The 70,109-nt window shown below is 38.0% G+C and overlaps 3 protein-coding genes across 6 annotated transcripts; 1 reads left to right on the top strand and 2 right to left on the bottom strand.

The window, feature by feature from the left end:
• Positions 1 to 32,524: 32,524 nt before the first annotated feature.
• LOC115973369 (pentatricopeptide repeat-containing protein At2g22410, mitochondrial-like) lies at positions 32,525 to 34,637 on the bottom strand. Its single transcript, XM_031093630.1, has one exon. The coding sequence runs from the start codon at positions 34,553 to 34,555 to the stop codon at positions 32,525 to 32,527; it is 2,031 nt and encodes a 676-aa protein (XP_030949490.1). The 5' UTR covers positions 34,556 to 34,637.
• Positions 34,638 to 51,950: 17,313 nt separating this feature from the next.
• LOC115973367 (nodulin homeobox-like) lies at positions 51,951 to 61,083 on the top strand. 4 transcript variants are annotated; one of them, XM_031093629.1, is made up of 18 exons: positions 51,951 to 53,557; positions 53,646 to 53,697; positions 53,871 to 53,999; positions 54,113 to 54,271; positions 55,656 to 55,739; positions 55,817 to 55,942; positions 56,204 to 56,422; positions 56,870 to 57,001; positions 57,144 to 57,239; positions 57,680 to 57,841; positions 58,151 to 58,442; positions 58,531 to 58,656; positions 58,742 to 58,811; positions 59,006 to 59,069; positions 59,456 to 59,770; positions 59,837 to 60,007; positions 60,095 to 60,129; positions 60,422 to 61,083. In XM_031093629.1, the coding sequence occupies exons 2-18, from the start codon at positions 53,656 to 53,658 to the stop codon at positions 60,957 to 60,959; spliced, it is 2,760 nt and encodes a 919-aa protein (XP_030949489.1). In that variant the 5' UTR covers positions 51,951 to 53,557; positions 53,646 to 53,655; the 3' UTR covers positions 60,960 to 61,083. The 4 variants fall into 4 exon arrangements, with proteins under 4 accessions (XP_030949489.1, XP_030949487.1, XP_030949488.1 ...); XM_031093627.1 differs by having other exon boundaries at positions 51,951 to 52,085; positions 59,456 to 60,007; XM_031093628.1 differs by having other exon boundaries at positions 51,951 to 52,241; positions 59,456 to 60,007.
• Positions 61,084 to 63,766: 2,683 nt separating this feature from the next.
• LOC115973366 (serine/threonine-protein phosphatase BSL1-like) lies at positions 63,767 to 69,238 on the bottom strand. Its single transcript, XM_031093625.1, has 14 exons — positions 69,117 to 69,238; positions 68,749 to 68,830; positions 68,464 to 68,637; positions 67,938 to 68,127; positions 67,642 to 67,846; positions 67,392 to 67,559; positions 67,067 to 67,305; positions 66,076 to 66,160; positions 65,880 to 65,978; positions 65,602 to 65,801; positions 65,444 to 65,519; positions 64,684 to 64,819; positions 64,464 to 64,603; positions 63,767 to 64,351 (listed from the first exon to the last, which is right to left on the bottom strand). The coding sequence occupies exons 1-14, from the start codon at positions 69,189 to 69,191 to the stop codon at positions 64,268 to 64,270; spliced, it is 1,953 nt and encodes a 650-aa protein (XP_030949485.1). The 5' UTR covers positions 69,192 to 69,238; the 3' UTR covers positions 63,767 to 64,267.
• Between the last annotated feature and the right edge of the window lie 871 nt (positions 69,239 to 70,109).

Below are 70,109 nucleotides of genomic sequence, written 5' to 3'. Positions count from 1 at the left end.
TATGCCACCTAGCTTGTGAACACGTTTTACTTACCCCTTCTATTCTCGGATTTTACAATTTTAACTTTGAAATCATTGGTTTTGCAGACAAACGCTACACGAAGCCCAATCTCAGATTAGTCAACAAAGCGAGTCTAGACAGATTATTGGGAGCCGAAATATATGTGAACGAGGCTGATGGTCAGCTACGAGCAGCACATTTAATCCTGGGCTATACCCCCCTTTCTTTTGGCTTTCAGGCGCCGAAGTGCGTGATTAGGGCACGCGATCCTCGGCTTCACCGTATCAGTGTTGCCTACGAAGGGTTCGTTGTTCCAGAGGGTATTCCGCTTCCCAAACACACACCTCTCACAAAGCCTCTTTTGGTGTCCAGCGTCTCGGCTGGGCCCTCTTTACCCTTATCTTCCCTTAAAAAGAAAGGAACCAACAGGAAAGGGAAAAAGGAAAAAAACAAGGCAACCGTTGTAACAGCGTCTGAATCCACGGACGACTTAGTGGTTCTCGATCAGCCCCCAGGTCCCGAGGAAAGTTCTGACGAGATGGGGGCACGCAGAAAACCTCAGAAAAGTTTGATGGAACTAATGGAAGGGCAACAGGGAAAGGCTGCATCTGCCCAGACAACACCATCCTTGGTTTCATCCCCTCCAACCAGGTCTCATCCCACAGGTCCTCGACACCCTCCCCAATCATCTTCGCCACCACTGCCAACCAATGCTGCCGAGCAAGAAAAGCACAAGGAACAGCAAAGTAGGGAAGTGGCAGATGCCGGCAGATCTCGCCCCTCTCAAGAGGAGGATACTCAACGAGCTGCAAAGCAGCAGAAAACTAGGCACGCCGCTACACGGGGTCAAGAGAAACCTGATTCCCCACATCCCGACTCACAGGCGTGGCTGCCAGCTCCGATGCTCGGTGGGGAGCCCCTGCGAAACGATGCCTCTATAAGGGACTTCAATGGCGGCATTGGGTGTCACGTAGCCTCGGCCATAGAGGAGGCCTTATTGCTCCCAAAGGATATGGCTGAGATAAAGAACGTGAGGAAGAACCAACTTATCCTTGACAATAAACGATACTTGGGCATGGTGAGAAACCATTTATTATTATTATTTTTTTTTACACTGTTTCATTGTGCGACTGTGTCTTACTAATGCGTGTTTCCCATTAACTAGAACGCTAATTCCCACCTCGTTTCTTGTAGATCATCCAAAATACTTTCAAGCTTGATGAGATGCTCAACGCCTGCTCCACCCAACTTGACGGTGAAAGGAAGAGAAGGGCATCGGCTGTACAAACCTTGTCCAGGTCCGAACAGGATTTAACCGTCGCAAGGAAAAAACTACAGGTCGAAGAAGAAGCTCGCAAGAGTGCTGAGCTGGCCTCAGAAGGTTATCAGAAGCAGGCCGAGGAACAAACCGAGCTTCTGCATGAAGCGAATGCCGAGCTGAAAAAGACTCAGGAGCAAGTCCTTGTTCTTAAGAAGCATCTAGAAGAGACCCAGAAACTAAGGGTGCAAGCTGAAAAACTCAAAGAGCAAGCCGAGCAGAAGGGCTACGAACTTGGAATAGCTGAAGCTGAGAAAGCCCTAAGAGCCGAAGTTCCAGAAGTGTGCCGCATCTTCTGCGCGAGAACCTGGAATGAGGCTCTTAACCGTGCTGGGGTTGAAGCCTCATCTGAACTACGTAAGCCAGAGAACGTGTATTATCCCGAAGCGATACGCTCCTCGGCTCCTCAAACATACCAGGTTGATACCCCTTTCCCAGCTATTAACCCCTCTATCGAGGAGGTTCCGCCTCGCAATTCTCCCATTACTGCTTCCAAATCAGAGACAACCTCACACGATTTTCAACAAGAATTGGACTCCACCGTCCAATCAACTGGGGGTATTACCCATTAGCAGAAAAATATAGAAATTATTTTGTAATTTGAACTAGAAATGTAATGGAGTACTTTCTTATTTAGTTCCTTTTCATTCTGATGACTCTACATTATCTTCACCCACACTTACTTTGTTGCCGTAATTTTCAAAGGGTCTACCTCAATCACCTTTTTTCACTATACGCCATCCTTACATTCGAAGCTTTCTCCTTCCGACTTCTTTATAAAGGTCCATAAGGCATTTTTTCCACCAAGCTTATGATTTAGAAAACTCATCACTACTCCGTTTACCGTTCAATACCTCGATGCACTACTTAGCGGACCAATTTTTACCGAGTTTACGGTCCAAGGACTTGGCATGACCTAATTTCTGTTTAACAATTTATCATGAATGGTAGGATGTTAATTTCCACTAAGCTTGCGATCTAAGGACCTGGCATAGCTTAGCTTCTGTTTAACAATTCAGTATGAGTGATAGGATGTTAATTTCCACTAAATTTGCGATCCGTGGACCTGGCATAACTCAGTTTCTGTTTAACAATTCAATATGATAGGATGTTAATTTCCACTAAGTTTGCGATCCGTGGACCTGGCATAACTCAGTTTCTGTTCAACAATTCAATATGATAGGATGTTAATTTCCACCAAGTTTGCGATCTAAGGACCTAGCATAACTCAGTTTCTGTTCAACAATTCAATATGATAGGATGTTAATTTCCACTAAGTTTGCGATCCGTGGACCGGGCATAACTCAGTTTCTGTTCAACAATTCAGTATGATAGGATGTTAATTTCCACTAAGTTTGCGGTCCATGGACCTGGCATAACTCAGTTTCTGTTCAACAATTCAGTATGATAGGATGTTAATTTCCACTAAGTTTGCGGTCCGTGGACCTGGCATAACTCAGTTTCTGTTCAACAATTCAGTATGATATGACAAGATGCGAAATTTATAGAATGCATATTCGACGTAAATCTAAAAAAAAAGATATCTGAATTGAGACTGCTTTATTAGTAATAATACCTTCTGAGATTATTTACATTCCAAGGATGGAGTACAGGTTTTTCATCTAGATCTTCCAGATAATAAGCCCCTATTCCTGCTACAGAAGTAATCCGGTACGGTCCCTCCCAGTTGGGTCCCAGTTTTCCCCAATTTGGATTCTTAGTGGCCCCCAGGACTTTTCTCAGCACTAGATCTCCTATGGCTAACGGCCTCATCCTTACATTGCTATCGTAGCTCCGCTTGAGCTTGTGCTGGTAGTGAGCTAGCCGAACCATTGCACTCTCCCTTCGTTCTTCAATCAGATCCAGATTGTGTCCCAACATTGTATCATTATCGCTAGAAGAAAATGCATTGGTCTTCAACGTTGGGAATCCTGTTTCTAGGGGAATAACGGCCTCGGCCCCATAGGTCATAGAGAAAGGAGTTTCTCCCGTCGAACGTCGGGGTGTTGTCCGATACGTCCAAAGCACATGCGGTAGCTCTTCCACCCACTTTCCCTTTGCGTCATCTAGTCTCTTCTTGAGCCCATGGACAATGACCTTGTTAACAGCTTCAGCCTGCCCATTGCCTTGCGGATAAGCTGGAGTGGAATACCTGTTTCTTATTCCCAGCTCTGAACAGTATTTCCTGAAGGCATTGCTATCGAACTGGAGCCCATTGTCCGAAACAAGAGCTCGTGGAATACCAAATCGCGTAACAATACTCTTCCAGACAAACTTCTTCACGTCCACGTCCCGGATGTTCGCCAAGGGTTCAGCTTCAACCCATTTAGTGAAGTAGTCTGTGCCGACGAGTAAGTACCTCTTGTTTCCTATAGCTTTTGGGAAAGGGCCGACAATGTCCAGTCCCCATTGCGCAAAAGGCCAAGGGCTAGAGAGAGGGTTAAGAACTCCTCCTGGCTGGTGAATATTCGGGGCGTATCTTTGACACTGGTCACATTTCTTAACATACTCCTGCGCTTCTCTATGCATATTTGGCCACCAGTAACCCTGCGTTAGTGCTCGGTACGATAGAGATCTCCCTCCAGTATGGCTCCCACAAATGCCCTCATGTAACTCTTCCAGGATTGATTCCGCCGTCTCAGGAGGCACACAGAGCAAATATGGTCCAGAGAAAGACCGTCTATACAGCTTCTTATCCTCGGATAACCAATACCGAGGTGCTCTTCTTCGTACTTTCTCGGCTTCCACCTTATCCTCGGGCAATGTGTCATTTTCGAGAAATTGTAATATAGGGTCCATCCAGTTTGGCGATGGACCAACTTGATAGATTTGGCGAACCTCCTTTTCTGGTGAGGTGGGAGTACACAAGTCTTCGACGACAATTACCCGAGGGAGATTTTGTACCGAAGAAGTGGCGAGGGTCGCTAAGGAGTCTGCGTGGGTATTTTCACCTCGTGGAATATGTAGTACGTCAAAAGACTCAAACTCTGTTCGCATATGCCTAACCCGGTTCAGATACCCTTGCATCCTTGGGTCTCTGGCCTCCAACTCTCCAGCCACCTGGCCGACGACCAGTTTCGAGTCCGAGAACAGTTTTACCGCCTTTCCACCCATTTTACGGACCATGCTCATCCCCATTATCAGAGCTTCGTACTCCGATTCATTGTTAGTAGCTGAGAACCCTAGTCTTAGAGACTTCTCGATGATGACCTCTTCGGGAGATATCAGTACCAATCCCAGTCCAGCTCCTCGCTGGTTCGCGGCCCCATCCACGTATACCTTCCATACCGGCCCTCCTGGTGCGGATATTACGCCAACCGATTTTTCATCCATGTGATCCTGATTTCTGCTAACTTCCTCAGGGCACTCAGCGAACTCAGCTACCAGATCCGCAAGAACTTGACCTTTCACAGAGGTGCGGGGCATATATTTGATGTCGAAAGCCCCCAGAATCGTTCCCCACTTGGCAATTCTGCCAGTATAGTCAGCACTCCTAAGTATGGATTTGAGAGGCAACTGGGTCAAGACGACCACAGTGTGAGCTTGAAAATAGTGCGGAAGCTTACGTGTTGCATGGACGACTGCCAGTATGGCCTTCTCTAACGACAGGTATCTCACCTCGGCTTCATGGAGGGATTTACTCACATAATAAACAGGCCTCTGAACGCCCCTGTCCTCTCGCATCAAGACAAAACTGACGGCGTGAGAAGCTACCGCCAGATAGGCATACAACACCTCATCCACTTCAGGGCTAGACATAATAGGTGGTTTAGATAAATAGTCCTTCAACCGCTGGAACGCCTCGGCGCACTCCTCGGTCCATTCGAATCCCTTCCATTTATGTAACAAACGGAAAAAAGGACGACACCTCTCAGCCGACCTGGAGATAAACCGGTTCAAAGCGGCGGTCATCCCCGTCAACCTCTGCACCTCCTTTGGATTTCGAGGCGCTTGCAAATCGTTAATGGCCCTAATCTGATCTTGGTTCACCTCAATTCCCCTATGGGTCACCATGTACCCCAAGAATTTCCCGGAGCCTATACCAAAGGAACACTTCGAGGCGTTTAGGCGCAACCTATGCTCTCTCAATATCCCGAAGATATTAGTGAGGTCCTTCACGTGTTCAGTCACTACCTTGCTTTTCTCCACCATGTCGTCAATGTAAACTTCAATGCTTCTGCCCAGCTGTGGGTCAAACATTTTAGTCATCATGCGTTGATAGGTTGACCCAGCATTCTTGAGACCGAAGGGCATCACCTTGTAATGGTAGTTCCCAACCGGGGTCACGAAAGCGGTCTTTTCTTGATCATCGGTGGCTAACGGAATCTGATGATACCCCTGAAAGGCATCCAAGAAACTCATCCTAGGGTGGCCCACAGTTGCATCCACTAGCTGGTCAATCTTCGGCATAGGAAACGGGTCCTTGGGGCATGCCTTATTAAGATCCGTGAAATCCACGCACACTCGCCATTTCCCCGTTTTCTTCTTCACCACCACCGTATTGGCCAACCATTGGGGATAAAAGACTTCCTTGATAGCCCCAGCCTGTTTCAGCTTAATGACTTCATTTCTGACCGCTTCGGCATGCTCCTTCGATGGTCGCCGAGGGATTTGTCTCCTAGGGGGAACGGCAGGGTTCACATTGAGCCGGTGACAAATGAAACTTGGGTCTACTCCTGGGGCTTCATACGGGTCCCATGCAAAAACGTCCACATTGGTTCGGAGGAAGTCCAGCAAACTCGCTTTCTCTTGCAGGGGCAGCTTAGCCCCTACCCGGAAAAATTTTTCTGGATCATCAGTGACAATCACTTTTTCCAGATCTTCACACTCTACCCCATTGGTTAGTACGTCTATACCTGACGCTGGGGGTTTTAATTGCTATGAATCATTATCAGCTGTAGCCGAGGTTTCTGCCTCTGGCCGATGCTGAATGGCCGCTACTTGGCATCGCCGAGCGACCGTTTGGTCCCCCACTATCTCCAGTACTTGGTCTTCGGATGGGTACTTCACCTTCTGATGTAGGGTAGATGAAACCGCTTTAAGTGTATGAAGCCACGGTCTCCCCAGGATGGCCGTATACGGAGAATAAACATCCACAACAATAAAATCCACCTCCACCACCTCCGTGCCTGACTGCACGGGCAACCTGATTAGTCCCATAGGAGTGACCAATCTTCCCTCAAAACTGACTAGAGGGGAAGTATAGGTTGTCAAATCCTCCTGTGTCAAACCTAGCCCCTTGTACAGATCCGGATACATTACATCCGCTGCGCTCCCCTGATCAACCATCACTCTTCGGACATCGTAACCACTAATCCTCAGCGTGACCACCAAGGCATCCTCATGGGGCTGTATAGTTCCAATCAGATCCTCGTCTGAAAAACCCAAAATCAAAGGGACACGCCTCTTGGCCCTCTTCGATGCTTGAGAGCGATCCTCGGCGGGAAATCGGGACACCGACAACACCCTTGTGGGGCAGGAACCCGTCCTTCCCGGGGCCGCAAAGATGACATTGATCGTTCCCCGGGGGAGCCTTGATGAAGCATCCCCCCGCACCTCAGAACCTGCCTGGCTTCCCCTTCCGCTGGAATGGTGTAAGAGTTGCTTCAATTTCCCTTCTCGGACCAATTGCTCCAAATGGTCCCATAAATTCCTACAGTTATCTGTCGTGTGTCCATGGTCTTGATGGTAATGGCAATACAAACTCGGGTTGCATTTCGTAGGCTCTCCCGCCATCCTGTTTGGCCATTTGAAGAATGGCTCATCCTTTATCTTTTCCAACACCTGCTGGACAGGCTCCCGAAACACCGCATTAACAACCTGGGCGTCCGCCGAGGTCGGCTGCACAGCGAAATCCCTCCTTGGTCGGCTATTATTATAGCGATCCGACCTGAAATCCCTTCTCTCCTGAGGTACCGCCTTGGCCTTTCCCTTCCCCTGAAGTTGATCCTCCTCTATTCTTTTGTACTTCTCTATTCTGTCCATAAGCTGGCGCACACTGGTGACGGGTTTGCCCGTCAAAGATTTCCTCAAGTCGTGTTCAGCTGGGAGGCCGGCTTTGAAAGTGGTTATAGCCACAGCGTCGTTCTTCCCCCCTATCTCGTTAAACATTTCCCAGTATCTATCTGAGTAGCTCTTGAGAGTCTCACCCTCTCGCATAGACAAAGTCAACAAGGAACCCAGAGGCAAGGGAGTTCGGCTGCATGTAATAAAGCGAGCGCCAAAAGCCTGGGTCAGTGCCTTGAAGGATCCAACGGAATTGGCCCTTAAGCCATTGAACCACCTCATCGCCGTTGGGCCTAGACTCGATGGAAAAATCTTGCACATCAAAGCATCGTCCCTAGAATGAATAGCCATCTTCTGGCTGTAATAACTTACATGCTCCACCGGGTCCGAGTGGCCATCATACAGAGAGAACGTAGGCTGATTAAACCGCCGAGGATGAGTAGCTTCATCTACGCTTCTTGTGAATGGCGACTTGGAAATCTGGTTCAATGCTTTGTTCATCGCGTCATTTCCCAAGCCCCTGCTAGTGGGACTTTTACGCCTACGCCTATGATGACGCTCCTCTTCGTAGGAGAAAGTCTCGCTCCGCGGTGTCCTCGACCTCCGCCTGTAACTAGTTCCATCCGACTCCCCGGACGATGGTTCGGAGCAAGGTGGTGAACGCTCCCGCCGCACATGGCGTAATTCTCTCTTTAGGTTCGCAATCTCACGTTGCAGATCCCCCTCATGCTTCGCGTGGGAAACGTGACTCTTCCCGTGTGTGCGGGTTCTCATAGTATGAGCAGTATGTATGCTCCCCTCATGGATTTCCCTCCGATCGAGATTTCTTCGAGGATCACCGCGCTGGGAGCCTCTTGACTCCGCCTGATGCGGGCTAACATTACCCTGATGCAGCCCTGCTGCGGGGTGAGGCGGTTCCACTCCTTCCATCGAAAACGTTGTATTAGAGGTTATACAAGCTAACACAAGCTCTTCCCACAGACGGCGCCAATTGTAAGGACACGATTTCGTAACGAACCTAAACAGTATTGGGTTCACACGTAAAAGGCCCAGACAATAAAATTTTTAGAGCGTGGGTGTAAAGAACTAGGTTAACTATAGTACTTCCCTCCAAGATTTCCCTTAAACCTGTTTCAAGTACAAGGTCGGTCTCACAAATATTTTTCTTCTGTGAATACTACCACTTTCCTTTCTTACTTTCTTCTCTCTTGTTTTTCTCTGTTTCTTCGTCCTTCTCTCTTTTTCCTTCTCTTTTTTTCGATCCCCCCTTTCAGGTTCTTCTTTTAGTTTATATACTTCCCTTTGCGCTTCATCCTTGCCGCACACGTGTAAGTTGGGTTCGGAGGATTTCTTTCTGTCCCATCTGGCATCTCCTGGAACTTCCTACGGGCAGCTGTAAGGCTGCCTTCCCACTGTTCAGGTATCACCTCCACATTAATGCGGCCAGAGAGTTGGTTGAGAGGTCATTAATGCGGAGGTAGCTGTAACTTCAGATATTTGTTTGCCTTATCTCTTTCACTTTTAGTCGGCTACTCTACCCTTTGAGATGACCGAATTCGGAGCTCTGATCGCAAGGAGCCCACGTCTTGATCGTCCTCGGAAACGATCGTCCTCGGACGAGTTATGCCGAGGACCAGGGTATCCTCGGACGGATATACGGCCTTGGATGGGTCACTGGCCCAACAATTCTGAACCAGTTCTGAATCCTATGGGCCTATCAATCGATCGATCCCCACATATATATATATATATGAGTTTAAGTTACATCTAGTATAACTTCTTCATTCTCAAAAAAAAAAAAAAATAGTATAACTTCTCATACCTTTTATGGACCATTGATTTATATTTGATTTAAGGGTGAAAAAACACTCATAGTTATCTTGTTATTGTTCTCTAAAAATTTGTAATTAAGGCATTAAATCTTCTTATTAAAAAAAAAAAAAAAAAACAATGTAACTCTTTAGTCTACTCTCCGGCTCATCATCTTCATCCTCTCTCCTCTCAAAAAAAAAAAAAAAAAAAAAACTTCATCCTCTCTCGTCTCTCCTCTCTCCTCTCTCCTCTCTCACATGTTCTTCGTGTTCTATGTACTTTCAACCTCAATGATGGAGTAGGAACCACTATAGATTTAGGTATAGTTTTGACCCAATTCGTCCAACCCACTTACTTGGAAATTAGGGACCAGTTCAGGAAAAAGTATGTTTTTATTTATTTATTTTAATGTTGGGACTATTTAATTGCTTCCCTCATTTGCTACCACCTGTGAAGTTGTTCTTTCATGGGGCCATGCCTTCCATGTTGCACCACCAGTGACGGAGTGCGGCAAGAATTTCTGTTGATCTGTATCTGAAAATGTCATCCTATCCTATTTTACCATCCTAAAAAACTACTTTATCAATTATACCATACAATTTTACAATACTTTCAACATTCCAACTTTTATTTTATAATACTACACACTAAAATAATAAAAATTATACAATAAAATAATAAACAAATTATCTATCTTTCCTTTCTCTCATCTCCGTCCCTGCCTTTCTGAGTCTCTGTCCCTCTCTCAACAACCAAATAGCCCAATCATCACCACACCACCACCACCATGCCCACTACGCCACCATTGCCCACTGCCCACCAAAATCTCACTGGAACCAAAAACCCAAATTAAGAAAAAAAAAAACCACCAAATCATTGCCTCATCCAACCCATCTAAACCCAAAAGATAAAAATCAATCCATGCCTCATTGCAAAACACACACAAAACCCATCATTTGTAGGGATCTTGAGCAACCCATCACTGCAAAACACACCGCCAACATCTTTGCAAAACCCATCGCTACTAATCTGAATATACAGATCACAAATTCAAAATTTTACCCATATCGTTTTCACTCTCAGTCTCCCTCTCTCATCTCTCTTCATTTGTGGCTTGGTGCTTCTCCACCTCCCCTCCGATTCGATCTACTGTTAACGCTCACACTTACCCACAAGTTTAATCGGCTAAGGTATGCTTTTTCTCTTCACTAATCTAAGTTGATTTCACTCTTTGATGTGTTCCAAAATCCCTCTCCGCTTTTTTTTTTTTTTTTTCTTGTCTCTTCGTTTTCTGTTATGTGGCTAAACCACTAGACCCATGGTTCCACCATCATCGGTGAAACCACTAGACCCACGGTGCCACCAGATCCACGCCACCGCTAGACCCACGATGAACCCACGACCCACGCCAGAATAGCCCATCGTGAGAGAGAGATGTGATGAGAGAAAGAGAGAGAGAGAGAGAGAGAGAGAAAGGAGATAAGAAACAGAGAAGAGAAAATAAAGAGAGAGAGAGAGAGAGTCAGATATGTGAATAAAATAATATTTTTTGTTTTACAATTGAGCTACAGTGTATTGTAGCACAATTGCAATTTTTTTTTTGCAATAGTCTACATTTACAAGTCCGGATGCAGTGGGGTTTTTGGGCTTTTATGCTAAATTAAACCAACATATGGCATATACCATTCCCAATATGAATGCTCTTATAGATATAAGCCTCTCGTTCCATTTCAATTCTTATAAAATAATTATTATAACAAATATATATATATATATATATATATATATATTTTACCCTTTTTTCCTGTATATAATTGTAGCTTCTATACGAAATTTGTGAGGTCCCTTTGTGTCCTCTACTCCTCTTACCCAAACTGTTTGATGCTCTATCTTCGGTCTCCAAAAAAAAAAAAAATAAAATAAAAACATGATTTATATTTTGGGTATTTCCAGCGCATAGACAACAAATGCTATAGAGGTTAAAGGACATTTTTGTCATCTTCGTAGATGCATGCACTTGACCTTGAATCACAATTTTGAAATTTGATTTTAGAAGGCAAACTAGTGGGAAAACGAATGAGATTAGAAAGAAGTGGCAGTATCCTGGATTGTAGAAATAGCAATATAATTGGCTAGAGTACCCGATATTTCTTCAAAGATACTGATTATAATGGAAAAATAAGCCTTAAAGTAACACCAAGAAGATAACAAAGATCATCGAATCTCCAATCTAAATGCAAATTTTTTTTCTTTCTTAGATTCAGAGTAGAAGACTCAATGAGTGAAGTCAAAGAAAGGCATTCAAATGGGAAAGGAAATGGGAAATTTGCCTTTCTGATGACTGAAGAAAATAAGAAATTGGCAAGTCAAGAGAAACTTTGTAAGAACATGCCAAGAAATCACTTCCAACTTTCCACTTTGGATTTCTTTTTCTTCCTTTCACTTTAATGGCATGTTGTTGTTCGGAAGTTTGGAGAGGGAGGAGAGTAGAGGGGAAAAGAGTAGTGGGGAGTAGAGTAAAGAGTAATGGTTACCCTCCACCTTATTTGAATGTTTTTAAAATTAGTAAGGGAAAATGGAGTAATTAGTCATTTCTCTTGTTTAAATATTTTAAAAATTAGAATGGAAATGAGAGGAAATGATTTAAATAGACAAATTTACTCCTATTTGGAAATGGACTTATAACATTAGTCTATAATTAATTTGTTAGATTAAATAATTATTTAATCAACATTCTCATTTCATCAAATACCACTAATAAAAGAATAAAACCACTATTAACTATTATAAAAAAAAAATATTATTACCTTAAAAAAATTATAATAAAAATAAATTTTCTTTATTAATGGAAAATTTTCAAGAACCTTCACATAGGAAGCTCGGTGCTATCTTCAGCTCCCTCGGCTCCTCCTTCTCCGATGAGGATGAGCTCTGCCACATCATGGACGAGCTCGACTCCGACCACAACGACTTCATTTCCCTGATTGAGTTCGCCGCCTTCTGCTACTCTAGCTCTGAAGATGGCGGATCCTCCGAGCTCCGCGATGCATTCAAGCTCTACGATCCGTCGATTCTGATGGGCATTGAAGCGACGTGTGAGAACCGAGAGAGCGTGGAGAAATGGCAGAGGCAGAGGCAGAGTTTAGAGCGCCTACCTTCACACCTCGCTAATGCTCTTCTCCACCGCCTCATCCACCATCGTCTCCTCTTTCCTTCATTACTAGAGTACCTCCTCTTCTTTCAAAATTTTGAATAATTTGAGTTTTCACTGAATGAATTTGATGATGAGCTCTGAAATTTTATCTTGATGTGTGTGGTTATTTGAATCTGGACTCAGTGAGGGAAGAGATAATTGAGAATTTCACTGTATCTTTAATCATTTTCTTAGCAACCAAACAGATCATTACGTTAGTGTTTAATTTTCTCAGGAAACAAACAAAGATTATTTATATAATTGGTTTGTAATTTTGTTAATTTAGAAATGGTAAATTGGAGAATTCATTTGGTGAATAATTTATCTACTCTACTCTCTCTCTAAATCTCTCCAATTTGAGGGAATTAAAAATGAGGGGTTAGAGGTAGTTGAAACCCCTTCAAATCCCTCTCCCTCATTTCTTAAAAAACTTCCAAATAAGGTAATTGAATTACTCTCTCTCCCTTTACTTTACTACCCCTCCTTTTTTAAACTTCCAAACAGGCCATAAATTCTGTCAGTAGATCATTATTGGGGGTTAACGCTTGTGATTATTTCGGTTCTCTTCTCCCAAGTCTTGGAGTCCGTTTGGTAACAAATTTTTAATAACATTGTTTAAGTGTTATGAAAATACGTATGAGTTAAATGGTATTATGATGTTTAAATACTGAAAACTGTTATTTAAATAACATTTACAAACACCCCCTTACCTTCCTTTTAACTTTAACTTTCTCTCTTCTCAACTTTTAACTCTCTCTCTCTCTCTCTCTCTCTCATATATGGACGTTTAACTTTTTGACTTTTGTGTCCAAGTTATCCAAAGTGCTGTGGGGCAGGTTTTTGATTTTGTTTTTTTTATGTTTTCATTTTTATTTTTATAATTTTAAACATTCAGCTTATTTGAAATGGAAAGTTGCAAGCATTATTGAACTTCCGTGTACAGTGTACTCCTACGTATCACATCTCTCAAATTTCATAGTTCATGCATCTTATGCAACCCTGACCCCTCCTCCTTGGCCACCCAAAATTCCCTCCTCCCAAAGAGTCGCTCAGATTTGTTAGGAAAGCATCACAATACGCATGAAAGAAAGTTCATGAATTGAGCACTATCAGGAACAGAGTCTTACTCTTCTAGTTTGGACAACAAAAATAAATGGTTTAATACCCTATAAATCTCTTTGGATTGAGGGTGTGATCCATCAGCGACTAAAAATTCAAAAAACTCACCCTCTACCTCTATCAATCCACTACCAGGAGTTTTCTTGACACCCCTCCTCACTCATCATATTTTTAACCATCCTTACATCAACCTATCTTCCCTCATGAGCACAAATATCTGCAAGCAATGAATATATACCACTATCTTTAGGATCCAAGTCTAAAAGTTAAATGGTCCGTTTGGATTTAAGGGGAATAAAGGGAGTAGAGTAATGATATCACATGACACGATTTAATGAAATCTCTTTCTCTCGATATGTGAGACTCACATGTGTGAACTTACACATATTGTGAGAAAGATGTATTAAATCGTCTTATAAAATAATTTTACTTTAGTTAAATTACAAATTATACCCTCTAATTTTACAAAAAATTCAATTCAACCCTAGAACTTTTATTACAATCAATTCAATCTCCTAACTCTGAACTTTATTCAATTTAGTCATTCCGTTGAGATTCGTCAAAAATGAGCAATTAGTGTTCCAAAAACAACACAGTTTGGATTTTTAAAATTTTCTTTAATTAAAAAATTTCATTCAAATTAATAAAGAATATTTTAAAAATAAAATAAAAACATAAATTTAAATCTATTATCCTTCTCCTCCGTTTATCAGGGCAAGCATCCTTTCTTTCTTGATTTGATCCATTTAGAGTCAACCATAACAAAAAAACTTAGAAAACAAATCTTGGCAAAGCCAATCAATTAGCTGACCGAGTGGGCAGGGCTATAAAGCTTGCTGGGCTGAGAATTGATCAATTAGCTGATCAATTTTATTTTATTTTATTTGTTTTTAAGAAACAAACACACATTCACGTGAGAGAATGAATGAGATTTTAACATATAAACACATCATAGACTCCACTAAAAAATCATAGCAATTTTTCTAATTTTAGTTACAAAAAGACACAAAGGAGACTATCTTCATGTCATTTTTCCTGTTACCAAAATTTGTGTATTTGTTTGTGTTTTGGGTTTTATAATTTTTGTTTAAATTCTTTTTTAATCTTTAATTACAATCTCCCTTTTTTTAAGTTTTAAAAAATAAAAAAATATAAATCGAAACTACGCCATTTTTGAGATTGGGACAATAACGACCAATACAGTTCCACAAACACTAACAGGGAAACTAAATTAAATAAAGTTCATAGTTGAAGAACTAAATTGAATGAAATTGAAGTTACGAGACTGAATTGAATTTTAGACAAAATTAGAAGATATAATTTATAATTTAACCTTTAAAAAAAAACTTTGGGTTTGCTTTTTTTCCCTTCCCGTTTAACAATTTGTGTGTTGTGATTGGTTGATTTAACTTTGGATTCTCTTTTTTTCCTCAACTTCAACTTTCATTTCTCAGATCTTTTCATCAGGAACCTGGGGTTACCCCTAGATATAAAAGCTTTTGAATAAATTATAATTTATCTTAGTCTAGGTTGATCATATCATAATTTATTACATAAAATAAGGTTTCGTTAAAAATAGTAAGTACTATTTCACTCGTGAGATATATGTACAATTTTATGGGTGCAACCTGTGAAAGAAATCTTGAAGAGCACAAGAAAATAAATATACCTACAACTAATGTTGTCCAAGTAATTTGTAGAGAAAATCTCACTGCAAAATAATGTGAATTATAACAGAATTCTTGCCCACAACTTCAAAACTCTATGATGTAGAACACATGGCTTTATATGGCCGGACTATGGATCTCTTTAATTTTAACCTTTGTTCTCCTTAATACTTCTTCAATCGAGGTAGTATATGGTGTTTGCGGTGCATGCATCTTCTCTCTCACATGAAGGTGGATCCCACAAGTGTGAGGTCCACCCTCTCTTGTGGGGTCCACCCTCATGTGAGAGGGAAGATGCATGCATCGGAAACACCATGTATTTTCTTCCTTCAATCAAGGAGTGTCTATTCACCAAATAATGTATATTGATCAGATAATGTTTTTAAGTGATTATTCATAAATAAACCTCTACTAGAATGAATCCTTATGTATAAGACTATCACTCATATTATAAATATCTTGTATAGGATTGAATTTTATGGGTGCAGTGTAACATTTCAAGAATATAGCCTTTGCATTTTTGGGGGCTTTCTTTTTTTTTTTTTGGGGGGGGGGGGGGGGGGGGTAGTTTAAAAGATGATCACGTCTTTAGATTTCATTGTTGTAGGATTCTGCTACTTGCTCTCTCCCTTTCTCTCTCTCTCAAATGATATTCACTGTATGAGTAGTATGCATTTTTTATATTTTAGGCCTTTTACCATTACATTATACATCTACAAATGGAGCTGACCCCAATTTTTTTAGAATTAAGATTTAGTTTAATTGAATTGAGTTATCATGTTAGCTATATCTATGGTAGTTTGGTAGATGTAAGAGCTGTAGTGCAAATAGGTACAACTTGGTTGATCCGTCATCTCATGTGAACTTGTGCAAGGATCTGTTCATCAACTTTTGTGTAAGCAGGGATGTTGGAAGGGATGGTTTGATATTTATCAGGAAATTGTGTCCATCAGAATTTATAAGAACTGTCAGTGAAAAGAAATTCTCCATCTATTGAGGATGGAGCATAATTATTTGTTGGTGTTGAGGTCTAAAAAGGGGGGTCATAATAAAATAAGCCCAAAAGAAATGGAAGAGCAAGTCAAGCCCAAAAGAAAGAATCCAGGCTAAGCCCAAAGTAACAGGTACGGATGACCCATGGGGGATAAAAGGAAGGCCCAGAGGATCCTGAAGCCCAGAAAAGGAAGAAGCATCCCAAAAAGAGACCACGACAAAATATAAAGAAGCAAGGATCCCCAAAACCCTTCAAGCACAAATAAAAAGGAAGACTGAGACAGATCGGTAGAAAGAAGACAGGAAAAGAAGAAAAACAAGAAGCGCGAGCGACCTCTCATGGCACAGACAGCAAAAGGGCCTCAGGGAACCAGGACAGGGAAGAAAGAATAGCAACGAATGACTTTCAAAAATGGCAGAACAAGATTCCGCCCAAATAGGAAAGAAAGGGAAAAGAGGAATATGCCAGAAATGGGGATGCCGAGAAGGGCATACCTCAGCACGTCCCAAAGAGGATGGCCGACCAGAAGCTTTCGAAGGAATCAGAACTAAGAGAAGGAAAGAATGAGAGAAAACGGCAAAGGGACTTACCAAGGCAACAGAGACAGAACATGCTCTGTTTGCAAAAGAACAAAACAGAGGAACCCGGGATACCCAGAAAAACTCCATTATAAAAGGAGGGGACGGGTTGTGAAGAAGGCAGCGAGAAAAAGGAAAGAAACACAAAAAGAAGAAATTCTCTAGGAAGAACCATCAGAAAAATCCACCCAGAAAGAAAAATGTTAAGGGAAGAACAAAATACTGCTTCCCGATATCCTGTAAAGGCCACTATTGCACATACTCGGATTCAACAGGAATCAAACTTTGCAAGTTTTGAAGGCTGAAATAGCCATTCAAGACTACAATTTTTGAGCTTGATTGGACCTTGTATCACGTCCTAGTGAGCTTTCTGTAATCAAACAGATAATTTGTTAATGAAATACTGCTTCATAATTCCCAGGATCCCCACAGCACCTTTTCTTTATCGTTTTGCTAATCTTGTCTTTCTTCTGAATTTACGTTGTTAATATTTTTGGCATTCTACGATATCCTTGTTTGTCAAATTTTTTGTATGTTGTCAGGAGTATTCTCTGCACCTACTTGATTCTTAAACAGCTCGTTAGCTGCGGTGAGTCAAGGCCCGGTCCACCAAATCCCTCTTCTTTTTTTTCATTTAGGCCCGGGATCCTTGGGCCTGAGTATCCTGAAAAAAAGCACACTCTCACAGTTGGTATGTCAATTGTTGTTGTTTTTTTTTTTTTTTTTAATTTTAATTATTGGAGGCAAACTTGGAACACACTTTTAAAATATATGAGATCTTGCCAATTCCATTGTGATTTTTCATTTAGCCCTTGATCTCATGCTTGAAAAAAGAGATAACAGTTCCCAAGAGCCTTGTTGCTCAATTAACACAATCTGGCATTTCCAACAAACATTTTTTAGGGTTCAAATCTCCCCTCTACCATTATTGTAACAATTGAATTATTTAAAAAAAAATGGTAATAGTTTTTAAATGTTTCTCACGATTTTGTATATTCCATCAATTAAGAAGTTCTTAGCAATCACTAGGATGGTCATTCACGATTTTGTATATTCCATCAATTTAGAAGTTCCCAACAATCACTGGATTGGTCATTTAGATGTTATCTGATGGTTTTTATCCAACTTGGGATAAGATCCTTTCCCATTTATATCCTCTAAAGTCCTCCAATTTTTGTATTTGAGAGAAACAAATCATAAGAATATTCTAAAAAATTACTAGAGGTGGTAGCTTGTAGGTTTTCATACATTTTTCTTATTATTATTATTATTATTATAATATAACCGAAACCTCTGAAACTCTTACATTTTTTCACGTCAGTACAATATTTAATTAAAATTATCATTTTATTTAAATAGAATTATTTTTGTTTAGTCTAAATTTAACAAGGAGTGAAACTCTATCTCTCTAACAAGTCCAACTTAAACTCAAACTCATCATTATTATTATTATTTTTTTTTAAATTATTTTTGTTTAATTAAAACTTAACAGGGAGTTAAACTCTATCTCTCTAACAAGTCCAACTTAAACTAAAATTCAAACATTGATAATTTATCTCCAAATTTGTGAGGTTAATTATGAGCTGATGACACTTGATTACAGTGATAAGCTTGAAGGTATGAAGGTGGTTTAGAGGTTCTGGTGGATCTTCAAGCGAAATAAGGAACATAATTAAGAAGATATGATGCACCAGGAGAATGGCTAGGTACAACAGATGTAGTAGACTCAGTGAGTGCATCCGATGCATCAAGTGCGTCAGGAAAATCTTGAGTTTCCTTATCAGGATCATGATGAACTTGGATGATGGTGTCATCAGAAACTAATGAAGAAAGAGAAAGGCAGTGGATAAAGGAAAATAAGAGAAAGTAGGTGAAGGAATAGAGGGTATGATAGGTAAGGGAATCAAATCAACGGACTCAATAGTTGTCCCTTTTGAAAAAGGGAAGACAATCTCATGAAATACTACATCCCTAGAAATAAAAACAAAATGTGATTCAAGGTCAAAGAGTTTGTACCCTTTGACATTAAAGGGTTAGCCTAGAAGGACAAATTTCCTAGCTCTAGGAGAGAACTTATGCTCGTGAGGATTGGTATTGGTGGCATAGCAAAGACAACCAAAGGTTCTAAGGTGAGAATAGGAAGGAACTTTATTGAAAAGGAGCTCATAAGGGGTTTTGTTATTTAGAAGAGGAGAGGGAAGCCTATTTATCAAATGGACAGCAGTGAGAACACAGTCACCCTAAAAGGCTAAAGGAACATTAGATTGTATTTGTAATGCCCTAGTTGTGGCAAGTATGTGTTGATGCTTCCTTTCCACAATTGAATTTTGTTGTGGAGTATAAATACAACTTTGCTGATGAATAGTGTCATTTGAATTATAAAAATCAGGCATATTAAATTCAAGGGCATTATCAGATCTAATGGATTTGATTTTAGTTCCAAATTGAGTTAGGACTATATTGTAGAAGAAACAATTATGGCTCTAACATCAGATTTATTGCCCTTGAAGCATCATCAACCATAGTGAGAAAAAAATCTATGACCATATATTAAAACAGAAAAGGGTCCCCAAACATCCATATGCACAAGATCAAAAGAATGAGAAGATCTTTTATTATCAAAAGGGAAAGGAAGCCTCTTTTGTTTTGCCAAAGGGCAAACAGTACAAGACTTAGTACAACAATGCTGAAGAAAGGGAAAAACATGACTTAGGGAATGAACTTTTACATCAGAAGGGTGTCCTAGTCTTGAATGCCAAAGAGAAAACAAATTATTTTGAAGAGTAGAAGAACAAAAACCAGTAAAAGACTTGAAATTGTGCTTGGAGAGAAAATCAGCAAGGGAGTTAATGGCTTGAGATATGCTTGAATCTTGTAACAAGTATAAACCATCATGCATTTGGCCCATTCCAATCATTCTCCAACTGGCAAGGTCCTATATAAAGCAAAATTTGGATAGAAAAACAAGGCAAAAGGGCTGTGATTTAGTTAAAGCACTAACTGATAAAAGATTGAAAGTGAATGAGGGGACACAAAGGACATTTGTAAGAGTAATGTGAGATGAAAGTTGTATGGTTCCAATGTGAGTTACAACAGCAGCTTCCCCATTAGGCAATTCAACCATAATGTGTGAAATTTCAGTATAAGAAGTTAACAATTGTATGGAACAAATTATGTGATTACTTGCACCAATGTCAATCACTCAGGTTTTAAGTCCATAAGCTCTCCTATTGACAATTTTAGCAAAAAATACTGAATGCTTAAAATTGATAAAGGTATCTACAACTGCATTTGTTGGTAAAGCCACTACGTTAGCAACATGTGGTTCTGGACCTTGTGGAAGTTGCTGAGTAGAGCATGAACCAATCAAGGCCAAGAGTTGGTGATATTGATCATGAGTAAAAGCTGGAGCATGAGAAGCAACAACAGCTGAGGTGAAATCTACAGTGGCATGAGGAACATTGCCTTGAAGCAGCTCAAGATTTGATGAAACCTGATGAGCTGAGGCATTCTTGTTGTTCTTGAACTTAAAACCTAGAGGAAAAGCATGCAATTTGTAACATTTATCCACTGTATGACCCAATTTTCCACAATGAGTGCACAAAGGTCTCTCCTTTCCTTTGGCATTGTGACCAGAAGTAGCAAAATTCTGTGATTTGGTGGCTAAGGTAGTTGATTCAACCCTGATTGAATTTCTCACAGACCTTTGCATCTCTTCTTGAATGAACAAGGAGTATGCTTTTTTGATTGAAGGGAGTGGATCCATTAGAAGTATTTGAGTCTTCACTTGAGAGAAAGATTCACCGAGTCCCATAAGGAACTTCATCACTGACTCCTTTGCTTGAAGATTTGCAAGTCTTTGGTTAATGCCACAAACACACTTTCCACATGTGCACAAAGTAAAGGGACTGAAATTCTGTAGCTGATCCCACAGCACCTTCAACTAAGTGAAATAGTCAGTAATGGATTGTTCTCCTTGATGAAGCTTAGCAATTCGCTTCTGAATATTGAACACCTTAGGTCCATTTCCTTGACAGAAAGCATCTTTGAGATCGGTCCAAATCTCTAGGGTTGTGACTTTGTATATGATACTTGCTTGGATTTTGGGAGAAACTGAATTGATGATCCAAGCTCCAACCATATTGTCAGCTTGGATCCAAACTTGAACAGCTGAAGGAGAATCCACCAATGGTAAGGAAATGGTTAAAGAACCATCTATAAAACCAAGCTTGTTCTTGGCAATGAGTGATTTTCTCACGGATCTTGCCCAAGTAGGGTAGTTCTCACCTCCAATTAAAGGTTGAGAAGTGAGCACAGCACCAGGATTCTCTCCGTGATGCAAGAACAGAGGATCATTTGGATTGTATGAATCTTGTGGTGGAGATGAAGTTTCTGAGGAAGTGTTTGCTGCTGCAGCAGCCATAGAAGAGCTTAAGGAAGCTTTACAAAGATCAACAATGGCATCAAAAGAAGGGAAATTGAAGAAGAAGAAGAGGAAATCAGTAGAAAATTACCAAATTGAAAGAACCTCATTTCATAAATTTCTAGAGGATTGCTCTGATACCATGTGAGAAATTTCTAATTTGGTAAAACTGATTTCTTGATTTGCATTAATAGAGTTTAAGGCTTTATATACAAATCGAGATACACACTTTGTAACTAACTTAACAAACTCTTAAACCTGCTACAGTAAATAACTAACCAAGACACGTGTGAATTAAAACTAACAAGCACTGCTAAACTAGAAGAAAACTACACTGCCGTTTATGCAGCTTGTTATTCAACTTCACTCTTTTGTCTTGGCAACTCGATGCTCCTTGCTTTTGGCAACTTGATGCTTGATTCCCTGAAGACTATGTTTGTTCAATCTGCCTGGATGAATGCAATTCCACCTGTTCTGTAACTGATCCCTTAGCTGTAGAAGTTGATTCTTCAAGTTGCTTCACTACAACTTTCTTGCCTTGGCTTTGATAATGCTAGTCTAAAAGAGAAACAAAAGTTAAAATGACTAATTACCTTTGAACTATGAGCACATCGATCATTAGTGAGCTACATGTGGTTTCAAAACCACTTAGAACACTATTTGTCAACCTCAGAGTCCGATATCTCACAGATGATCAATTAATCAGTTGTGTTGTAGAAGAACCGTAAAATGAAGGGCATATAAAGCTATGAAAATACTCTTCATTTGTTAAGGTCTTGTATGCAGGTGGGCTTCCTAACTTTATAAGCTTCTCAGCTGGTCCAAAGTCCATTGATGAATTGGGATAGCAGAAGGTAACGATTAACAGCCTTTGTTTTTTACTTGTTCACCACTTCTCTATGATCTGGGGCTTTGTAACTCCCATTGCTCATAATCTGCTTGATCTGAGTAAATGTTATGAATTCGTTACCTAAGTTTACCTTGCATTTTACTTTTTCTACTGCAATTAATCTTGTAGTCTGCTATCTTCAAATAATTCGGGTGTGGTTATATTTTTCAACAAAGTACTTTGCTCACCATAAGAGCATTCACATCAGTTCGTGTAAATTTTCCGTCTATTTTACACGAAAAAACCTACTTTTTCTATTTTACACTATCATCTATATAAAACATCCACATCAGTTCTTCTATTTTACAAGATATTTTAATAAAATAATCACCTTTCTCATTTTTTTATTATTTCGCTCAACTGCCAATAACTCTATACGCGCTTTCACTCTATCTCTTTATTCATTTTTCCAGACCTTTCTCTCTCTCTATTCAACCAACAAAACAGAAAGACCTCTCTCTCTCTCTCTCTGTTTCTTTTCTCCCTTCTCTCTCCCAAAAACGACGGACCCAGATTACTTCCTCACCGGTCCTTTCTTCACCGGCCAATCCAGATTCTTTCTTCACCGGCTACCCAGATCCTTTCCTCACCGGCTGATCCTTTCTTCACCGGCCGATCCTTTCTTCACCGGCTACCCAAATCCTTTCTTTCTAAAAACTACCAACCTAGATCACTTCTTCACCGGTTCCTTTCTTCATCGGCCGATCCAGATCCTTTCTTCATCGGCCGATCTACGAACCAAGCTCCAGCGACGCAGATCCTTTCTTCACCGGCCGATCCACGAACCAAGCTCCGGCGACGCAGATCCTTTCTTCACCGGTCGATCCACGAACCAAGCTCGGCGACCCAGATCTTTTCTTCACCGGCCGATCCACGAACCAAGCTCCGGTGACCCACATCATTTCTTCACCGGCGACCCATATCTCTCTGTGTATTTCTGTGTTGGTTTATTTGTGTGTTGGTGTGTTTCTGTGTTGGTTTATTTGTGTGGATGTATTTGTGTGCATCTGAGGAAAACAAGATGAGGAGCTGAGGTGGTTGTGCACAGAGAAGAGAGAGAAAAATTGGTGCGAACGGAAATTAGTAAAATAATGTATACACGAGCTACAGTGCTCGTGTAAATTTACACGGGTACTGTAGCTCATGGAAAATTATACATGAGTTTACAAAGACTGATGCAGTGTTTTTTTTGCTCCAAAATGTGTAAAAATGATCAAAATGTGTATTTTACACATTTATACACAATTATCCAAGAGCTGATGTGAATGCTCTAAGGTACTCTTCTCCCATTTCTCTCTTTTTCAATTCGCTTCATTGCTGTTGTGGGTTATTTTTCTACCATAAAAATTCAAGATTTGATTTTTCTACTTCTAAAATTCGTTTTTTTTATCATAAAAATCTCATATCTGATTTTTTGACGTCTCAAATGTCTTTTTTAGTTTTCACGACTGCTTTTTCATTAATCATTAAATTAAATTTATATATTGTTACATCATTTAAATAAACTAGCCGCAAGTCCACGCAATACATGGGAACACACACACACACACACACACACACACACATATATATATATATATATATATATATATATATAATTGGTGTAACACTTAATTCAAGTATTGTCAATTTTTTAAAATGACAAAACTTAGGTACAATACCTTAGATATTGTTCCTTAGGGGACTCTTAAGATTTTGCCACATGAATACTTATCTAAAAATACACTTTCATCTTATAAGAAAAAATCCACATGGCAGAATCTTAAAAGAGAAACCTAAGGAACAACACCTAAGTACTGTACCTAAGTCTTGCCCTTTTTAAAAATATTTCTACAAGAATTTTTTATCTTTTTATCTCTACAAGTATATCATTATATTATTTTTTGTATGTTTGATTAATATTTTTTACAATGAACCATATCTTTCAAACTTTTGTTGTAGTATGTTATATTAAACTAATATACAACTAAACATTATAAGTTTCAACTCTCTTAAGGAATAAGGAGATATCATGTAATCAAAACTTATCACAAAATTACAAATTCATCTTAACCAAAATTAAAACGAAACCAAAGAAACAAAAGATAGACTTCATCATAATTTATTGTTCAAACAATTGGTAGGCATATTCTAATTCATAGCCATGTAGATTGTATTTTGATATAAACTAAAATTCCTATTTCCGAAAAAAAAAAAAAAAAAAAAAAAAAAACTAAGTATTAACCTAAACCAAAATTCAACCATAGATATAAAAGGGGAGAGAAGACTTTGTAACGAGAAATTTATATATATAAAATAATTAAAAAAAAACACAATCCTGAAACATATATTTAAAAAAAAAAAAAAAAAAAAAAAAAAAAAAACCATCAATCTAAATTAGAGTTATAAAAAATAACAAAAATTTACCAAGAGAGACAGAGAGTACTCACAAATTTTTTTTGTGGTAAAAATATGGATTGAAATGGAAGAAATGATATCAAATTTATACAAATAAAATAGGAAGAAGAAGAGTCAAGTTATAAAAAAGAGAAAATGATGAAGGAAGTGTAACGGCAAAATAGAGAGTAGTGGGGGAGGTAAAGAGGCAAAGAGGAAAGAGGAAAGAGAAAAGTTGGAGGAAGCATAACCATAGGCATGTACAAATAAAATGGGAAGAAGAAGAGTCAAGTTATGAAAAATGATGAAGGAAGTGTAACGGTGAAGTAGAGAGTAGTGGGAGAGGTAAAAATGCAAAAAAGGAAGGGAAATGTTGGAGGAAGTGTGTTGAGGTCTAAAAAAAGGTCATAGTGAAATAAGCCCCAAAAAAAAAAAAAAAAGAACAAGTCAAGCCTAAAAGGAAAAATTCAGGCTAAGCCCAAAGTAATAGATACGGAAGACCCATGAGGGAATAAAAGAAAGGCCCAGAGGATCCTGAAGCCCAGAAAAGAGAAGCATCCGAAAAAAAGAAGACCACAGCAAAGTATAAGAAGCAGGGATCCTCAGGAACCATCAATAAGCACGGATCCCTTCAGGCACAAAGAAAAAGGAAGACTGGAACAGATCGACAAAAAGAAGACAGAAGAAGAAAACAAGAAATAAAAGCAAAACGCGAGCGACCTCTCATGGCACAGACAGAAAAGGCCTTGGGGAACCAGGACAGGGAAGAAGAATGATAACAAACGACTTTCAAAAATGACAGAACAGGATTCCGCCCAAATAAGAAAGAAAAGGGAAAAGTGGAAGACGCCAGAAATGGGGATGCCCAGAAGGCATACCTCAGCACGTCCCAAAGAAGATGGCCAACCAGAAGCTTTCAAAAGAATCAGAACTGAGAAAAGGAAAGAATGAGAGAAAACGGAAAAGGGACTTACCGAGACGATGGGGACAGGACATGCTCTGTTTGCAAAAGAACAAAACAGGGGAACCAACGGTTCCCCGGGAAGCCCAGAAAACTCCATTATAAAAGGAGGGGATGGGTTGTGAAGAAGGCGGCGAGAAAAAGAAAGAGAGAAACACAAGAAAGAAGAAATTCTCCAGGAAAAACTATCAGAAAATCTGTGCAGAAAGAAAAATACTAAAGGAAAAACAAGTATTGCTTCCCGGTATCCTGTAAAGGCCACTATTGCACATACTCGGATTCAACGAGAATCAAACTTTGCAAGTTTTGAAGGCTGAAATAGCCATTCAAGACTCCAATTTTTGAGCTTGATTGGACCTTATATCACGTCCTAGTGAGCTTTCTGTAATCAAACAGATAATGTATTAATGAAACATTGCTTCATAATTCCCAGGATCCCCACAGCACTAATTTTTATCGCTTTGCTAATCCTGTTTCTTTCCTTCTGAACTTACGTTGTTAATTTTTGGCACTCTTCGATATCCTTGTTTGTCATTTTCTTTATATTGTCAGGAGTATTCTCTGCATCCACTTGATTCTTAAACAGCTTGTTAGTTGCGGTGAGTCAAGGCCCGGTCCACCAAATCCTCCTTTTTCATTTAGGCGCGGGATCCTTGGGCCTGAGTGTCACGAAAAAGGCACTCTCACAAAGTGTAACTGTAGGTGTAGACTAATGGGGAGAAGAAGATATTTTTGTTTTTTGTTTTTTTAGAGAGTAGTGAGAAGAAAATTTTAAAAAAGAAAAGAAAAAATAAAAAATAAGTGGATGATGTGGCTTAATGATTGAGTAGTAAAATGCATTGTGTGTGTGTGTATAAAAGGATTAGGATGGAAAGAAAATGACACTCAATGTTGAAAGGAACTTTCAATATAGACAATAAACAATTAGAATTTATGATGACATGTAGTGTATTACATTTGGCCACAAAAAATTAATTTTACAATAGATAATCAATAAAGATGGAAAACCAATAAAATAGTGATATGGTCGCTAATGTGGCTTAACAGGAGTATAGTAATAATAAATGTTATACTTGATTTTAGATATATATAGATGAGTAATACTATAGACACAAACTATTTTACAACATTTTTGATAGGCCAATAATGTATTGACCCCTTGTGATAAATTAATTGATTAATTAGCTAAGTTTATTAATTAATCAAATTAACATGCAATGAGTGTGGTAGCACAAACAAATCACCAAATAACTAAATGCAGCGGAAATTAAATTTAACACGGATGATTTGTTTATGAATGGGAAAAACCACCAAGGCAAAACCCCATCGGGTGATTTTAAGGTCACAACTCCCGAGAATCTACTATTATCAAAACAAGCGGTTACAAGTAAAGGAATCCCAGTACTTTATACCAATCTACAGTTGAACCCTTACCCCAATACCCAATTGGACTTGGTCTGTAGTGACAATCTCTCCTTTTGATGCATGGCTCCCAGTACGTGACTGTTGAGGTCTAAAAAAAAGTCATAGTGAAATAAGCCCAAAAAAAGAAGAACAAATCAAGCCCAAAAGGAAAAATTCAGGCTAAGCCCAAAGTAATAGATACGGAAGACCCATGAGGGAATAAAAGAAAGGCCCAGAAGATCCTGAAGTCCAGAAAAGAGAAGCATCCGAAAAAAAGAAGACCACGGCAAAGTATAAGAAGCAGGGATCCTCAGGAACCATCAATAAGCACGGATCCCTTCAGACACAAAGAAAAAGGAAGACTGGGACAGATCGACAGAAAGAAGACAGAAGAAGAAAACAAGAAATAAAAGCAAAACGCGAGCGACCTCTCATGGCACAGACAGAAAAGGCCTCGGGGAACCAGGACAGGGAAGAAGAATGATAACAAACGACTTTCAAAAATGACAGAACAGGATTCCGCCCAAATAAGAAAGAAAAGGGAAAAGTGGAAGACGCCAGAAATGGGGATGCCCAGAAGGCATACCTCAGCACGTCCCAAAGAAGATGGCCAACCAGAAGCTTTCAAAAGAATCAGAACTGAGAAAAGGAAAGAATGAGAGAAAACGGAAAAGGGACTTACCGAGACGATGGGGACAGGACATGCTCTGTTTGCAAAAGAACAAAACAGAGGAACCAACGGTTCCCCGGGAAGCCCAGAAAACTCCATTATAAAAGGAGGGGATGGGTTGTGAAGAAGGCGGCGAGAAAAAGAAAGAGAGAAACACAAGAAAGAAGAAATTCTCCAGGAAAAACTATCAGAAAATCTGTGCAGAAAGAAAAATACTAAAGGAAAAACAAGTATTGCTTCCCGGTATCCTGTAAAGGCCACTATTGCACATACTCGGATTCAACGAGAATCAAATTTTGCAAACTTTGAAGGCTGAAATAGCCATTCAAGACTGCAATTTTTGAGCTTGATTGGACCTTGTATCACGTCCTAGTGAGCTTTTTGTAATCAAACAGATAATGTATTAATGAAACACTGCTTCATAATTCCTAGGATCCCCACAGCACTAATTTTTATTGCTTTGCTAATCCTATTTTTTTCCTTCTGAACTTATGTTGTTAATTTTTGGCACTCTTCGATATCCTTGTTTGTCATTTTCTTTATATTGTCAGGAGTATTCTCTGCATCTACTTGATTCTTAAACAGCTTGTTAGCTGCGGTGAGTCAAGGCCCGGTCTACCAAATCCTCCTTTTTCATTTAGGCCCAGGATCCTTGGGCCTGAGTGTCACGAAAAAGGCACTCTCACAGTGACTAACCAATTGCGCATATCTTAGTACGCGACTTCAATCACCAACTAGAGAAGGTTATTAGCTGCAAAAATCTTCAGTTCATCTAGATGATGAAGATCGAGAAGATGCTTGGTCACAAAACCCTACGGTGTACAAACACAGCAACTTCTTCACAAGAGAGATGAACTAGAGCAAATTCTGTCTCCAGTCACAATTTGCTTAAACAAACTTTACTCAACACTTGTGCAACTTGTGTCACCTTTGATGGCCCTTAAAATAATCCTTTTATATGTCTAGGATTGTGAGAAAAGAAAGCCTAAACACATAATCACGAATTGGAGTCAAAACAGAACTGAAACTCTGTTTTTCATAAACCTCGACAGATAGCTATCTGTCGAACTGCTATCAAGCCACGGGGCTGGAACGAGCTCTTCAAGCTCGATAGATGCTAGTTGTCGAGCTTTAATGACAGACACTTTCTCAGCTTGAATCTTGGACGTACAGACTTGCATGGTTTTAATACTTGATCTTGAAACAAGGTTTCTTGAATTATTAAACACATCCTAGATCTGCCCAATTACAAGTAAAGTGCGTTTTGTCAACGGATTAGACAATTACATAAAGTAGTGACATATATTCCTAACAAGTGAATCACATATGTCCTAACAATTTTTACAAACTGTTGATGTGATAAATTTTTACTAGTTCTAATATGAGTCTATCACTAACATCACATTTTTACTTACAATAATTATTTAGAAAATGCTAAAGCCACCTCAGTAATTTGTAAAAATATTATAAAATAGTTTGTATTTCTAGCATTACTCGTATATATGCATTTCAATATCAGAACAATAAGTATTAGATCTGTTCAGTACAATGAGTTTCAGAACACAAACTATTGTCCATATAGTTATAAATGACTTTTAAGTCTTTAATATATAGAACACAAAGCTACAAACTATTGGGTAATCAAATGACATTAGAAAGAAGTGACAACATACCTGGATAGAAACGGCAGCATACTTGGCTTGAGTACCCGATATTTCTTCAAAGATACTGATTATGGTGGAAAAATCACACTTAAAATAACGCCAAGAAGATAACAAAGACCATCAAATCTCCTATCTAAATGCAATATATGTACTTTTTCTGCCTTAGATTCAGGGTAGAAAACTCAGTAAGAGAAGCAAAAGACATTCAAATGGGAAAGAAAATGGGAAACTTGTTTTCCTAATGAATGAAGAAGATGTGAAAGTGGCAAGCAAGTGGAGAGAAACTTCGTGGTGGTATGACAGGCTCAGAAAACAAAACACTTCGGCCCTGTTTAGTGAGTTAGTTTAAACACATATTTTCACATTTTGAACAACTTTACACAAATTTCAACACACTTTTTCACCTACACATATATCAAAAACACCCAAACAACATTACTCAAACTCCCCTACCAAATGGGCCCTTCAACTTTCTACTTTGGGTTCCCACTTTTTGTCCCTTTCAAGATTCCACTTCAACTTTTAGCTTTTTCTCTAGGGACAAAATAAAAATTAACAATAATTTCACAATATTTTTAAATTAATATTAAAAATAAATTAAATTTCATATTTTTTTTGAGCTCATATGAGTTGGTAGGCTATTTTAGAATATTGTGAAATAATTATGGACTTTATCATTTCCGTGTGAATTGGCATTATTGTTATGAACAAGTAGGCTATTGGTTCATGCGTGTGAATTGGCATTATTGTTTCCGTTTTCATCATCAGTGACTTGGGTTTGGGAGTTGCATGTGAATCATGCCAACTAGTTGTAAAATACTCCCACTCAAATAAAGAATCTAACACATAAATTATGGTGGTGATATCCTTAATTGTAATTGAAACTTCCTTCAATGTATAATACTCCTAATGTGAGTACTTTATGAGTTTTTTTTTAAAAATTTATTTATGAAACTTTATGAGCTAATAATTCTTCTTTATGATTCGACGACCTATTAGACATTTAAATCATTTCAGTTAACTCAACTAGTAAAGTCTCTTATAATCAAATAAGAGATTTGAGGTTTGATTCCTACCTACACCAAAAACAAATTAGTATCTTGGTCAGATGATAAAGAATAATCATCAAGAGCGAACTTCATAAATTGAAATTATCTCTATAAAAAATGTCGTCTTTTTATATCCCAAACAAATAAAACTATTTTTATATTTATACTATGTGCACCAAATGAACATTATATCTTTTATTCTCTAAGAATAATAAAATATATGTTCAAAATACAAAACAACTAGAGAGGAATTAAACATCAAAAAAGCTACCAAGCCCCATATGCTTAACATGGTCTTTACTATTTGGTCAGCAAACCTTTAGTCATGGGATCAGTAACCATTAGCTTCATTGCTATTTTGGTGTTCTTTGTTATTTTTTGGCATTCTTTTTGTAATTTTGTAACCGTGAACTACATAATGTAGGATAAAAAGTGTAATTGTTTACTTTATTTTATTGCAATTAGTTTGTTTATGATGATAAGTTCTAAAATGAATGGATATGAAAATGGGAGAGATAAAGTAAAATGAAATTCTCGTGAAAAACAAGGCCATGAGTCAAAATAAGACGTTGCATTGTCATTATTTATTCCTTATATCCTCATTGATATATTTTATGATATACCTTCATTGCTATTTTGGTATTCATTTTTTTGGTATAAATTTTTTAATTTGAATTTTTATTGATATTTATTAATTAAATATGTATCATATACAAAGATTTATTTATTTTAAATATTTATAATATATATAAATCAATTAATTAATTATTTATTGGATCAGATTTGCTCAGGAATTTGAGTAGTGCTAGAGTCACTAAGATCACCCATTGGAACAATTTGTGATATATAAAATATATTATAAAATAGACTTTCTTGTGTCTAAACGTCCCGCAAAATCAAAATATGAATAACTAATCACTTCCAGCAAAATCAAAATATGAATAACTGATTACTTCCAATAAATCAATATGTGTGTAAGTCAACTTATAATACTTGGGGTTAAATTTAATTGAAGAACTTAAATATTATTTAAGGATTTGTATCTAAGTATTACTCATCATAATATTATACTTAGAAGAATAACTTTTTTTTTTAACCTAAGTCATTTTTGTGGCTCCGTACTTTGCGGGCACAGAAAATTTTTTAAAAAAAAAAGTCAAATTTGTAGGAAATGGACGTGATGCATTTTTTCTCCCATAAATATTATAGAATTTGAATTTATAATATTCACTCAATAATAATTGTTTTTTATTATCATGTCACAACACTTAATGGTTTTTGATGTAATTAAGGTTTGAATCTAGGTGTCTTGTTCAAAGATAAGAAACTTTAACAATTATATTTCTGAGATAGGAAGATATTAGGTGAGGAGAAGTTGGATTGAACTATAGACATAGAACACTGCAAAAAAGGTCATTACTCCTAGTCATTAGATTTTACCAATTATTTGGTAATAAGCGATGGACGACTATCAATAAAATATTCCTAAAAATTATGGTAGACAACCTTTTAAGGTTAAACCTCCAAACTCCAAAGATAATGCGTCAGTTTTCTTTATAAAAAAATGGTGCGTAGTTTTGTAGAGATGATTCTTGTGTTGGGGTTCAAGTGATAACAAAAAGACCCTCGTTTGTTGAGAAAATGACGGTCGTTTATGGGATGCAATGAAAGATATGCCCTTTCGGCCTTTCCTCCACTATCTACCGGCTCCTCTAAGAAGCGCTCTCTCTCTCTCTCACACACAGTTATTAGTTATTACTACAAAGCCACTCTTAGTTAATGAACGTAAGAGTTAACTCAAAAAAAGAATAGGGATGTTTGTCCCACATTAGTTGTGTGTGTCTAGTATCCGCTGTTTATAACCCTAGTCTACAACTACAAAAATTAGGTCATTTTATAGTTGTACTCTAATTATGTAATGTATTATAAACCTGGTTTAAAACACTATTATTATTTTTTTTTTTTTTTTGTTCTAATAAGTATTACTGTTTACTCAAAAAAAAAAAAAAAAAAACCTCCCCATTTAACAAGCCATAATGGCAGGTCAAATACTGTTACGTGATTCATGTGCGCTTGAAAAAGAAGAATAATATGCCTAAGTGCGAAGCGTATTATAAGCCAATGTGAGGAAGAGAAAGGGAAGTTGAAGAGATAGGTTTGGGAGAATCAGAAATTGCACCAGAGAAGAATGAGAGGAAGTCTAGATGGGTCAAGTTGAGGACTTTGGTTTACACTATAAGTCTATAGGCCAAGACAGTCGCTCAAATTTTGGTGTCATATCTCCTTAATTTCATGGTTCATGCATGTTCTGCAACCCAGACCCCTCATCTTGACCGCCCAAATAATCCCCCCTAAAGTCAGTCACTCAATTTGTAAATAAAGCATCAAACACATTAAAGTTCATGAATTGAGTTTAGTATCAGGAACAGAGTCTTCCACTTTAGACAGCAAAAATATTTCGTTTAATACCCTATAAATATCTTCGGATTGAGGGTGTGATCCATCAGCAAACCAAAATTCATAAAACTCACCCTCTACCTCTATCAAGCTACTACCAGGAGTTTTCTTAACCCCTCTCTCTCTCATCATACTTCTAACCATCCTTACATCACCCCATCTTCTCTCATGAGCACATATATTTGCAAGCAATGAATAGATACCACTATCTTCAGGATCCAAGTCTAAAAGCTTAAAGGCAGAAAGCTTACCCACCTCAACATTCCCATGCATTCTACAAGCATTAAGAAGGGCGCCCCATGCAGCTACACTTGCTTCCATAGGCATTTTTGTTATTAATTCATAAGCTTCTTCTAGTAGCCCCACTCGACCAAATAAATCAATCATGCAAGCATAGTGTTCAACCGTTGGTTCTATCCCAAAATTTCTTTTCATACTTTTGAAATATTCTCGACCTACAGAAACCAAACCACCATGACTGCAAGCCGATAAGACACCCACAAATGTGATTTCATCAGGCTTAAATCCCATATTAATCATCTCATCGAAAAGGACAAGGGCTTTTGTAGCATGTCCATGAGAAGCATATCCAGCAATCATGGAATTCCAAGAAACCAAATCTCTCTCCACCATTTCGTTAAAAATCATTGCAGCTGCATCAATACTCCCACATTTAGCATACATGTCAATAAATGCATTTGCCAGGATCACACTAGGTTGAATCCGCTTTTGATTAATATAGTAGTGGTGAATCCATTGACCCAAATCCAAAGAACCCAGTTGACCACAAGCAGAGAGCACACAGACCAATGTGTTCTCTATTGGATGCAAACCAACTCCCACCAAGTTACGAAACAACTTCAATGCTTCCTCTGGTTGATTATTCTGAGAATAACCTGCAATCATTGCATTCCAAGAGACCACATTTTTTTCAGGCATGGCATCAAAAAACTTCCTTGCTAAATCCAACTCACCAAACTTAGCATACCCATTAACCATAATAGTCCATGAAAACACATCTCTAATTTTCATGTCATCAAAAACCTCCCTAGCAGCAACCAAGCAACCACATTTTACATACATATCCAACATAGCGTTTTGCAAATTCAGGCTATAATTAACGTTCCTCTTTTTTATATACTCATGGATACTTTTTCCCATAGTTAAGTCCCCCTTTAGGGAGCACGCTGAAAGTACAGCAATCATAGTAACCTCATTTGGCTCAACATCACTCATTACCATTGAATTAAACAATTTCAATGCCTCCTCCGAACAATTATGCACCACATATCCATCAATCATCGAGGTCCACGTAACAACATCTCTTTCAAAACTTTGATCAAACACCTCACGTGCAAAATTCAAACACCCACATTCAGCATAAAAATGAACCAACCCATTTCTCACTACTAAATCCGAATCAAAACCCATCTTCCAAATCCAACAGTGAACTGATTCCCCCTCTAAAACTGTACAAAACTGCTCGCACGCCTTGAGCGCAAAAACAAAGCTCCGGCGATCCATTTCGACGCATTCTCGAGCCATTTGACGAAAAAATGAAAACCCAATGGTGGGAATTTTGGCTTTACAGTAGCCCCTGATCATAGTGTTCCACATATAAGTATTAGGTCTTTCAATCTGAGAAAAAAGCACACGGGCATATTGAATGTCACCAGAATCAGCCAAAGCGCAAAATGCTAGGACTCGGCTGACAGGGAAAGTGTGAGTGATGAGGGCAGTGCGGGTCATGTGGGCTTGAATTTGTTTGAGTTGGAGCATGGTGGTGCAGGACTCCATGATTAGCAGAGTTGGGTTGGTGATGATCACGTTGGTGGTTGAGTTCCATTTGGCTTTGTTGGTGGAAATTGAAGAGAATGGCCTGAGGCTGAGAGAGTGGAGGTGTAGTTGAGATATGAGAGTGAGAGCAGAGAGGAGTAGTGAGATCGAGTTTTGAGAAGGAAGAAGGGGTTTCATGTGAAGCTCGAATATTTGGCTTCAAAATGCATAACGAAGTACTAGTATAGTACAGCCATTCAGCAACAAAAAGCTTGTCAATTAGTCGTTAGGGGTTTCCTTCTTTTTTTTTTCTTTTTTTTGTTTTTGGAGCTGGTTATATATAATTTTATATATATATATATATTTTTTAACGATTTTTTTTTATATAGTCCTTTATTAATGTGGAAGATGCTGTTCATTTAACTCAACTGGTAAAATCTCTAATGGTTAAATAATTGATGTTTTGGTCGGATGATAAATAGCTATTACCAAAAGTGGACTCTATAAGTTGAAATTCTCTAAAAATATATATATATATATATGCGGAGGATGCGAAACTTGCTAATGTACAAGATGTCCTAATTTTGTTTTAATTATGATTTATGCAGTACAACTATTTCTATTTCATTTTTGTTTTATTGTACTTATGTATTTTACATTAAATAGATTAGAACAGCACCATTCTAGTATGAGCAAAACTTTCGTATTATATTATGTAATATGTGTGTGTATATATATATTTATATATTTTGATAACGTATTATGTCATATGTATACCTTTATAGTTGGGAAACCACTTTTATAAATGACTAAAAACTGAAATGGCTTTATGGGTGAAGAGGGGTTGTATTTTACAGTCAACGGGTAAAATAATTTCCGTTTGACCCAATTTTCTATAGGTACCAAACACACAGATTGGTGTAAAATAATTTCCTGAAATCCTTTTCAGGCGAAACAAACGCAGACTAAGTCTTTAAAGTACATCTAATATAAGAAATGTTGCAAGCTCTCATATAATTAAGAATCTAAGATTTAAAATACAATATCAAATTCAGGGTTGGAGAAGGTGAATAGAAAGACACTTGAAAAGATGTAATGCCATACAAAAGCTTCATAAGATTTTCAAAAATGCTGTTAAGTGTTGAAAATAAATTAACAGACTGACTGATTTAGTAGAACATGGAAAAGTGTAAAAATAGAAACCAAAATAGTGTCAATATTTTGCCAAAATTGAGAAAATTTCAATTGAACATGGTGTGTAACAGGTTGCCAGAAAATAGACCATGATGCTAATCCAATTTGAGCTTTTTGCAGGTTAAACTGAAGCCATACAGATCAAGTGACTTGGCTCCATCTCCTTCAATCTGTTCTTTTACAAAATTGCATGTTGTTCGAGCAAGGCTTTAGAATTTACTATTTAGAACGCTAAGTGGGTCAACTTCATTTGACAGAAGTTTGCTATGTCTCAGCATGCCTTTATGGCTTGGTTGACCACCTATAATCGATTTGCTGCTTGGCGGAATCAAGGTTATTCGTTGAAAAGGGAAAGCATGAAGTCACGTGTTAGTAGATTGGCATTTGTCGATATTGTCTATCATCTATGGATTCAAAGAACTTCTTGGATTTATGGCAATTTGGCATTCGAATCCTCCCTAATGAGAGTATTTTAAATGTCACTACTTACTAGAAACGATGTGTGATTCTTCGATTGGTGGGAAATATGAAGTTCAATGATTCTTTGTAAGACAGACTCTAGTGTGCCTTATGAAGAGTATGTGTCTATCCTTTGTTGAGTTTGCTCTTTGAGTATGCTTGTTAAATTGGTATCGTGTTTTCAATAAAACGAGAGATTTGTATTTTTAAACAAATCCAAATTTAGAATAGCTACGCAAACTTGTCTTTCTCTTTCCATATTTTTAAGTAAGTGTATCGAAATTGACTGAATTGAACCGAATTAGACCAAATGGACCAAAGTGGATCAAATTGGACCGAAATGCTATAATAATGTAATTCAATGGGAGCATAGGAACATTAAATGTTATGCTTCAACTTTTAGTTTTCAATAAAATACACCACCACACACCCTTGGTGCGATGGTCACTCCATAAGTATAAGTGCTTGTGAGGTGTGGGAGGCAAAGGCCGGGGTTTAAGACTCTAGAAGAAAGTTTCACACACATACATACATAGATTATGTTAGAATATAATTTCTATCTTGTATAAAAAAAATACAATTTATTCATAAAAATTAAAAAATAAATAAAAGGCCCCTTGAGGTCAATGATTGTCTATAATTAATTATGGAGCAAGAAGTGATAATTAATGAGTATATCTCTTCATTACATTCCATGAAAGTCTTAAGGAAGAATTAAGATGCAAGAAAAGGCTTTAGGAATACTCATTATTACAAAATATTATTTCATATAGAACCTAATAATCTCTGTGGGGCGCAAACGATTTATGGGCCAGGCCCATCTACCCAGGGAGAGTCCAAAGGCCCAAGCCGAGGAGGATTATGGCCCAGGTTCAACGAAATAGCCTTAGGGTACCGCCGAGGGTAGTTCAGTCCTCGGCAAACCCGCAGTACCCCCAAAGGGAAGGGTAAAAACGGTATAAGACCGGAACATGGAAGAAAGATCTGGAATATCCAGGGAAAGCTGCTGTTATCGTCATTTAATGCTCTGAACCTGACAGAGCCGCATTCTTAGGCTTTTACAACCACCCCCAACGACTTTGATTGCAGGTTGATGGGACAAATATCAACCTTGGAAATACTAACCCTATACGTGGACGAAGGACAGCGAACACACGAGAATATAAAAGAAAAAATCAGTAACCTAAAGGAGGGGCTGGGAAAAATGGCCAAAAACCAGAGCCTCCCAGCCCACCTCCAGGAGAAAGACTCCATGGGTGAAAATAGCATAGACACGCACGAACACCACGAAAAACCCACCGCTCGTCGATCAAGGCCTAGCCTTTCAAACCCACGCTCTACAAATGATATTGTTGGGGCCTTCTTGCGTGCGAACCCAACACCCTTACGGTCCGCCACGAATCGTGTCCCCACAATTGGCGCCGTCTGTGGGAAAGGCTTGTGCGTTGGTATAGGCGGTGGGTCGAGAGAACTCCGGCGGTATTTCTAACCGTGGGTTATAAAGTTCTAGTATAAGGTCTCGTTAGAGACTAAGTTCTTTGGCTAGGGGCTTGGCCGAGGGGCTAACCCCCTTAAAACCAAGTTCCAACTCCAGTGTAAAGTCCCGCTAGGGGCTATGCTTCTTGATTAGGGGCTACGTTTGTCAGCGTTAATCACGCGAATAGTTCTAGGGGCTTGGCCGAGGAGCTAACTCCCTTACAACCAAGTTCCAGCGCTAAGGAAAACTAGGTTTTGGACAGAACCAAGGTATTGTATGGTCCTCGGACCCAAGCCTCAGGGGAAACCAACTACCTGGATGAAATGAAAACTAGGTTTTGGACAGAACCAAGGCATTGCATGGTCCTCGGACTCAAGCCTCAGGGGAAACCAACTACCTGGATGAAATGAAAACTAGGTTTTGGACAGAACCAAGGCATTGCATGGTCCTCGGACCCAAGCCTCAGGAGAAACCAACTACCTGGATGAAATGAAAACTAGGTTTTGGACAGAACCAAGGCATTGCATGGTCCACGGACCCAAGCCTCAGGGGAAACCAACTACCTGGATGAAATGAAAACTAGGTTTTGGACAGAACCAAGGCATTGCATGGTCCTCGGACCCAAGCCTCAGGGGAAACCAACTACCTGAGTGAAATGAAAACTAGGTTTTGGACAGAACCAAGGCATTGCATGGTCCACGGACCCAAGCCTCAGGAGAAACCAACTACCTGGATGAAATGAAAACTAGGTTTTGGACAGAACCAAGGCATTGCATGGTCCTCGGACCCAAGCCTCAGGAGAAACCAACTACCTGGATGAAATGAAAACTAGGTTTTGGACAGAACCAAGGCATTGCATGGTCCACGGACCCAAGCCTCAGGAGAAACCAACTACCTGGATGAAATGAAAACTAGGTTTTGGACAGAACCAAGGCATTGCATGGTCCACGGACCCAAGCCTCAGGAGAAACCAACTACCTGGATGAAATGAAAACTAGGTTTTGGACAGAACCAAGGCATTGCATGGTCCACGGACCCAAGCCTCAGGAGAAACCAACTACCTGGATGAAATGAAAACTAGGTTTTGGACAGAACCAAGGCATTACATGGTCCACGGACCCAAGCCTCAGGAGAAACCAACTACCTGGATGAAATGAAAACTAGGTTTTGGACAGAACCAAGGCATTGCATGGTCCACGGACCCAAGCCTCAGGAGAAACCAACTACCTGGATGAAATGAAAACTAGGTTTTGGACAGAACCAAGGCATTGTATGGTCCACGGACTCAAACCTCTGGGGAAACCAACTACCTGGATGTAAGGAAAACTAGGTTTTGGACAAAACCAAGGCATAGCATGGTCCACGGACTCAAGCCTCAGGGGAAACCAACTACCTGGATGATGAAAACTAGGTTTTGGACAGAACCAAGGCATTGCATGGTCCTCGGACCCAAGCCTCTGGGGAAACCAACTACCTGGGCGAGGAAAGCCAAGTTTTGGGCATGGGTCTGGCGTGCATCGCGCAGCATTCAACAGTTATCCTGGTTAGTCCCAAGAGTTCGATTTGTTAAAGATTACCATTGTTATACTTGATAATACTTGTGAGTTTAAATTAGTAGGAACCTGTGTTAAAGCATTTTTTCTGCCTGGAATATTCTTAAGGGCAAGCTTGCATTTAAATATTCGTGCATAAAGTAGTTGTTACGGAGAAGAAAGATACGTATGGAGAAATAGACGCATATTTTATTAAGACAAAGGAACAGTACAGTGTACAATAAAAAGCTGAAACAAGCTTACACTAAAGCTGACTACATAAGTAAAGGAAAATACAAGCAAGCGGAGAGAGGGCCGTGGGGGCAGCTCAGAGGAGAGGTTGGCTACTGCGCCAGGTTATTGTCTAAGGAAACTATTCCTTGACACTTCTACATGCCCATAACTCAGGCAGCCAAAGAGCCTGACCTCAGGCTAACACCATCTACAGAAAAGGTGCAGAGAGCCGGAAGTTGGGAAGCCCCTGCAAAAATTTGCCGGCTACAAAGTAGACAGTGCTGATGGTGGAAATTCCTTCTGCGGACATACCAAAAATCTGGCATGACCAGAACCTGCTTCGGATTTTGACTAGAAGAGGGGGAAACATCCTTTTCCCTCTGTCGAAGTGGAAATTTCTCTTGAATTTATGCATCTTTGGCTCGTACATCACTCCTTCGAGTCTCGGGAGGATGCGGCGTTTCTGCGGTGAAGAAAGCTCTTTTTCCCTAACCCTCGCCTCAGACATGATTTCCTGAAGGAGGAAGCTAAAGGGTTTGTGCGTAGGCAAAGTAACTTTCTCCCCTATTTATTTGAAAAGATGGGGCAGGGGCATTTAATTCACGCAGCGTCCCAAGAGGCGCTACAGACAAAATGTCTCCGGCTCGACTTCCAACGTCAGCTGCAACCACGAGATTAAAGGAGTCTGGGAAAGTCATACCTCGAACACTGGGACGTCAAAAAGTACCGCGTGACTAAAGACTATGGAAATATCTCCTAATTGGTGGGCCTAGTAAAATCGCGGCCCGGGCCCGTCCTGCAAGGGTGTCCTCAGACTACGGCCCACGCCGGGGAATAACAGTTGCCGAGGGCAACCTACTGCTCGGCAACTGGTGAGGTACCTGAAAAAAGGGATAAACAGAACCAAGGCCATGCATGGTCCTCGGACCTGCGCCTAGGGAAAAAGCCAAGTACAAAAGGATTATAATTATTCCGAGTTTTGGGCAGAACCAAGGCTGTGTATGGTCCTCGGACCCAAGCCTATGGGGAAACCAAAGTACTTGGATATACGAAAAAAGAAAAAGAAAAAGAGGGAGAAACAGAAGCATTTAGCCCCTGCCTCAACCCTGACCCCTAACACGCTGGTGCCATATTAGGTACGCTCGTGAGGAGCCGGATGGTAGCGATCTTGGGTGTTCTCGACTCAGTCACGTCGAAAGTTTGACGTGACGAGTCCCTGCTTCGGATTTTGACTGAAGGAAGGATAGGGTTGAGTTTGAGTCTTCGCCACCCTTGTCCCGATCGAGCCATGATGAGCTTTATCGGAACGTGGCGTTTTTGGGAGGGGTGGGGCTTTTGCATTCCTTGTTGTTACGGTAAAGTGTTTTACGATTAAGTGTATAAACCTGTAGATAAACCGAATCCTAAGGGAGGCCAGGTATTTCAGGGTCTCAGGGAGATGAAAAGGGATTCTTGATAAAAACAATAACCTCCACTCTTCCTTCTTATACAGAGGGGGGAGCGGGAGGCATTTAATAGGTTCAGATCTCCAAAGGGATCTGTCAACACGAACATGCCGGTTCCGTTTCTCCACCCCATCAACACAAACCGTCGAATTAAAGTGGTCTCGTAAATAGTGGTCATTCAAAGCACGTTTTGGATACCCCAAGCGATAAGAACGCATTGAGCGCGAAATTAAAAACTGTCTCGTGGACCGGTGCACCTCCTGGGCAGGTGAGGAGCCGCCAGCATGTTTAAAAGGCCGAACGGATTGGGCCGAAGGAAGAAGTTTGGCGTCACCAAAACCCCCCTGTCCAGCCCAGAGGTTGGACAGCCGGGTTTTGAGGGGCTAATGTGGGGCGCAAACGATTTATGGGCCAGGCCCATCTACCCAGGGAGAGTCCAAAGGCCCAAGCCGAGGAGGATTATGGCCCAGGTTCAACGAAATAGCCTTAGGGTACCGCCGAGGGTAGTTCAGTCCTCGGCAGACCCGCAGTACCCCCAAAGGGAAGGGTAAAAACGATATAAGACCGGAACATGGAAGAAAGATCTGGAATATCCAGGGAAAGCTGCTGTTATCGTCATTTAATGCTCTGAACCTGACAGAGCCGCATTCTTAGGCTTTTACAACCACCCCCAACGACTTTGATTGCAGGTTAATGGGACAAATATTAACCTTGGAAATACTAACCCTATACGTGGACGAAGGACAGCGAACACACGGGAATATAAAAGGAAAAATCAGTAACCTAAAGGAGGGGCTGGGAAAAATGGCCAAAAACCAGAGCCTCCCAGCCCACCTCCAGGAGAAAGACTCCATGGGTGAAAATAGCATAGACACGCACGAACACCACGAAAAACCCACCGCTCGTCGATCAAGGCCTAGCCTTTCAAACCCACGCTCTACAAATGATATTGTTGGGGCCTTCTTGCGTGCGAACCCAACACCCTTACGGTCTGCCACGAATCGTGTCCCCACAATCTCCATTATCGGAGTAGTAACATAGGATTTAAACCTATAATGTTAGCTCCAAAATTATTGTTTTTTTAGTGTTGGATTAAGGTATCAATTAGTCTTTTTGTTGTCTCACAAGTGAGATACAAATCCAAGTCCCTTATTTGAGAATAGTAAATTTTATTAATTGAAGTAATTGAAATCCATGAGTAGTAAGTATTATTCAAAAAAAAAAAAAAGACTTCTACGGAAAATGACGTCATTAGAGCATACATGGAAGAATTCTTGATTTAATTTTGTCGACTTGTATTTGGAAAAGTTACACCTGGCAACCCATGCATGCAAGGGCCAACTAGAGTGGCACCAAAAATTAACTTTTATTTTTATTTTCTTTTCTATTACTATTTAATATCCATTTTTACGAATCATTTATTGTCTTAAACTATTCGTGAAGAATATTAAATAAAATAAAATGAGGGAAAAAAAAAAACACAACCGCATTTTTTTTTCCATATATAAACTATTTAATCTCTTGATTTCCTTTATTGCCATTCGATTGCATCTAGTTGTGGCATTCCGTATAATCGAGGATGTATATGTGAAGCCTTTCAGGGGAAAAAAAACCCTAATTGATTTGGGATTTAACCTTGGTGTAAATCTAAAAGGGGAAGATAAAAGTTTCGATTTGTAGGTCAAATTTATACTAAGAAATCTATGATGAAGCCCTTCACAAAGCGTCGATCAAGGTTTTCAAATGATTCTACGAATCAAGAACAGAGAGAAATTGTGCAAAAGTAACATATGTTAAACATTGTTTTATTTAACATTTTGAAAAGTAACATATGTTAAACATCGTTTTTTTTTTTTTTTTCAATATCTAATCTTGTTTTTGTATGATCCCCAAAAAACCCTTTTATTTTGAGGTATACATAATTTTTAATTGGATTTGTTTGTGGCATTATGTATAATCAAGGAGCTATGTTAAGCCTTTTGAAAGAAATTAATCCATTAGAGAATTAAAGTTGGTGTAAATCTTTTAAGATAAAGCTTTATATCATTCTTAGGTGTGAATCTTATATTTAGGGAAGCTATGATGAAACCCTTCACAAAGCGTTGAAGTTCGAAATTGACAAGAGTGAACCTAGATGATTGCCACGGAAGATGCTCACACTGTGGAGGAGTTCTTGCAGGTTGCGTTTGGGTATGTGGTGTGGGTTTGAATTGGAAAGATCATGTTGTGATTGATAAGAGGTATTTTAGGCCTACTGAGGTTGATAACCTTAAGGGAGACGGAAGCAGAGGTAAGAAAGTTCTTGGTTGGAAGCCATGATCAGCTTGGGTCTTTCCAATTTTTGCTTCAGATCCGCAACAATGGGGTTTAGAAATGATTCTATTTAAGGGGTTCTTAGAGCTGATATAGTTTTCAATTCAGTAATTTATATCGATAGTGTTTTCAGATGTTATTGTTATCATGTTATGCATTGTTTGAATATCTGTAATTCGATTCTAGCTAGTCCCTTCTTCTTCTTATTTTGCTTCTTGGAGTCACAATGTGGATGGGATGGACAAGATCATATTTTTTCCTGGGAAGTTCGAGATCTTGCAATTTTGAACACTGGAGCCTTTTTGGAGATGTTGGATCTGATCACTTTTGATTCGCAGGAATGTAGTTTTTGATTTCCAGGGGCAAGGGAATGGCGTTCCCCTTAGTTTCCTTTTTTCTTTTTCATTTTTGTAATTAACTTATTTCAGTAAAATTAAGAAATTAAAAAAAAAACACACACACACACACACACAAATGGTGTAGTCTTGGTTTAGTTAACTGTAGGATTAGGAGTTAACTGAAGGGCAACGAAAGATTGAATTGAAAAAATTTAAAACTTAGAGGACTGAAATGACAAAACTAAAACTTAAATAACTGAAATGATAAACGTTAAAACTTAGAGGACCAATTTTGGATTTTAGCCTCTTTTTTTTTTACGATTTTTTTTACATAGTTCTTTATTAATGCAGAGGATGTAGATTTCAGTTAACTCATTTGGTAAAGTCTATGATGGTTGAATAATTGGTATTTTGGTCTAATGATAAATAGCTATTATTAGGAGTGGACGCTATAAGTTGAAATTCTCTCTAAAAAATAAATGAAGAAGATGCTAAACTTACTAATGTACAAAATGTACTAATCTTTGTTTAATTATGAAGTACAACTATTTCTATTTCATTTTTCTTTATAAAAAATAAAATAAAATTTTCTTTCGTTTTTGTTTTATTGTACTAATGTATTTTACATTAAATAGATTAGAATAGCACCATTCTAGTATGAGCAAAACTTTCATATTATATTATGCAATATGTGTGTGTATATATATATATATATATATTTTTTTTTTTTTTTGATAACGTATTGTGGGGCCCAAATGATTTATGGGCCGGGCCCATTTACCCGTGAGGAGGCCAGAGGCCCAAGCCGAGGAAGGCTATGGCCCAGGCCCGGCAGGATAGCCCTGGGATTCAGCCGAGGACAGTTCAGTCCTCGGCAGATCCAAAGTCCCACCAGAAAGAGGGGTAAAAACGGTATAGGACTAAAACTAGAAAGAAAAATCTAAAATATCCAGGGAAAGCTGCCCTTACTGCCATTTAATACTCTGAACCTGACAGAGCCGTATTCTTTAGCTTTTACAACCACCCCCAACGACTTTGGGTATGGGCTGATGGAACAAGTATCAGTCTTGGAAAGGTTGACCCTATACGTGGACGAAGGACAATGAACGCAGGGAGATATAAAAGGAAAGAGAAGTAACCTAGAGAAGGGGCTGGGAAAAATGGCCAAAAACCAGAGCCTCCCAGCCCACCTCCAAGAGAAAGATTCCAAGGGTGAAGAAAACTTAACCACGCATGAACACCACGAAAAACCCACCACCTGGTGACTAAGGCCTAGCCTTTCAAACCCACGCTCTACAAATGATATTGTTTGGGCCTTTTTACGTGCGAACCCAACACTGCTACGGTTCGTTACGAATCGTGTCCTTACAATTGGCGTTGTCTGTGGGGAAGGCTTGTGTGTTGGCATAGGCGGTGGGTCGAGAGAGTTCCCTTGTCATTTCTGACAACTGGTTATAGAGTTTTAGAGTAAAATTCCACTAGGGGCTATGCTTCTTGACTAGGGGCTACGCTTGGTAGCGTTAATCGCACGGATAATTCTAGGGGCTTGGCCAAGGAGCTAACTCCCCTAAAGCCAAGGTCCAGCGCCAAAGGAAACTAGGTTTTGGACAGAACCAAGGCATTGCATGGTCCTCGGACTCAAGCATATGGGGAAACCAACTACCTGGATGAGAAAACTAGGTTTTGGACAGAACCAAGGCATCGCATGGTCCTTGGACTCAAGCCTATGGGGAAACCAACTACCTGGATGAGAAAACTAGGTTTTGGATAGAATCAAGGCATTGCATGGTCCTCGGACTCAAGCCTATGGGGAAACCAACTACCTGGATGAGAAAACTAGGTTTTGGACAGAACCAAGGCATTGTATAGTCCTCGGACTCAAGCCTATAGGGAAACCAACTACTTGGATGAGGAAAACTAGGTTTTGGACAGAACCAAGGCATTGCATGGTCCTCGGACTCAAACCTATGGGGAAACCAACTACCTGGATGAGAAAACTAGGTTTTGGACAGAACCAAGGCATTGCATGGTCCTCGGACTCAAGCCTATGGGGAAACCAACTACCTGGATGAGGAAAACTAGGTTTTGGTTAGAACCAAGGCATTGCATGGTCCTCGGACTCAAGCCTATGGGGAAACCAACTACTTGGATGAGGAAAACTAGGTTTTGGACGGAACCAAGGCATTATATGGTCCTCGGACTCAAGCCTATGGGGAAACCAACTACCTAGATGAGAAAACTAGGTTTTGGACGGAACCAAGGCATTATATGGTCCTCGGACTCAAGCCTATGGGAAAACCAACTACCTGGATGAGGAAAACTAGGTTTTGGACAGAACCAAGGTATTGCATGGTCCTCGGACTCAAGCCTATGGGGAAACCAACTACCTGGATGAGAAAACTAGGTTTTGGACGGAACCAAGGCATTGTATGGTCCTCGGACTCAAGCCTATGGGAAAACCAACTACCTGGATGAGGAAAACTAGGTTTTGGACAGAACCAAGGCATTGCATGGTCCTCGGACTCAAGCCTATGGGAAAACCAACTACCTAGATGAGGAAAACTAGGTTTTAGACAGAACCAAGGCATTGCATGGTCCTCGGACTCAAGCCTATGAGGAAACCAACTACCTGGATGAGAAAACTAGGTTTTGGATGGAACCAAGGCATTGTATGGTCCTCGGACTCAAGCCTATGGGGAAACCAACTACTTGGATGAGGAAAACTAGGTTTTGGACAGAACCAAGGCATTGCATGGTCCTCGGACTCAAGCCTATGGGAAAACCAACTACCTGGATGAGGAAAACTAGGTTTTGGACAGAACCAAGGCATTGCATGGTCCTCGGACTCAAGCCTATGGGGAAACCAACTACTTGGATGAGGAAAAATGAGTTTGAAACCAACTACCTGGATGAGGAAAACTGAGTTTTTGGACAGAACCAAGGCATTGCATGGTCCTCGGACTCAAGCCTATGGGGAAACCAACTACTTGGATGAGAAAACTAGGTTTTGGACAGAGCCAAGTTATTGCATGGTCCTCGGACTCAAGCCTATAGGGAAACCAACTACTTGGATGAAAAAACTAGGTTTTGGACAGAACCAAGGCATTGCATGGTCCTCGGACTCAAGCCTATGGGGAAACCAACTACCTGGGCAACCAATTTCTTGGATGAGAAGAAGATTGAGTTTTTGTAAGGTTGGCTACTTAATAACAATTCTAAGTTGCTCAGTCCTCGGCTCAAAAACTGTAAAAGGTTAATGCCAATAAGAGTGTTAAGAAAATGTTGAAACGCGTTACTATTTAGTAGCCTAGGGGGCTGTTCATTTTGCGAGTGATATGTCCTCGGATGGTTACTTCCTACACTGCATTGTGCATTGAGCTACCATCTCGGCCAATTTTGGGGTAAGTATCGTTTTTTACAAGTCAGCATTGTTGTGCCAAACAACTCTCTTAAGGTTATGGTGATATCTTTTTCTTAGCAAGCATTTTGGCCCTAAGTGTCATTGATTCAAATGCTATATTACTATGCTGAACAGCACTTATCAATACATAATAGCCCCAAGTATTGTACTCTAAGGTCGGCGGTATGGTGCCAGACCGATTCAGTAGACCCATCATAATGTCCTTTCTTTTCCTGCCTAATGGGAGTTTCAGCCCTAAGTATCTTTTGTTTGATTCAATATTATTAAGCCGGATTGTTTTTATAAGCGCAGAGCAAGATCTTTCTATTAACTTGGACTTTGTTCCTAGACGTCGGCCACAGTTTAAAAAAAAAAAAAAAATCTTTTCATTCACAAGATTGTAGGTCTATTCATTGCTTTATCATTCCGGAAATATAGAGATAGAGTATGTGAAATAAAGTGATAACAATTTTCATTAATACAAAGATGTATTACAACGTACAAAGAGGGGCTTAAACAAGCCTATACAAAAGATAGATTGCCAAAACAATAAAAACAATACATTAAGTAAACGGTCAGGTCTCTTTTTAAACTCGTCTCCGAAATCCTTCTAAACTCTGCCTCAGTAGCGCCTATATCGAGAGAAGGACCTTCTTCAGAAGAAGATGGAGGAGATGAATGAAGAAGATGGAGGAGATGAATGAAAAGAAGGAGGAGAAGAAGAGAGAAGAGATGAAAAGAAAGAAAAAGGAGCAAAAGAGGGAGAAGGAAGAGCACCAGGATGGATCTGGTGGTGGAAAGAAGAAGAAAGAGAGGCAAAAGGAGACACCAGTGAATGAAGAGAGGAAGAAGTAGGGGCACTTGGTCCCTGCCTCAGTCCTGACTCTTAGCACACTGGTGCCATGTTAGGTATGCTCATGAGAGAGCGGTTGGTACTGATAATGGGTGTCCTCGACTCAGTCACGTCGAAAGTTTGACGTGACGAGTCCCTGCTTCGGATTTTGGCTGAAAGAATGGTGATGTTGATTTTGAGTCTTCGCCATCCCTGCCCTGACCGAGCCATTACGAGCTTTATTGGTACGTGGCGTTTACGGGAGGGGTATGGCTCTTTCATTACTCGTTGTTATGGTAAAGCGTATCACGATTTAGTGTATAAACTAGTGGGTAAAATAAACTCTAGGGGAGGCCAAGTATTTCAAATCTCAGAAGGATGAGAAGGGACTCTTTACAAAAAACAATAACCTCCTACCTTCCCTCTTATACGGAGGGTGGAGCGGGAGGCATTTAATAGGTTCAGATCTCCAAATGAATCTGCAAACACAAATATGCCGGTTCCACTTCTCCACCTCATCAAAACAAACCGTCAAATTAAAATAGTCTCTTAAATAGAGGTCATTAAAAGCGCGTTTTGGTTAACCAAACGGCAAGAACGCATCAGGAGCAAAATTAAAAGACGGTCTCGTAAATCGGTGCATTTCCTGGGTAGATGGAGAACCGCCAGCATTAGTGAAAGGCCGAATTGAATGAGCCATAATAAAAGCTCGGTATTACCAAAACCCCCCTTTCCAACTAAGAAGTTGGATAGCAGGGTTTTGAGGGGCTATTGTGGGGCCCAAATGATTTATGGGCCGAGCCTATTTACCCGTGAGGAGGCCAGAGGCCCAAACCGAGGAAGGCTATGGCCCAGGCTCGGCAGGATAGCCCTGGGATTCAGCCGAGGACAGTTCAGTCCTCGGCAGACCCAAAGTCCCACCAGAAAGAGGGGTAAAAACGGTATAGGACTAAAACTAGGAAGAAAAATCTAAAATATCCAGGGAAAGCTGCCCTTACTGCCATTTAATACTCTGAACCTGACAGAGCCGTATTCTTTGGCTTTTACAACCACCCCCAACGACTTTGGGTATGGGCTGATGGGACAAGTATCAATCTTGGAAAGGTTGACCCTATACGTGGACGAAGGACAATGAACGCAGGGAGATATAAAAGGAAAGAGAAGTAACCTAGAGAAGGGGCTGGGAAAAATGGCCAAAAACCAGAGCCTCCCAGCCCACCTCCAGGAGAAAGATTCCAGGAGTGAAGAAAACTTAACCACGCATGAACACCACGAAAAACCCACCACCTGGTGACTAAGGCCTAGCCTTTCAAACCCACGCTCTACAAATGATATTATTTGGGCCTTTTTACGTGCGAACCCAACACTGCTACGATTCGTTACGAATCGTGTCCTTACACGTATTATGTTATATGTATACATTTATGGTTGGGAAACCACTTTTATAAATGACTAAGTCTTTAAAGTACATCTAATATAAGAAATGTTGCAAGCTCTCATATAATTAAGAATCTAAGATTTAAAATACAATATCAAATTCAGGATTGGAGAAGGTGAATAGAAAGACACTTGAAAAGATGTGATGCCATACAAAAGCTTCATAAGATTTTCAAAAACGCTATTTAGTGTTGAAAATAAATTAACAGACTATATAAGGACTAATTTAGTAGAACATGGAAAAGAGTAAAATAGAAACCAAAATAGCATCAATATTTTGCCAAAATTGATTAAATTTCAATTGAACATGGTGTGTAATAGGTTGCCATAAAATATTCCTTGACGCTAATCCAATTTGAGCTTAATTTTCTAGGTTAAACTGAAGCAAGACAGATCAAGTGACTTGGCTCCATCTCCTTCAATCAGTTCTCTTACAAAATTGCCTATTGTTTGAGCAAGGCATTAGAATTTACTATTTAGAAGGCTTAGTGGGTCAACTTCATTTGACAGGAGTTCGCTATGTCTCAGCATGCCTTTATGGCTTGGTTGCCACCTATGATCGATTTGCTGCTTGGTAGTATCAAGGTTATTCGTTGAAAAGGGAAGCATGAAGTCATATGTTAGCAGATTGGCATTCGTTGATATTGTCTATCATCTATGGATTCAAAGAACTTCTTGGATTTACAGCAATTTGGCATTCGAATCCTCTCTAATGAGGTGTGATTCTTCAATTGGTGGGAAATATGAAGTTCAATGACTCTTTGTAAGACAAACTTTGGTGTGTCTCATGGAGAGACTATGTGTCTATCCTTAGTTGAGTTTGCTTTTAGAGTATGCTTGTTAAATTGGTATCGTGTTTTCAATAAAACGAGAGATCTGTATTTTTAAACAAATTCAAATTTAGAATAGCTACTCTCCATGCAAATTTGTCTTCTTCTTTTTTTCCATATTTTTAAGTAAGTGTATCAAAATTGACTGAATTGAACCGAATTAGACCAAAATGGACCAAATTGGACAAAAATGCTATAATAATGTGGTTCAATAAGAGCATAGGAACATTAAATATTATGCTTCAATTTTTAGTTTTCAATAAAATACAATTTATTTATAAAAAATTTTAAAAAATAAATAAAAGGCTCTTGAGGATAATGATTGTCTATAATTAATTATGGAGAAAGATTTTAAAAATAATGAGTATATCTCTTCATTACATTCCATGAAAGTCTTAAGGAAGAATTAAGATGCAAGAAAAGGCTTTAGGAATACTCATTATTACAAAATATTATTTCATATAGAACCTAATAACCTAGGATTTGAACCTATAATATCAGCTCCAAAATTATTGTTTTTTTAGTATTAGATTAAATTATTAATTAGTCTTTTTGCTGTTCACAAGTGAGATAAAAACCCAAGTTCCTTATTTGAAAACAGTAAATTTTATTAATTGAAGTAATTGAAATCCATGAGTAGTAAGTATTATTGAAATAAAAAGAAAAGACATCTGCAGCAAATGACGTTATTAGAGCATACGCGGAAGAATTCCCGGTTTAATTTTCTAGACTTGTATTTGGGTAAGTTACACCTGGCAACCCATGCATGCAAGGAGAGTGGTACCAAAAATTTATTTTTCTTTTCTATTACTATTTAATATCCATTTTTACAAATCATTTATTGTCTTAAAACTATTTATGAAGAATATTAAATAAAATAAAATGAGGGAAAAAAAAAAAACACAACTACATTTTTTTCCATATATAAACTATTTAATCTCTTGATTTCCTTTATTGCCATTTGCTCGGATCTAGTTGTGGCATTGCCTATAGTCAAGGAGGTATGTGAAGCCTTTCAAGAGGGAAAAAAACCCTAATTGATTTGGGATTTAACCTTGGTATAAATCTAAAAGGCGAAGATAAAAGTTTCGATTTGTAGGTCAAATTTATACTCAGAAATCTATGATGAAGCCCTTCACAAAGCGTCGATCAAGATTTTCAAATGATTCTACGAATCAAGAACAGAGAGAAATTGGGCAAAAAACTTCCGATATAATTATCAGGTGAAGTATAACGATCAACACTTTACCTATTATGAAATTACCATTTTGATAACACTTGTTTGTGGATTTTATAGTTATTGAATATTTTGAAAAGTAACATATGTTAAACATTGTTTTTTTTTTTTTTTTCCCAATATTTAATCTTGATTTGTACAATCCCTTAAAAACCCTTTTGTTTTGAGGTATACATAATTTTTAATTGGATTTGTTTGTGGCATTATGTATAATGAAGGAGCTATGTCTTAGTTTCTCAAAAAAAAAAAAAAAAAAAGGAGCTATGTCTTAGAGAATTAAAGTTGGTGTAAATCTTTTAAGATAAAGCTTTGTATCATTCTTAGGTGTGAATTTTATATTTAAGGAAGCTATAATGAAACCCTTCACAAAGCATTGAAATTCGAAACTGACAAGTAATTAAGTGAACCTAGAAGGCAGAGAAGTTCAACAAAGAACTTCCAATAAAGTTATAAGATGAAGTACCATGGTATAATAATTATTTTGAAAATACTATTTTCATAATCACTTATTTTTGAAATTTATAGTTATTTAATAATTTGAGAAGTAATGTTTAAAAATCAAATATTTTTTCAATATTTAATCTTGATTTTTTTTTTTTTTGAGAGAGAATTTAATCTTGATTTGTATAATCCCAAAAAAACCCAATTGTTTTGGGATTTTATATCTTATACATTAATACACAAATACATGTATATAGTTTTATATAGTATCTTTAATAGGCCTTTAATCTAACACATTAGTATTAAATTATTAATTAACTAAACATAAATTTTTTTATTCAAAAAAAAAAAAAAAAACACTGAAACGCAAAATAACATTGTAGTCCTTAACAAAACTGCATTTTACAATTCAAATCTCATTCTCGAGGTGTGTACATTAGCTCAAAAAAAAAACACCCGCGAATTTCTTGCTTTTTCATTTTTAATTTTTAATATATATTTATTTTTTGAGGCGCTTTATATAAATCTCGTACTCGAAGCTCGTCGATACGGTTCTCAGGTCAGCTTTCTGATTTTTTTGAATACAAATACATACACTTTTTCAAAGCCATTTCTACTGTGCGCTTCACACAGTAGCCTCTGAAAAAAGTCTTTGCATTTATAGGGTTTTAACGTTCAATTCAACATGGTTGCTACAGAACTAGGGTTTTCTGATGTGGGTTTTTGATGGTTTTACTGTATATTGAAGTTACAAGTTTAATTTTCAATTATTGTATACTGTTTTAGTTTTTTTCTTGGTTGTGTTTTTTTTTTTTTTTTTGGTTATGGAATTTGTCATTACTGCATTAATGAGTTCAGTTGTGTTTTGCTAGTTGGATTTTGCAGTCTGCATCAATTTGATAAAAAGTTATGTATTGCATTTTAGATTTTCTTTTGGGACTATATGTATTGGCAAATGTTTAATAATTGCTTTTTAATTGATATACATGACGATTTTGATACTTAAGAGTAATGGGTTGTGTGTGTTTTGAGTAAAACTTCTCATTTCCAAAGGAAAGATGTGATTTTGGTGAGTTTTTATTTGCATTTGCATGTCTAGGTGTGAATGCACTTCCATATGCATGCAGTAGCTGTAGTGCTATTTGCATTTCCTCACTGTTGTTTCTCATGGGATGCAATCTATGACTCGGTGCCCTGTAAATGGATTTAGTGGAGTTTTTTGAGCTTGACTGGCTCTACGCGTGGCAGAGTTGTGTTGTCTTATGGGGGATTGTTTAATCATTTGTGGATTGATTTGGTGATTGTTAACTTATGATATTGATTTCTATCCCAGGAAGCACCAATATGGATACAGAATACATATACAATTCAATACCAACACAGCGATTTGTCAATTCTTGAAAATTTAGTAGACAATATGGCATGGATGCTTCAATTAATTGATATAAAAGTAAACATTCCTAAGTAAATATTATGCTAATTTTCAGTTTAAAGATAAAAAAGAAATGTTAATAGGTGCAAAATATGTTTGAATGATGAAACCAATTAAGAAGCTATTAGTTTCATAGAGGGGAAATGGGTGAAAGAGGGAGTGAAAAATTATAAAAAATTAAGTATCTTGTGAGAGTATCCATATTGGATGTGTGTCCAATACATATATAAATGCTAGTTGAAATAATTCATGCTTCCTAGGCTCTGTCTAATATGCCACTTGCTGCAAGAATACCTGTGTGGAATGCATGCAATTTCACCAATTTTAAGTGTTGAAGATTGAGGTTCAATAACCATCATGGACCCTGCTTGCAAATAGAAAAAATCTGATGTCTTCTATGCAACTCAAGTTCCGCAATGCTTGCTATGCATCATTTCATAATTGGAAGGAGTGGGAGTTGCTTCTCATACAGATTCCTTTTTACATTTGAAATTTCCATAAGTATTACTTGTACTAGGTCCCATTGTCTGTCCTCAACTTTTAGCCCTTGGAGTGACTTCAACATAATCAAGCTTTTTGCCTTCCTAAATTGCAAAATAGTAATTATCCTATGCTTACTAAACTCATGTTGGTGATTGCTTGCTCTACTTCTCTTTCTTATGTTATTGTTTTTCCCCTTGGCTTTAGATTTTCAAGAATGACGCTTGCTATGGAAGAACCATCATGTAGTTCTGCAGTAGTAAGTAATCTGAACTTAACCTGAACTTGGTTGCATATTTTTTCTATCCTTTTTTTTTTCTTGTGATTGTCTGTTTGATTTAACTATTTTACATTTTTTTTTAAATTTAAATCTGTTTCTTCAACTCATATCCCCTCCTGTTCCCATCATAATTTAGTTCAATTTATTTGTAGGAAGCCATTGACTTAATTTCAGCAGTGAAGGGGTTGCATGGGCTTAGCTCCCTGGAACTTCATAAGTTATTGAGGGACTCCGAAAACTTCACTATTCACTACCTTAATAAAAAGGGGTCATCAATTAAGGTCAGATAATGCATCATTATCATCAGCATCATGGTCGTCGTTTATCATCAATATGCAATCCTGTTCTTACCTTTTTATTAATATGTGAGATCTTAGATTATGATTTGTTTCAGATTGATATGGAGAAGCTTGCAGCATTTCTTCCCTTACACTTTATGGCAGTGCTTATGTCATCTGACAAAGATGAAACCCTGTTCAGATACTTGTTATCCGGCATTCGTCTCTTACATTCATTGTGTGATTTAGCACCTCGACACGCTAAACTTGAGCAGGTTCCTATACTAATTCTTGCTAAAGATTTTTTTAAATTTTTATTTTTTTATTTTTTTAGTTATTATTATTATTTTTTTATCATGTCTCTATTATTATTAATCTTGTGTTTGTTTCTTATGTGTTGAGGACTTAACATATTATTACATATTGCTCCAATGTCTGTTGAAAGTCTGGAGACTTGATGGATTTTCTGAGCAAGCTGTATTCAGTATTTTTACAATATCTAGTCATTTGGTTCGGGGTAGTCTTTTAGGCTTCCCAAGCATTACCTGGTTGCAAATAGATCAAGGAATTATATAGCATAAGCACTTTATTGGAAAATTTTATATTTTAGTTCATCAAATATATATTTAATTGGGTATAATTGTTACTTTAGTTTAAATAAAGCAGAACTTTATCAAGCCATGGGAATGTGGATTCCCTCTAAAAAGGTGGGTATCCGTATTCCCATGACTTGGGAAAGTTACGATTTTTAAAAGTTACAATTATACCCTAATTTACTACCAACTACGATGTAACTTTTTTCTTTCTTTCAAGAAGTGTTTATGCTATGTATTTGACTTTCTTTTTCATCATATGGTTAAATTCACATTTGAACTTTTTTTTTCTTTTTTTCTTTTTTCTCCTATTTTGATATGTTTTAGTCTTTTAAGAAAATAAATAATTTTGATCGAAAATGCATGATGTCTTGTTAAATAATATAAATAAATATATACACACACATATGTATATATATATATATATATATTATTTTGGTCTTATATGTGTTTATACTAGACTATTACTTTAGGAGATTTCACTTAATTTACAGCTCATTCTTTTTAATTTTTTAGTTATTATTTATTTGCCTTATAAAAATAATGAGTAAAATGCTTGACATTGTATTTAAAACCTAAGGATATCATGGGAAGAATCAGTAATTCTTATAAGATTTCTAGAAATAAACCAAACATCCACCTCACATTAGAACCTAATCAAACAAACATGGTCAAGCTTACTTCTATAATCTTGATCATCATAGTGCCCTTTATATATATAATGCCAAAACTTGATTTTGGTATTCTTAACCGAATGTTTTCCTTCTCCTTTTCCTTTCAAGATAGTAGAGTATTGTTGTATAATTGGGGTTTTTACTGTTAATGTCTGTGTAAATGATTGTTCATGACAAGGGACAATGTGAATGCTATTTTTCATTTTTGTTTAATTGCTGAATTGTTCTTTCTTCTTTTATTCACTTTGCTTATTCATGGTCTCTTTGGGATGTATGAGACCTCCATCTCTTTCTTTCCAAAAGTTCGAGTATTTTGCCATGGCACTAGAACAGGTGCTATTCTAAAGGCTTCAAAATCTCTCAAGATTCTTATGCTTGAATTATGGTTTCAGATTTTGCTAGATGATGTCAAGGTGACAGAGCAGCTGCTTGACCTGGTGTTTTATTTGCTAATTGTTCTTGGTGGTTATAAACAGGTTTTCCACAATCCTCATCTTCTGAGGTCTATCATCTGTACTACTTATATATATTGAGACTTACTTTCATGATGCAGGAAACCCGTAATGACTCCATGCCCCTTATGCATTCAGCAATGGTGGCATGCAGTCTATATCTATTAACAGGATGTATATGTTCACAATGGCCAGATCTTGCTCATGTATTGCTTGCACACCCTAAGGTATAACTTACCCCACATGATTTGATTAAGCTGCTATTAATAGAAATAGGGTTCAGTTTAAGTAATCTCTCTTCAAAGCTACTGTTTTCATGTTCATGGAACTTTTTTATATTCATTATTCCATCAGTTTAAGCTACATTTTTAATCAGTTCCTGAGTATAATCTTTGCTCTTGCTAGATTTCTTTTTCCCCTTCTCAGTTATCAAGTTCTGCAAGCTTACACATATATGCAGTCAGTGATCATGAATCTTTCTGCTACAGGTTGACGTATTTATGGATGCTGCTTTTGGAGCAGTTCTTGTAGCCATTAGGTTTCTTGACATCAAGCTGTCAACTCAATATCCTGTTTCATGTATGAAATCAAATCTGACTGCTGAACAAATAGTTAACTATCTCTGCCAGCAATGTGAGGCTTCTTTACAGTTTCTTCAATCATTGTGCCAACAAAAAATGTTTCTGGAGCGCCTACTCAGGAATAAGGTTTCCAAGCCAGAACTCTATTTTTCCTTTTGTTTTCAGTGAATGATATGTTAGGGGTCTCTTATATGTTGTATCAGTTGGCTGAAAGGGAAAGAGATGGGACGAGTTCATCATTTTTTCAAACCAGAAGTACCCTTGGGTAGATATCTGTGTAGATATAACCCTCTCTCAATTGCATTGTTTACAAGCAAGGGCAAGTAGGCAGTGAGACAAACAGGGAGATTTGCATTGCCAAAATTCTTGGTTTGGCTGACAAAATCATGGTTTAGATTGTAGCAATTATTAAACAAGTTCAAGGTCATATGACGTATGGGTTTCTTATTGAAAATTGACTTAATGGATACTTGTAAAGTTATTGGCCAATTCTATTTTCTTATTTGGTTGATTCTCTAAGATTATATACAGCTGTTGTTATTTTATTAAACTCTCGTTTTGGTCCTATTTCAGGAACTATGTGAAAAGGGTTGTGTTCTGTTTTTGGCTCGAGCCATCTTGAAACTAAATGTCACACCACCTTTTGTAGAATCCTCCAGAGTTGTGGCTGCTGTATCTAGGCTGAAAGCTAAAGTCCTATCAATTGTGAGTCCCAGTGATGAAGATTTACTGTTAATTTCTACTCTGAGGCTTCAGCTACTTTAGATTCTACTGCAGCTTCCCATTGTGTGATTCCTCTGTAAACAAACCTCATTTATTGAAACTAGTCACATTTCCTCTTTTGCAGCTGTTGAGTCTGTGTGAATCAGAAAGCCTCTCTTACCTGGATGATGTTGCTAGTTCACCAGGGAGCCTGGATTTGGCAAAATCTGTAGCTTTAGAGGTAAGTTCCTGTATTATTCTGAGAGTGGGCTATCCTTCTCAATGGACCATTAGACTTCTTGTACAGCAGCTTGGTGGCTTGCTTTGAAGTGGCTCACCAACGGACCCAACCTTTTTTTTATGTTTTTGGCTGGAGGATCGAACATGATTATCATTTTCACTTCATTGTCTATACCTGCGGTCCTCTTTTCATAATTATTTCTGGTTATGGAACATTTCGTGAGGTTGGTTTTTTGAGTGTGTACCAAAAGAAATGGTAATTTAAGCAGAGATCAACTTTTCTGTCCTCAACCCTTGGGTTCCCTCATTACTAGTAGACTGCAAACTGCATTTATGCAAGTGACAGTAGTCCATTTTTTTGTCTTCTTGAACATTCTACTGTTCTTCTAGATACTCTTTTTCTGTGCGTAAAGCCTGCTTTAACTATGGTTTTGTCAGCAGGTTTTTGGGTTATTGAAGACTGAGCTTGGTAGAGATCCCAAACATCTTGCTTCCTGCTCTGACAGATGTTACCCCATGGGTTTTTTACAACTCAATGCAATGCGCCTAGCTGACATCTTGTCAGATGATTCAAACTTTCATTCTTACATTACAATATACTTTGTAAGCTATCATCATCAGGCTTCATAGACTAGATACCTACTATAGTTCCAATATTATACTTTTGATATAATTCTGTTTTGATAGTCCAATGTTCTTTGATAATTTTGGAGATCTAGAGGCTGTGCAATTACTTGATTCAAAAGAGATGCACATACTTTACAAAAAAAAAAAAAAAAATTATTACCTATTTTTTCTTCAAATAGTGATTCTGTGATCTAGAATTGATGATGCATTTGGTGCACATACATTACGTATTTGCCTTAAAAGCATCTCTAATAGTTTATGACCAAGTCTTTTCTCTCTTTCCAGACAAAAGTTCTGACTGCAATATTTTCACTTCCTCATGGAGATTTCGTATCTAGTTGGTGTTCTTCTAACCTCCCAGTACGGGAAGACGATTCTACTCTTGAGTATGATTCATTTGCAGCAGCTGGATGGGTTTTGGATAAATTTTCATCATTGGACCAACCAAATGAAACAAATTTGGAATTTACTTTAATTCCCAATAGCATACGTCAGGCTTCCTATGCGCATCAGAGAACATCATTATTTGTCAAAATAATAGCAAATCTTCATTGTTTTAATCCCAACATCTGTGAAGGTTGATTCTTTTGTAAAGTTTATAATCTTTAGCTGTACATATAAGGTTTCTTGATTACATTGATCAAACTTTCTCTTTTAATCCACAGAGCAGGAGAGGAACCTCTTCCTTCACAAGTTTGTAGAGTGCTTGAAAATGGATCTATCAAAATCATTGCCTGGTTTCTCCTTTACTTCTGATGCTCCAAAAGCTGCCAGTGTTTGCAGGAATCTGCGTAATTATCTTCTTCTTCTTTTTTTTGTTCTTGTGGACATAATTGTGATAATATATCATTCCTTATGGATAACTTGTTTGTGTAGGTTCATTGCTAAGTCATGCAGAATCTTTAATTCCTAATTTTTTGAGCGAGGAAGATGTACAGCTCCTAAGGTTATTTAAACCTAACTAAACTTTTTTTCTCTCCCAGATGTTTTTGGCTAAATTAGCAAGAATTCATATTGTTATTCTGTTTATGTATGCTTGTGGGCGCATTTATATTTAGCTTTCCTCCATTGTAACGTATTTTGTTTGACTTCACTAACTCTTTGACATAGTTAATTTTTTTTATTCGAATTTTCTTTCAGGGTGTTCTTTAACCAATTACAATCATTAATTACTTCTGCTGACTTTGAGGAAAAACAAGTGCAGGTAAATTTAGTCCTTTGGAGCAGTTTTAATTTATTTCCTTTTATTTCTTCACTTTGCAAGATCCTTTTTATTTTCCTTTTCTTTTTAATGCCCTTTATAAATATGAACCATTCTTCTGAGGCAAATTGAGGAAAGAAAACCTGAGTCTATATCTTGGGTTAAATTTTCTATACTGAACATCAGCAAACATTGTCATAAAATTGCCCGTTAATAGCATGCAATTTTGTTAACTATAAAACTTGAATTTAGAATCAAATAGCATACATATGCTTTAAAATTTCAGATAGTATATAAATTAGCCAATGCACTCTTTGGCTTACAGAGTTAGGTGATGTAATTTGTTTTCAACATACTGAGCTAAGGAAGTAAATTTTTATCTCTTATAGGAGGCTCAGAGTCCAGAGGGATGCTCATCACCTTTTCTGAGGAAAGAACCTCCAAATTCTAATGGCCAACATGGTAACTTAGAGAAGGAAATGTTCAAGGATTCTGCTTTTCAAGAAATGGACCAGTTTTGCATCAAAAGTGGACATGTGGAACATGGTGATGATATGATGACGCAAGATAGGAGGGAGGGTAAAGGTATATCCAGTACAAGAGCATCTGAAGGTTTGAGAGAAATGGACAGAGATGCTCAGAATATTGAAACAAGTGGTTCAGATACGAGTTCCACTAGAGGAAAGAATGCCATTGATCAAATGGACAATGGTGAGTTCCTGAAATCAAGTGAGTACGTAAAAGAAAGTGGATCTGGTGGAGATACAGAGGACAAACAAGTTGAAACCATTCAGTGTGAAGAAAAGCAGCAAAGAAAACGGAAACGAACCTTAATGAATGATAGACAGATGAATATGATCGAGAGGGCTCTCTTAGATGAACCTGATATGCAGAGAAATGCAGCTTCCGTACAATCATGGGCTCATAAAATAAGTCTTCATGTACGTCACTTGCAACTCATAATATATAAATGGTGTAAGTTAATTCGATAACATGTGCCTAAGGAGTTCCTACATTGTGTTTTCCAGGGTTCAAAGGTTACATCTGCACAGCTAAAGAACTGGTGAGAAAACTTTTATATAAGCACCTTTCTTTTTTAATGAGTGAGCTTTGGCCCCAAGGGAAGGGAGAAGAGGAGATTCAAACCAGTGACCTCTATTTCATGAGTTGTGGTCCTCAGCCATTGTGCTCTATCCCTTGGGGTCCTCATATCAGCACATACACCTGCAATATGTACATACGTTACATGCGTACATGCGTAATTTATGTCTCACGTAGTCTCTATCCTAGCACTTGATATATTTTCTGACAGTTCTCTTTGTAATGAAAAATCATTGATTTTGTATTATCAACAGGCTGAACAACCGGAAAGTCAGGCTAGCTCGTGCCCGTGCGGCTAAGGCTGTTCGTGCAGCACTAGAGGTTGAAAATGGTCTTCAAGACAAGCACAGTTCACTGAGACTAGCCAATGACTCACCTGAGAGTCCTGGTGAAGATTCTTATGTCCCAAGAGATGCTTTTGGAGATCCTCAAAGCATTCTGGGAGCTAGTGATGGTGAAAACTCTATGATTGTCCAGTCAAACTTTATTGTTGTTGGCCGCGCAGATTTTGTCCAGTGCAAGCCAGGTCAGTGTGTAATGTTTGTAAATGTGAAAGGAGAGGAGATTGGTAAGGGAAAGGTGTATCAGATGCATGGTGAATGGTATGGATGGAAGTTGAAGGAACGAAAGACATGCGTGCTGGATGTTTATGAGCTTAAGGTTGAGAAAGGGACTATTCTTCCTCACCCTTCTAAATCTACAGGCATGTCATTTGAAGAGGCTGAAACAAAGATGGGGGTAGTTAGAGTGTTGTGGGATTTAAGCAGAATATTCACTATCCGACCTCAGTGAATGTATATCCCATTCTTAAAGTGGCTGGGGGGATAGTTTCTTGTTACATGCAAGCTGTCAATTGTACATCTTTTAGACACAAACCAAGAATAAGTTTAGCAAAAAGAAAAGAAATCAATTATAGGTTCAATTTAAAAAATTTTGTTTTTTTTTTTTTATACAAAATTTTTTTGTTTTTACTTGTGTTCAATATGTTCGGATAAGCCTAGTAACACTCATAAGGTATGGCACTGCTTCAATCAAATAACTGATGTTAAGATTGTATGAACCATATGGTTTTGTGCTTGCCATTGAAACTTAACAAATAACGATTACAAGATAAATAGTTGCAGCATTGAGCAGAACTGCAGAAGTAGGTAATATGGGGAGGAAAGTGATGGCACATTGGCATCTGCACCCACGAGGTGGGCAAGAAGCGCGGCCTGTTGGCTAGCTGGCCCAAATTCTACAGATATAGGTTTTTACACTGGATCCAAAAATACTTTGCAATAAGAAAAAGGAAAAATGCCCCAATGCTACCAACACAACTTTTTTCACATTAAATTTCAGAATTGCTTAGTTGATTGATCATGAGTGGTGGAAAAAGAGTAATGAGTCTGTGAGTGTCAATTGTCCACCACGCGCAATCTACCAATTCAACAATTATAAAATTTGATGTGAAAAAGTTGTGTCCATACTCTTTTTCCACAATTATGGACTCCATAGCATTATTGTTTTTCAAATTACAACATAGCTTGGGTGGTATGTCTATGTCAAACTATATGCCAAGACCTTGCTGGGAAAGTCAAGTTCACCCCAAAGGATGGGAAATGTATCTTATGCAGCAAGTACACCACATCAACATTGCGTTTTTGGTGTAGCAAGCCAATAACTGCTTAACATGTGTGTCAAAATATTATATTCCAATATACAAACCGGAACGGAACTTGTTACTTAAAATAGAAACGATTTACCACATTAGCGGGTAGCTAAGCTGCAAATTCTGGTGCTTACTACAAAATTCCATGAGAAAGGTTCTTAATAATGTTCACACTTTGACCCCAATTGGCCATTGCCTGAACCAGAGTCCAATATAACTTGTATGAATTACTCTCTTTATTCCAACTAAAATTTACAGTTACGCATTTGACAAATTGCAATCTATTTATGGGTGTGCATCCTATGTGTTAAAAAAAAATTACCAAAAGGATCAGTATCTATTTGCACGCAATTAGCTTGCCTTTTATTGTCACCATAATAAACTGATGCTACAATGTTAGCTAGAGCTAAATAGATGTTCTTATAAGTTTGCAGTAAGTGCTTGATAAGTTTCAATACGTTTTACTAAATTCCTTGTATTGTTTTAAATGGACAGTATCAGTTTCTTTATTCATTGTTTGCCAAAGCATAGAAATTGGGTTACTATATCTTTGTATTGGTCGATACTTAACGTAAAAACTAGTTGGGTGAACCATGTATTTTATTGTGTTTCCTTGTATTTTCTCTTATGTTGATTTTTCATGTTTTTTTTGTGTTTTTCTAGTTTTCACTGACACAATAATAAGCACCAAGTGCATATTTTATGGTTTTATCCCAAGTGACTACATGCCTAGGAAAGGTTCAATAATTTTGCTTCATAGAAAGTCATTTTTACAATCATGATTTTCTGACTCAACATTTTAGTTTCTTGCTGCCCATATAAGCATTCAATGCTCGTTTTGATTTGATGTTAAGGTTCTTGCAGGTCTCTCCTAAAGACATTGTGCCTGCAGCCAAGAATGACATGAACACGGTTCATACTTTTGAACAATCTGTAATAAGACATGCTTAGCCCTTGTGGCAAATGAGACAGCTGCAGTTCACTTCCAGTTATTGGGGGATGACTGTGATGCCTTTGACTCAGGCGACATAATCCACCAGACCAATGGAATTTTGAATTTTATCTTACAACCGGGAAAATTGGGCGCTAAGGGCTGGCAAGAAAGGATAGCAAGAGAGGGAAGGAGAGATTTGTGGTGTTTGCTTAACACAACACAAGTCAATCTAAGTTTGTGCAGAAGGCTGTGATTTCACCATATTCACGCATTTTTCCACCAATACCGTAGTTGTTGAGCCTTTTGCTTTCATGGAATAATCCTCACTACAATTTTAAGATCACCATAAATTGTGAGATCTGCGGTGTTTGCTTAACACAATATGTATTTCTTTCTATTTTCAAATCCCTCTGAGCAATCTATCTATTGCGTACAGTAGAATTTGATCGTTCTACTTGCGTGTGTTTTTTTTTTTTTAAGTGGTTAGTTTCATCAAAGACCATGGGAGCTCATCTCTTTCAAAAGAACAAATGGCTGACAGAACAATTTTTTATTAATCTTTTGTTGAGGTGTTTTTATGTCCAAAGAAGAAATGCTTCCATTTATCAACAACTTTGCTATCCCAAAAAACGCATGAATACTTCTGAACCCTTGTCACCCAACATATAAAGAAAGATAAATAAAAAACAAAATTTGACTTCAAACATGTTTAAAATTATCTTTTTCAAATCATTATATTACCATTTATAAGACTATCTATGTTTTTTTTTTTAATTAATTATAACATACTACTAATTCAACAACTCAAACATTCCCCCCCCTCCTAAATACCCAGGCATTTTGTGCATGTAGATGTGTCAATTCAATTACAAAGTCCTTGGCTATAAGACTATTTATGTGTATTATATAAACAAGTCATGTGATTCATTAAAAAAGCCCGTCACTAAAATTATACATGGATGATTTCTTTAACCACATCATGAATTTGAGCAAGATAACTCCAAATATGTTTCAAGCCAAACTCCATCCATAAATAAATACTCCAATAAGTGACACAATTACAAGAATATTGTTCAACTCCATGAACATTTCAAATTATAACTTTGGTTTCAAAATTGCCTTATCAAAATGCAAATAAATACCTTACAAAGAAATTAATTGCATATTGTTGTTTATTTTACATTACACAAAAGCAAAACAAGCTTCTTCTCCTTCCCTATAATTTATCTGTATGGTGGGCAACAGTATCTTCACATTCTAAATTGTACATAAATTACAAATGTTAAAGAACGATGATCAATTGGCTAATAGCTACATCCTCTACCATCCTCAAGCTATGTGTACACTAGACAAGGCTTCATTTTTGGCAACTCATATCTTTCAGACTACAATAGGACATATTGGTCACAGGTGGAAAACTTATCCCGACCCAGGACAGGTCAAGGTCAAGCCTGTCAGAGAAATGCAGATTTTTACTTTGACAAGTTGTGAAGTTCACAAATCTGTCAGGTAACATTATATGTATGCAAGTGAGCTCCGGTCAAGGTCAGGCTGTGGTCGACCACGAGTAGGAGTTGGTGGTCTTTGAATGTTAAGTTCCTGCAGAGCACAAGAATAAAGTGTGACACAAGTCAGTGAAAAGAATTGGTATTCTCAAATGGATCTATATCCAACATAAAGGCACAATTAAAACACCATGCAAAAAGCATACCTGCATCCATGTGTCCTCTTGTACACGTTCAGGAGATGTCTCTGGTGACTGAAGGGGCGGTGGCAAGGGATGAATTAATTTTGGAACCACAACCAACCCCCTGCCAACTACCAGTATAGCTCCAGCATTGTTTGCCGTCCCTAAATGTATATGCCATATGAGACTATATTACATATACTTGCAAATCAAGAGGGTGAAACCCCAAAGCAATGTTACTTACCACAATAGTTAGTTGCAGAAAAAAGAGTTATCAACTGTCCCTGAGCAAACCGTTCAAACCCATCCATGACACATTCGTGGGCCCTTATAATTAGCTGTAATTTGTTTCTCTTACAGAAATCTGTGACACGATCAGGCTGCAAGTAGAAAGAATAAATAATGGTTGCATAATGCAAGTATGCATATAACAAAAGTGCACGACTAGAAAACAGTATCCCAGTGAAGAGGTATGTAGCTGAATCAAGTATAATATAGAATAGATTTTGGACAAGAACATATATATATCAAACAAATTAAACCAAGGTATATATAATAGTACATCGTAACCACTATCCACATTAAACTAATGATAGTTATTAATAGAGGCTATCAGGTAATCAACTTTGACGATATATAGCTCAGTCAAATAATTTGTGAAAGTCTATTGCTATTAAAGGAATGCAATTTAAATGGGTTTGGCCTGAAAACAACCTCTTTTCTGGATCCTATACTGTGGGTTGTCCCTTATTGCTATTGGCTTCCTACTAATCTACTATATGTCAGATAATATATATATATATATTGAATGTTATACTATGTTTGATTAGTGGCTACAAGCTCTGACCATAGCAGTAGGAAAATGGGGAAAACAAAAAAAAAACAAAAAGCAACTCAGACACAGAAGCAACATCAGTACATAACATTAAATAATAAATAAATAAACACATAACATGAGGAAATATATTCAGGATTCAATTCAACATAAAGAATATTATGCGTACCCCAAAAGTGACAAGACCAGGCCCTCTAGCATTCGGTCTCAAACCCTCCACGCTATCATTCTCTGTAGGATCAGACCTGTATTTGTACCATGTTGTCAACAAAAAAATCTTGAACATAAATACCAAATACACAAATCAATTGGATGAGAAGATCACACCATAGAAGATCCATCAAAATTATAGATCCAGCATCCATTGTTATAGGCCTTTCGAGCTTCTCTATCTGTTCTACTGAATTTATAGACCTCCCTATGCCACCATGCATACAGATGATTTTCTTCTCAATAAGTGCAGCAAGTGGAAGATAGTTGAATAGTTGATTAAATCGTGTCCATGCCCATATTCCATCATTCTCTCCCTACAACATCAAACATTATTAGGACATTCAAAAAACTCAAACAATATAGATGTACCATAAATGCATATTCATCTATACCATTCTTTCAATGCATTCAAGGCGAAAACCAAAGAGAGCATTTATGTCAGCAGCCTCATGATTTCCACGTATTAAGTGAACGTTCTCAGGATACTCAATCTGCAAAATCATAAACAGAGCACTATGGAGTCAAATATAAGTAAATAAGAACAACAGAACGTATACTAAAGTTGGAATACTCAAAACAGAAGTTTGCCTTAAGAGCAAGCAGCAAGGTTATGGTCTCCAAGCTATGCTGTCCTCGATCAACATAATCACCCAAAAACAGGTAGTCAATATACCTGACACAAATAGACAGGCTCATTAAACATCTCCAACTTGTTTGCTATGATTCTTAATTTACATAGAGAATGACCACAGAAGACTTTCTATCAAGTTTCACTTGACCATTGATTAGAAGAAATACGTCTTGCACAGGCAACAAGAATCACAGAGAATACCCAAATAGGTTAAGGGAAACATGTTTGATACAAAGGAGCTTACTAGATTATCAAAAAAAAGGAGCTTACTATAATCCCCTGGGCCTTATGTAGGTCACAGTACTGAGTTTTTTGCAACTTTTAAAAATAGATAGCTTAAGTGCTTAACCCCAACCCACAAAACACAGACCAACACCACGCATTATAGCTTCAGATGGGAAAGTTTTTATCCAATATCAGTACAAATCACATAGAAAAGATTTTAGAATATAGTGCAGTGCAATGAGTAAACAAATTTTTCAAAAAATGACAGCCAAAAGCAGCAAACCAAGGCACTAATGTTTAAACCAGCATGAACTACCCAACTAATTTTGATTTATGATACATAAGTGCAACCTTGACCCAAAATAGTGTCCATTATTTGCAGGATCACCCATGAATCAAACATATTCAACCTTTCTCCCTGTCTTTAGATGCATACCTTCAAAACCAAGCAACAATTTCTTTTTACAAAAGCTTTCAGCTCATTCTATACAGGAAGTCATTACCCTAAACCCAATTGTTTCAAGTCAAATCCAATTATAATTCAGCAGTTTCTTACTCTACAATAGAAATCGGATAGACTCTGGAGTTTTACCAAATAATCCAAGATTTATGATTCTGACACAACTAACAATCCATAAAATCTAAAACTGATACAGATAAATTGCCCCATTTAATCAGATTTATTACCATAATATAAAGCAGAAAACTAAATATCAAACTTACGTTATATCTCCTGCAGTGGAAGGAAATCCATATTCATCAAAAAGCCGCATTAAATCACCAAATTGTCCATGGAGATCACCAAATACTTTAACAGGTGCTTTCAGTTGAAGGACTGTTGGCTCATGCATAAAGATCTGTTCAGCAGCATAACAGAGCTCACCCACTTCATATGAATCCAGGAAAAATCTCCTATTGGCAGGAGGTTTCCAATTCCGAGGTCTGAGCAATGAAGAAATGATCTGGCAAGAATACAAATGACAATAGATCACATTGAAGTAAGCCAGATAAAAACAAGGGAAGAACTCTAAATCTGAATAATGCTTGCCTTCTTATGTAAGCCCTGAGGAGACTTCTGCCTGGTGAATTTTTTAGTAGGATACGATAAATCATTGTTCAATGGAATCATCCGTCTGCTCTCATTCTCAAATTGATCCAAAGATAATTGCCTTACCATCCCACCCAGGTTACCCACAGCCTCTTTCGCAACCACAACCTGTGACCACAGAATGGTATGATTTTGCATTTCGAGTACAAAATAGAAACTTAGATATAGGACACTGATGCAAAGGACATACAGCTCTTGGATGAAGACGAACATCTGCCTCTGTATCACTACCATCTGAAGTTGTTTCTGCAGCTTGGGAGTTATCATCTGATACAGATGTCTCTTCAGGAGGAGCAGCAGAAGCAGCCTGCACTGCTTGCCAGACAGCGGTAGCTGCCTCAGCTTCAGCAGCAGAAGCTTCCCTCAATTTCTCCAAAGAATTTTTGTCCATGCTGCTAAGGATGAACATACACCACTAAATTATCATATGAATGAACAAAGAACATGCAAGAGTGAAAGAGAGGAAAGAGGGCTATGGAACAATACCTCATGCTACCAGAAGAAGGAATATCTAGTCCACCATCCAAAGTTGGTGTAGTCACATAAGGGTTTACGTTAGGTTGATTAAATTTGGGGCTTGATATTGGTGAGGCTCTCTCGGATGTTATTACGGGAGAATTGATGTCAGACTGGAATTGAGAATTTTCTGCAACCAGAAAATCATCCAAAAGAATATCTGCACAGAGTAACATATTTGATCAGAATTTTCCACGATGATAACTTCTAACAAAAAGGGGGGGAAAGAAACACAAAGATGAGAACAGGTAATGCAAGACTATATACACCCCACAAACCCCACAATAAATAAAAAAAATAAAAAAAATAAAACAGAAAGAGAGAGTAAGAAGCTTATCAGCAAATGTGCAATTCTGATGTTAACCCGGCTGGAGATAATATTCCATTAACAGAAATCTTTTCTTTAATCCATGTAATCCAACAAACAGATTGAATATTTACTCTGCTTCTGTAGTTACATTCTTAATTATTTTCAATACTGATTTTAGAGTTTTACCTCCCTTGAGACCACCATAAATATATATACGACCACCAACAGATGCAGCTGCATGGCGGCAACGACGCATAAGCTCCAAAGTAGGATCAAATTCAGTGAGGCCCTTGCTTGTGCGTGAAGAGGAGGTGACCAAACCATTTCTATCTAACCAAACTCCAGCAGCAGTGTCCAATACTAACCAAAAAAAAGACATTTAAGGTTTTCTAAAAGAAGTACACACACACATACATACATACATACATACATACATATATGTTCACAGTAATGACATTTCTGGCACATTACCTGCAATAGCTGCTTCACCTTCAATTGCACGTCCTCCTCTAAGGGCACCTCCAGTAACATGCAATCGTGCATTAACAAAAACCTGATAGCAAGACATCTCAAGTTCAGTGATTAGAAAGAGGCTCAAGACAAAAGATTATTCATTAAAGACTAAAAAGACTACCAGTATAAAAACCTATGATCCCAAACCGACTTGTTTGAATGAACAATGCAGGCCCACTAAGAATGTATACAAGTATGGAGAATATATCCAAAAATATGCAGAAGTAACACATTTAGGATTTGTACATGAATACTCACACATACAGACAAATAAATGTTATAACTAGCAAATTGGTAGATATATACACACATATCTCACTACTTACCGCAGCTTGTTGATACCTTGGTGAAGGGGATACTCCTGGTGCAAGAGTCCATTCCCACTGACCATTCCTATGCATGAGCAGCCCATAAGCATCAGCAAGTGGCTGTGGAAGTGTAAGCACTATATAGTTAGATCATAGCTTCACCAGTAAGGCCTCAAGATAGAATTGATTACACAAGATTCAAACATTCCCACTGAATTCAGAAAGTTACATTAAGATAAGTAATAGAATTAGATTCATATTCACATAGAAAAATAATTCTATTACTTTGAATCTAATTCCAAGTAAATATGCCTACTAAAACAGAGTTACATAAATATAAGTAATAGAATTAGATTCATATTCACATGGAAACCTATAGTTTTAGCAGATGAAATTAAAAGTGGAGTTAATGCCAAGTTAGAAATTTGGTGAGATGCTATAGAATATAAAGGCTTTCGATTAAGTAGGACAAAAACAGAGTACATGGAATGTAAGTTTAGTAAAAGTAGAATCAAAGACAAAAGGGCAGTAAAATTTGACGGTCAAGAGATAAAGAGTGAGAGCTTTTGATACCTTGGATCTATAATTGATAAAGATTGAGAGATTAAAGAGAATGTAAAATCATAATATAAGAGCAAGGATGAAGTGGAGAAGCACATCGAGAATATTGTGTAATCGTAGAATACCTATAAAGTTAAAGTGAAACTTTTATAAGACTGCTACAAGACCAGCTATGCTCTATGGCATTGAATGTTGGGTAGTTAAGAAGTAGTATATCCATAAAAAAAAAAAAAAAAAACAAAATAAAAAGTATCTAAAATGAGAATGTTAAGGTAGATAAGTAGAAATAGGCAGGACAGATAGGATTAGAAATAAGGAAATCCCCTTGAAAATAAGAGTAGCCCCTATTGATGAAAAGATGAGGGCGCTTGAAATGGTTTGGCCATGTTCAAAGGTAATCGCTGGTAAAAAAGTAAGTGAGTTGATCCAAGTTAAGAGAAAGAAAAAAGG

The sequence above is a fragment of the Quercus lobata genome, unplaced genomic scaffold (genome assembly GCF_001633185.2).
Source record: "Quercus lobata isolate SW786 unplaced genomic scaffold, ValleyOak3.0 Primary Assembly Scq3eQI_2003, whole genome shotgun sequence".
NCBI lineage: Eukaryota > Viridiplantae > Streptophyta > Magnoliopsida > Fagales > Fagaceae > Quercus > Quercus lobata.
The sequence above is the reverse complement of the archived record's forward strand: the minus strand, read 5'-3'. Positions and strand labels throughout refer to the sequence as shown.

What these genes read in the sequence shown, in the direction of transcription:
- LOC115973366 (XM_031093625.1), bottom strand. Translation starts at nt 69,191, where the DNA reads ATGCATAGGAATGGTCAGTGGGAATGGACTCTTGCACCAGGAGTATCC. An exon ending in CTCAGGGCTTACATAAGAAG is followed by an intron (nt 67,306 to 67,391) that starts GCAAGCATTATT and finishes TATTCTTGCCAG; the next exon opens with ATCATTTCTTCATTGCTCAG. An exon ending in CCTTGCTGCTTGCTCTTAAG is followed by an intron (nt 65,979 to 66,075) that starts GCAAACTTCTGT and finishes ATGATTTTGCAG; the next exon opens with ATTGAGTATCCTGAGAACGT.
- LOC115973367 (XM_031093627.1), top strand. Translation starts at nt 53,656, where the DNA reads ATGACGCTTGCTATGGAAGAACCATCATGTAGTTCTGCAGTA. An exon ending in GACACGCTAAACTTGAGCAG is followed by an intron (nt 54,272 to 55,655) that starts GTTCCTATACTA and finishes TTATGGTTTCAG; the next exon opens with ATTTTGCTAGATGATGTCAA. An exon ending in GAAGATGTACAGCTCCTAAG is followed by an intron (nt 58,812 to 59,005) that starts GTTATTTAAACC and finishes ATTTTCTTTCAG; the next exon opens with GGTGTTCTTTAACCAATTAC.
- LOC115973369 (XM_031093630.1), bottom strand. Translation starts at nt 34,555, where the DNA reads ATGAAACCCCTTCTTCCTTCTCAAAACTCGATCTCACTACTCCTCTCT.